The sequence below is a fragment of the Cajanus cajan genome, chromosome 1 (assembly GCF_000230855.2).
Source record: "Cajanus cajan strain Asha chromosome 1, NIPB_CcT2T_4, whole genome shotgun sequence".
NCBI lineage: Eukaryota > Viridiplantae > Streptophyta > Magnoliopsida > Fabales > Fabaceae > Cajanus > Cajanus cajan.
Window position 1 is genome coordinate 23,916,965 of NC_138517.1, and position 67,213 is coordinate 23,984,177.

General features: G+C 32.9%; 2 protein-coding genes across 2 annotated transcripts; both read left to right on the plus strand.

Moving 5' to 3' along the window:
* Positions 1-6,146: 6,146 nt before the first annotated feature.
* LOC109790500 (uncharacterized) lies at positions 6,147-6,680 on the plus strand. The gene has a single exon (XM_020349664.1). It carries the CDS (start codon positions 6,147-6,149, stop codon positions 6,678-6,680), a length of 534 nt encoding a protein of 177 aa, XP_020205253.1.
* Positions 6,681-47,834: 41,154 nt separating this feature from the next.
* LOC109790501 (mitochondrial import inner membrane translocase subunit PAM16 like 2) lies at positions 47,835-57,008 on the plus strand. The gene is made up of 4 exons (XM_020349665.3): positions 47,835-48,103; positions 48,723-48,810; positions 54,204-54,337; positions 56,620-57,008. The coding sequence occupies exons 1-4, from the start codon at positions 48,101-48,103 to the stop codon at positions 56,746-56,748; spliced, it is 354 nt and encodes a 117-aa protein (XP_020205254.1). The 5' UTR covers positions 47,835-48,100; the 3' UTR covers positions 56,749-57,008.
* Positions 57,009-67,213: the final 10,205 nt, after the last annotated feature.

The following is a 67,213-nucleotide window of genomic DNA, read 5'->3' on the forward strand; positions in this document are numbered from 1 at the left end:
CGATCTTAGATCACACCAAGACCATTCATCTTCTGCTCATCCAGGTACGGGGGAGATGGGTTTCTTCATATGTGAATATAGGGGTGTTCGGGTAGTGAGGGCAATCCCTAAGTCCCTCTAGGAACTCTATTTAAAATTCTGAACGATTATCTGTGCAATCGATGTTCTAAATTCTTAATTCATTTGGAAGAACTTATTTCTTGAATTGTCTTTGAATTCCATTGGGGCTTTCTTGTTAATTCTTTATCCTTAAATTTGATGACTTGAATTTTATGTGTTAAGAAGAGTTTAGATTTTTTTTTTGTAAAACCAATGGAAACCAATTTTTGAGGCTTGAGATGTGTATGGATTGATTTGGAACGTATGAAGAATATAAATGGAGTTAAACTGAACCATCGGGGTGTAGAAGTAGTGAAAATTGGTAAAAACCTGGTTGGAACTCGTAAAATGCAGGTTTAATTTCACAGAGGGGAGTCTGGGCAGAGATTTGGGCGCTCAGCGCCAGTTTTGGGCGTCGGGCGTCGGGACCCCAACATACGTTTGTAATTTTGTGATATCTTTCTGTGTAGTTATCCAAATCGAGTGCCGTTTGTTTTGTTAGAAACTAGACATCTGGGGCTACCATTTAGACACAAGAATCGTGTAAAAATATTAATATTTGATCAAGTTATGTGAGTTGCAATTTGAGCCTTCCAATCTGTGTGCGAACCACAACATCAATTTTTGTGAGCCCTGAATGGTAACCTAAACGACTTATTAGGATTTGTGTTCTTCCTGAAAGTTGTAGATATTGATGTTAGGATTCTAATGGAGTTGGGATCACTTAGAAAGGGTATGTATATCTCGAGTTATGGTTAAATTATTAACTGAATGTCATAGATAATGTGATGTGTGTGAAGAATTATGTGAAATTTGTGATCTATGATGTTGATAACTTAATGATAGGTACCTAGCATGTGAGGATGATATTGCATGGATTGTTATTGACATGTGATGATGTTATATAATGGAGATGCATTAATTATGAGTTACGTGGGATGCATGAGTTGCATGAGACTTATGAGTTGCATGTGGTGCTTGAGAAGCCAGACGTGGCTATATTGCATTGGACCCTGGGCCCAGAGAGGGGTTGAGACAGGGGGGACCATGACGGGAGGCATTCCATGCGTGGGCCGTTGGGTGTTTAACTGCGCAGCTCACTGGCCACAGAGGGTTTAACGGTGGGTGGATTGCCTTTGCACGGGCCGCTGGGTGTTTAACCGTGCAACATACCGGCCCTGGGAGGGTGTGAGAACGGTATGCCCGCATTGGCAACAACTAAGGGAATTGACGAGGTACGCCCATTGTGCGGAGTGCCAAGTTGAGACTCTTAGGAGAGGAGATGTGTATGAGCATATAGTGAGCATGTGTATGAAAGCTTGTATGATTGAAAAAAAATGATGTTTGGTAATTATATGAGATGTATTTGTTGTTTATAGTTAATGATGATATTTTGGTGCACGGTGTGGGGTGGGAATTGGGTAGCTCTATGTTCATATATGATGTTATCTATCTCTCACCGTCCTGTTTTTATGTGGTTTTCTTTTAGGTGAAGATGAATGCACTCATAGTGTTGAGTTCTAAAGGGAAAGGGTTCTGCTCTGATAAGATGTGACATTGAGGCATGAATTTAGGATGCTTTAGTTATGAATTGTTATTTGTCGTTTGAGGAGACTTATTTGTAGGAGTTTTATATTCACCTTATATTTGTAAATTCTGGATCCCTTTCATTTTTCTTTAGAGACCTTGATAATTTTCTTTTAAGAGTAAAACTTTATTATTATTATTATTATTATTTCTATTTATTTCAAGACTTGTGAACCTATGAGTTTTTATTAAAATATGTGGACCCTTCTTGATGTTATATTTATTGAATTATTCTTATTGTTGTTACTTATCTATTATGGGGTAGAAGGGTGTCACAAAACATTTATATATAAAGCACACAAGGAAATCCACAACATCATTTCATCATAACTTGGAATGTTATTTACAAGCATTTCTATAGATATATAATCATTCTATCAATCATTCATCTTCACATCTCAATTCACAATTACACCAATCCATCCCAATCCACACAAATCTTACAATTAACCCTATGTTAAGGTCACGCCTATAGCATCTCTTGCTCGAGGTCGTGTCACCCCCGACATAAGCATTAATTGCCTCACACATCCCACCCTATGCCAAGGTCACGCCTGTAGCATCTCTTCCCCAAGGTCATGCCACCCCCGACATAAGCATGAGAAATCACACATCCTACACTGTGCCAAGGTCACGCTTGCAACATCTCTTGCTCGAGGTCGTGCCACCCCCGACATAAGCATGAGGAATCACCCATCCCATACTATGCCAAGGTCACGCCTATAGCATTTCTTGCCTAAGGTCGTGCCGCCCCTGATTACAAGTGTGAGGAATCACAATCACATTCTCATTCACATCCACATCCACATCCACATCTCAATTCCACAATACATACACAATCCACACAAAATAGTGGTTCACATACCCCTCAAGTAATTCACCATGAATCCTCATCTAGATCATCAATTTTATCAAATAATATAACAATAACATTCATAAATTAGAATAATAATCAATGGAATTAGAAATTTAATATAATCTTAACCCAAACAATAAAACCCACAATTTTTTCAAAACCTAACTCACAGGCACTTTTCTACAATTTCGTTCTCTCTCCCAGATCATCATTTGTACAAATTATTAGCATATTTCTAATCCTCAATACATATATAGTCTAATGGAATCATTAATTCCTTAAACAGAAATAATCCAATTTTTCCAAAACCTAACTTACAGGCACTTTTCTATAATTTCGTTCTCTCTCCCAGAGCATCATTTTTACAAATAAATCATATATTCGTAGTCCTAAATATATACAGAATCACATAAGACCAATAATTCTCCAAACATAAATAATTATAAAATTACTTATAATCCTAAGGGACTCTTCCTCTACCCAATTCCCTCATGTAACTCTACATATAAATAATCCCCTTTTTCCCTGTACCTGGATAAACAGTAGCTGAAATTAAAATAGAAATCTCCTTGGTCTCCTCCTCTGAGTGCCTCTCGATCTTCAGAGTGTAGAAGGAAAGAAGAAAGCAAGGAAGAAAAAAAGAGAGAAGTGAAAAGTGTGCTTTTAGAAGTGGCAGAGTGCTCTATTTATAGGATCAAATGTCTCCAGAACGGCCTATTCCAAATCCAGAACGGCCCGTTCTGGACCCTTAAAACATGAGTAAAAATCACATCTAGAACGGCCCGTTCTCAAACCAGAACGGCCCGTTCTGGGTTTGCATTAAAAACTCTCAACGATCATAATTTGGAACGACCCGTTCTGAAACCAGAACGGCCCGTTCTCAATAAGGTTTAAAGGCCATTTCTGAAATCCGGAATGGCCCGTTCCAGTTAGGAACGGCCCATTCCCAACTAAGAATCATAGTCAAATTAAATAGTTTGGAACGGCCCGTTCCAATTTCGGAATGGCCCGTTCCGGGCTACCAAACCACCTTAATTGGGCTCTTGGCCTAGTGAAAATTGGGCTGTTACAAATTCATTATGAGCATTTGAAAGTTGAAGAATTATTAATAAAATTTATAGTAATTTCTTTAATTTTTTTGTAAAAAATATTCTTGCAAAATTTCTTGCGAAAAAATTCGTAGGAAACTTTCCTGCGAATTTTTTTGCAAGAAAATTTGTAAGAAAATTTCTTGCGGATTTTTGTAAGAAAATTTCTTGCGAATTTTAAAATTCGCAAAAGTATATTATCCACGAAGGTATTACCTGTAGATAAAATTTCATAGAAAAATTTGTAGGAATGTTTCCTGCGAATTTTTATGAAAAATTCGAAGGAAAAGTCGCATGTAATAAGAGAAATTCTAATAGTGTCACTTAATAGCAGAGAATACTTTCCATTTCAGATGTACTTTAATCGCAAATTTTTTACGTCGCATGCCTAGCCTTTTAGGCAACTAATCTTCAGGTTTAAAAAGAACCAAAGTTTTTTTTTCTCTTCTAAATTTGCTTTATCTGTACATATATTACCCTTCCATTTACACACATGATGATCCACATTTCACCATTATTATATATATATATGAGGTGAGGGAAGTTATAATTACACCGGTGTAATTTTTACTAAGTATTACACCGCTTAATAACTTTATATTAATTGTGAATTTTGTAATTCATATCACTTGATACATGTATATCAAATTTTGTTAAAATTGAACAACAACTTGAAGGTAATCAAAGTGTTCATATTTTAGTGTATTTTGAAATGAATATATTACGTCAATTTTGTTTTATAAAAATGAAGTATCAAATCATCTTGAATTAATATAAAATTTTGTATATATGATCTAAGAGATATGAACTTTCAATCTAACGGTTGGATTTACAAAATTCACAATTAATATAAAGTTATTGAGCGGTGTAGTACTTAGTAAAAGTTACACCGATGTAATTATAACCTCTCTCTCTATATATATATATAATATCTGTTTACTTCAAAAACTTTCTTTGTTTAATAACTCATATTTTATATTAAATTTAAATGATCCAATAATTGAATTTAAAGTTATCAGTGCATAAATTAAATTTATAAATTTTTTAAAAATTTGAAAACCATTTAATATTCCATTTCATTAATTCAAATGAATTTGATAATCATAAAATTATTTTATACGTTGATTTGAATTAATAAAGTAAAATATCAAATGATTTTCAAATTTTTTAAAAATTTGTAGACTCGATCTACACATTAAAAACTTTAAATTCAGCGGTTGGATAATTGAAATTTGATGTAGAACATGAGTTATTAAATAAAATAAGTATAGTTAGACTTACTTTTGAAATAAACGGATCTCTCCTCATATTCATTCAATAACTCATTTTTACATTAAATTTCAATTATCCGATTGTTGAAATAAATTTTTTTAATATATATATCAAGTCTATAAATTTTTAAAACATTTAAAAATCATTTGATACTTTGTTATATACATTCAAATCAACGTATAAAATATTTTTGTGATTATCTGTAATTTGAATTAATATAATGAAGTATTAAATAGTTTTTAATTTTCTTAAAAAAATTTGTAGATTTGATCTACAAATTAAAAAAATTTAATTTAACGATTAGATTATTAAAAATTAATGTAGTTATTGAATGTAATAAAGATAATAAAATTTATTCTTGAAGTAAATAGATCATTCCTCATAATAATAATAATAATATTATTATTATTATTATATATATATATATATATATATATATATATATATATATATATAATAGTCATATATTAATATATTTAACTATTTAAAATAGAATAACTCTATCAATAATGTTCTACTTAACCATTAAATTATGAAATTCTATAATTAAATTAAAATTTTGATTAAAAATCCATATTACTATTTTCAATATTTATATTTAAGAGATTTAGAAATTAAAAACTAGATTGTCATTTATTTTATTTATTTATTATTATTTATCTTGATAATATTTTTTAATAAATTAAAACATATAAATTTAGCACATTAATAAATTCTAACATGAAAAAATATTGCTTATTATTTATGGGTAGATATAACCGTCAACAAAAATAACTAGTATATTTATTTCTTTATTTTCCTTTTAAAAAATAATTAACATAATATTTTAAAACGTAAAAATTTAAAAAGAACAATATTATTTATTTCATAAATGTAGCAAAAAAAAAATTAGATGTTTTACACGGCTAATATATCACACCTTAATAAAGGAGTTAGTACCTTCATAATCAAATTTAAAAAAAAAAAAAAAAAAAAAAAAAAAAAAAAAAGACTAAAACTTGTTTTTTTCTTACCTTCAACAATTTGATATTAGAAATTGAAATAAATTCACAAACAAAAATAGCAAAGAGGTGCTACATTGCACCTACACCAACCATTATATATACATTACTAAAAATATACTGACTATCCTAAATTACAATATTTTAGTGACTATAAAGAGTTCCATAACAATAAACGAACTCATCCTCTCCACAAGACCTAAAGAACGTAGAAATCACAATCTTTTTCTCCAAAACAACATAATGAATTCGTCAAAACTTCCTCTTTTGATGTTCACTTTTTCCTTGATCCTCATTTTTCATGCTCCTTTACCAACATTAGCCACAACGTTGTGTGAGGCTCTATGCGAAGAGGCTAAAGAGGACAAGGGTAGGTGCCTTCATCTTCTCAAACTCGATCCTAGAATTTTAGAGGCTACAGACAATATTGAGATTTCTAAATTGATCCTTGGATTTGGACTAAGAAAAGCTAAACGTACCCAAAAATTGTTAAAAGAAATGATGGAAACAAACCATTCACCACTCCTTGCCGAATGTGCAACTACAATATATGGTGGTATGCTTTCATCATTCAGAAGTTCAATAGCTGAATTGACAGTGGATAGTCTATCTGCAAACTATGATGCTCAAGTGGCTGGTGATGGAACTAAAACTTGTGAGAAAGTTTTGGCTGAAGCAAAGATCGATAATCCTACATTTAATGCTCTAAACAAAGACGTCTTGTTGCTTAGCAAACTTGGATATTTAGCCACAAACAAGATTCCCCAAACTTCATAAAGTGATTGTTGTGTTATTATATGATGATAGTTAGAGGATACTTTTGGTGTCTTCCTCCATTAATGTGGAGGAAAACTAATTGATAAAATTATGTTTATGTTGATTCTAATATTTAGGTCGACTTCGTATTTTTACTTAAGTTTTTCAATTTCTTGTATATATAATGAAAATATAAAATACTATTTGTAAAAATTCATCAACATTATGTCTTTAACATTCAACATCATGTTTTTAAGTCATTGCAAGTTGTAATAATTATTAATAGTAAAAAATTAACACATTTGTAAGTACTTGAACTTTTTAATTGTTTTTAAATAGGTCTCAAAACTATAAAGATTTGTAATTGTGTCTTTCACTTTTTTTCTTCTTGTTTTTGTAATTGGTTCCTTGTGGTTAATGATCCATATTCAAATAGTTATTTTTGACAAAATATTCTTTATTATCTCCTTAAATTAGGGACCTAATTACAAAATTTGAAAAAAAAAATCAATTCCAAATTTTATAGTTTAGGAACTTATTTAAAAAACTCAAAAAGTTTAAAGACATATACGAATGTATTATATTATCTTTAAATAAAACTTGGTAATGAATGACATGTCCCATAATTTGCGTCCACTAATCTCTAAATTAAAACCTAAAAGAATCATTGGATCACCCTATATAAGAACACACATATGTGGAGTGTGTTTCTAGCAGATTTTTCAGAATAGGTTCCTTGATATGACAAATCAAAGTTTTATAAATGAGATGGGAAAGGCTGATTTTGATATATGTCATAATTTTTTTGGCTTGTTTGACTTGACAGATCAAGACAAATTAATCCATTTTTATTTTTGCACAAGTTTATATATTTTTAAGAGAGAAAAAATATTGGACCAAATAGGTCTTGTAACTTTTTGAGTAACATTTGGCATTTTGTTAAATATATCTTCATTAATTAATATATATTTTTAATTTTTTTTATCAAATATTTTTCAATTTTAATCTTCTGGAAACTACTTTTTAAAAATGTGTTTTCTAAAGAAAAAAAAATACTTTACATTGTAACAAAAAAATTAATTATTAATACTTTATTTTTAAATTATTAAATATAATTTAGAAATACAAATGATAAATACAAATTTAAATAGATAAAAAATTAAAAAATTTCTAAAACTTCCCCATCAAGGAAAAATGCCTAACACCATTCTCATTAGAGAGAAGTTCCTAAAACCACTCTCACACAAATAATAATAGTTTGTATTTATTGGATAATAGTAAATATATTATTTATTTTAATATTATTTTAAAAAATTATCATTAATAACTTTCTATGTCGTAACTTTTATCAAAATTTATGTCGTTTAATAATTTTTAATTAAATGATTATATATGTATATATACTTACCGTGGTCGATGGTGAAGTTGTGTATTCGTGATAATAATTTAAAAATATTCTCTTGATTATGTAATAGTATTTATAATAATTTTGAAATATATAACTAGTATTATTCATAGGTTAAATGTTCAAAGGGAGGAAGGGGAAGAGAGAGGGGAGATTTTAATGGATTGGGTGGAGGGGAGAGAAGGGATGGGATGATAGAAGTTAGAAATTTTATTTGGCCAAGAAGAAGAGAGAAGAAAAAGGAGGTAACTCTTTTCTAGTTTGATTCATAAAGAGATGAGAGAATTTTAAAAAAAAAATAATTTTATATCCATATAATATTAAATTTAAAAACATAAGTAACAATATTTTGGACATTAATGTATTAAAATTTCTTTGTAACACCTTGTATTTCATATGCATAAAATCAATAATATTATAATACTAATATTTTGTAATAATTTATTAAATGAAAAACAAAGATAAAGGTATCACATTCAAATCTCCAAAATAACAAGACTAAAACAAAAGCAAATTACAAAAAATATCAACTAATGCAGAAACATCTTCTAAGAAAAGAAACTAAGTCCTTAATGTAATAAAAATGGAAAACAGTCTCTAACTAATGTCCCGATGTCACATCTTATCGAGCATTCCTTGCTTAAAACTTTGACTCCTCCATAATTAAATTCACCTACACAAATACAACAAAGCAAAATAATAAAAGAAAAAGAGAAGTAAAAAATATCTCACTTCAGATACCGATGTAGGAAATGGCCTAGTAGCTACACACATACATAACGATAACTATGAATATAAAACAAAAAATATTATTAATCACATTTATAATTCTCAATAATTAAGGCATACTAGACAATATATTATATTCAAATGATGTACCAAGGCTTGTTCCACACATCTCAATATCCATGAAAGCTTTTACACAACGTAGACCTTCCTTGGAAGCAGTGACGGATCCAGGAATTTTAGATAGTGGGAGCAATAATTATTTATATATTTATAGTATTGAATTTTTTACATATAACTTTTAAAAGTATAAATATATATCATAATTATTTTTTACAAGCTTTTATATTTATAATTACGATTAATGATAAAAATAAGTTAGGTCAGACTATACTATATTATAATTTAATAGGTTTAAACTTAACTTTTTTTTAAATAAATGTTTTAAATATAATTTATTTATCTATCATAGACATTTTTTTAAATGTTTGATTAGAACTACAATTTTAAAAATATACTTTATAATAATTTAATACTAATAAAAACATAAAAAATAAATATGTTAAATTATATAAAAATCGAGTTTAATTTATTTATAATATAAACATATTTTTAATATCTAATATAATATTTTAGATGATAATTTATTTTAAAATATATTTTATAATAAAATTTTTAAATAGAATATAAATCTTCTAATCTTTCCCATTTTGATTTTTTTAATCAACATACATAATCTTACAATCTTTACTATTTTACTTTTTTTAATAAATGTATACATAAATAGAAAGTACAAAAGATAAATATATATGCTGCAAATTTTATTTTTATCAAAAAATAAACTTTTTAAAAAAATTAATTTGTTATTAATGAATATTTTTTTTATCACATATGATAATTAATCTCCTTAAAATTTTTGATAAATATCAAATAAATGAATAATTCTTTTAAATTTATATTTTATACATATGATAATTTAAATATATATGTTTATTTTATTAGAATATAACTTTTATTTTTAAAAATATATTATTTAATATATATATATATATATATACATATATAAAACGGTAGTGGGGGCATATGCCCTCACTCTCTTCTCATGAATCCGTCCTTGCTTGGAAGTGTATTTCACATTGTATCATCACAAAAACACAATGCAAATGATGCATGTTATATCGACTTTATGCAAGGTGACATAATTTACATTCATAACTCATTACATGAGTCACATCACTACTAGGCCATCCACCCAGAGTTTCACACTCCTAAGATATACATAGGCTTAGTCACATAATCACTTACATTTTTGTCACATATTACATATATCTCACAATTTTAGTGACTCATATTAACATCTCATACTTTTTCAATTTTCCACACATAATTTCACTTATCTCAATCAGTTAATTCTCATGGTCTATTACTTAAAGCTAAACTCATTAATTAATCAAATATACATTTTTTAGTTGTAGACACATGACAACACCTAGTTTGGGGTTCCCCATGCCCATAACTAATAGGCACTCATAGATTCATATTCAAAGTTAGTTTCACAAATCAGAAACATAATTGCAACAAACAACATAATTAGAAAGCAAAGGAACCACATATACACATGATAATCACAAAGAAGTGTTTGGGGTTTAATCCCTCATACATTCAAATACAAACAATGGGATTGAGGTCAGTCCTACTACCCCGCAGATAACACACACCCAAAATGAGGTTTTCACTCTTCCTTACCTTGATAGAAGTCAAAGTCATCTCTGACAATCTTCGATTCTCCACCTTTCCAAATCACAAGACACGCATTAAAAGTGTTTTTGAAGCAATCATAGCCTTACTAATATATTTATATAAAAAACATTAACCTTAACTCCCATGTAACTCGTCAGCACAACCCATTAATTATTCCTTTTTTAAAAATTAAAAGATAATGCTTAATAATTATTTCCAAATTATTTGTTAACTCAAAAGATGATCTTGGATCCCTCAAGTTTTAGAGTTTAATGTTAACAAATGAAACATTTTTACTAGAGAAAATGTCTTCCAAAATATTTATCAGACGATGTGTAAGACGTAGATCATCTGTAAGATGATGTGAATCAAACGAAACATACAATCTGTCTCATATTAATTAAATGTTCATTATTTAACGATAAAATTTATTTGAATATTTTATTCCTTAACATATCAAACTAGAAAATCATTTTAGAATTCATAAATCTATTAAAAGAGAACAAGATCATGCTTTTTATTAGAACCAAGGATGAAGATCCCTAAAATCACAAAGAAAAGTAGAAAAAGACGTTATTGTTGTTGCTCTATACTAACATTGGTTCTACAAACTCCATTTGGTATGGAAATATGATAAGTATTTTTCTTGATCAGATAAATAATATCATTTAGTGAAATGCATTTAATGCTTATATTAAATGAGTCAGTGTTTACCTTCCATCACAAGGAAAAACATTGAAGATAGATGAAACAAACTTATGAGTTGGACTCAAAGTGTTGCAATAGTCATCTTCTACAAAACTACTGTATAAGAAGATTTGAAGCTTAAGAAAGAAAACATAATATATAAATACACTTGTACAGAAACATATACACTATGTAAATTATACTTGTATATAATCTTCATTCTTTCTTGCAAACGCTTACTACACTATACGTGTTGTATAATGTCTAAGTGATACGAAAATAACATCCTTGTAATATTCATAACCATTGTTATAAGGTTGAGTTTAGAGTGATTTGTTTGTAAAACAATACTTGGTTGAGCATGGAGAGACTTGTTTGAAAAAGAACACTATATGTTATCAAGCTTGGAGAGACTTAGGTAGTTGCTTGACTAGACAAGTCAAAGAATACTTAGGATTGAGCCAGAAGTGACTTGTTGAAAGAATACTTATGTCTTTGTAGAAAGATAATGAAACTCAATCTGGTTGGATTGAGAACTAGATGTAGTCTCTATGGTTGACATGAATCACTATAAAAATATACAATGTTTTTATTTCACTTATCTTTGCACTTCATCTGACTAGTGTTACTATTTCACTATGTAAAAAGTGAAAGTTTTTGATACACATTATTCAACCTCCTTCTAGTTTTTATCTTTTCTTCATAGTTTGGTATATGAGCTCATCCTTTGATGGGGTTGAGCATCTAGCTGTGCTAAAGTAAAAATATCCACTTTGGGAAGTAGTGAATGATAATAGTTACTAAAAGAAGCCTCTCTCACAAGACCTCCTACCTTTAATGGAGAGGACTAATCGTATTAGAAGGATCAAATGGAGATGTTCACTAAATCCATCCAATACCACCTATGGATAATCATCAATCCAGTTGTTATTACCAAGTCTAAGAGTGAATACATTCAGGATGACTACAACACACATTGTAGCTCAACACCAAAGCAAGATACATTCTTTCTTGTTCCTTATCCAAAATGGAGTACAACAAGTTCTACAATTTCTCAACAACTAAGGAAATCTAGGATGCCATCAAGGTAACTTAAGGCTTAGACAAGTTGTTATGCTTTAGAGACACTATGAGTTATTCTCCATGAAGGGGAATAAGTCCAATGACAAAATTTTTGAAAGATTCCAAACAGTTTTAAATGGGTTAAAATCCTTGGGATTTGAGTTGTCCAAATTTTAGGAAAAATCTCAAGATCTTGGATAGTCTTGCAAAGGTTAAGGAGCTGATGGAAGAGCATGGGCTAAAGGCCCAACCACTAGAGCAATGGTCAGGAGGTTACTTGAAGATTTGACTGCTTCAGAGCTTAGTGGGCCCAATGGGCTTGGTGGGCCTAGGGTGCTTCTCACTTGGGCTTTAATTGATTGAACACCATGTCTAATTGTATTTTCTTAGTATAGGAATTTACTTTGATGTTGGTCTTGTATTTTTACCATAGATTAGGGTTTAGGTGTCTTGGGCTTAATTTTGGGTTTCTTGAGCTTTGGGCTTTTGATATCCAATATTGGGCTCATTCTTCTTCTTATATTTTTTCCTATTCATTGTATTCATTAGACCAATGTATTTCGGTCATTAGATTAGGATTATATGAAGAATACATTAATAGGAGAATTAGGTTTCATTTATGCATCATTTAGAGGTAATTTGAGATGAATTTGAGTCACATGGATGGCATGTAGTAGTTCCGGCCATGTGAGCTCAAATCCACTTCAAATCACTCCTAAATGACACCTAAATGAAGGTAGCAATCCGGTTTAAGCATGTGAGTGGCCAAAGTTTGAATTTCAAATTCAAAATTTGAAATTCAAACTTGGCGCCAACTATGCCTACTTGGTTTCCGCCAAGCTTGACCTAATTTTCCTCCTATAATTGTATCTCTTCCCTCCTTGTAAAAACACTTTTGAATATATGAGAATTTCTGAACAATTACTTCAGCTAATTCCCTCAAGAGTCACCGAAAATTCCAAGAGAGAAAACCTAAGAGAATGCCTTCAAAAACCTTAGGAAAACCTAGTTCTCCTTCCCTTTGAAGTGTGCAATCCTTTGAGTTCATGAGCTTGGATGCTTCCTTCTTTCATTTCCGCAGATTGTTCTTCATCTTCACGAGTCTTCAAGTGTGTTTCTATCTCCATTGAAGAAGATCCGAGCCTAGGAGGAGTTTAGGAAGAGTTTGAGCTTCACTCCTACTACTCACCTCCATCAATTTTGGTATCAAGAGCAAGGTCTTCATGGAGATAAGTTCTTCATCTTGTTTTTGTGTACGTGCTTGTGTTCTTGTATTTCTCCTTGTCTTGTTTGAGTTTCTCTTCGGATCTATATGTTTTAAGTCATATTTTGTGTTCATAGATCCATGGTTGATTGTTCTTGATTTTTCTTCCACAATCAATGTTTTAGGAACTATTTGCTTGTGCTTATTTTGAGTTTATTTTGAGTCTCTCCATTTCCTTGTATGTGTCCGTGATTGGACCTCATGCATTGCATTTAGATTTTGGTTTTGAATCTATGTTTTGTCTTAGAAGTTTGTGTTTAGTCCTTATATGTTGCAAATTCCTTGAATAGCATGTTTAACCTAGTGTTATTTTGAATTTTGTGTCTACATTGTTGTTTCGGTCATACTTCATTTGTGCCTACCTATATGTGCTTTTTTCTTTTACCTTATTGTGTTCATGATTTGCTATTAGTTCTAGCAAGTTTCCTTAGAGTTAGGTTTCCATTGTGTTCTTAAGTTTTCAAATCACTTTCCATTGAAAATCTTATAAAAAAATTTTGACTCAAAATTTCAAGTGCTTAATTCTACTTCTAGTGCACTCTTTCTTGTGGATTCAATTTTAAAAAAAATTAGAGGCTGAAAACAGAGATAAAACAGAGCCTAAATCAAAAGAAAAGACCTAAAAGTTCAAAAGAAAAATAATTCAAAAGGAATCCAAACCAAAACCTAAAGACTAGTGCACTAGTTTCTCAAGTTACTTGAATTTTGACCTAATTTTTGGCTAACTTGTAGTCTCGGTTTCTATAGCTTGGAATCTTAGAAAAATTTGAAACAAAAGGCAAATATACTCTCTGGACTCTTAACTTGAATATAGAAAAAGAAAGAATTAAAAAAAAAATAGAGAAAGCATTTTAAATAGAAAAAGCCGAGAGGTATACATTGGTGAAAAATCACTTGATTCCTTGTTATTTGTTTTGACTACTATTTGTTCTATACTTATCCAATTGCTTTCAAATTTTTTTTGTTTTGTTCATCTACTCTAGTACCTATCTAGGAACATTCCTAACTGAGTGCTAGCTTTATTTGGAGTCTTATTTTCCAGTTTTACTTGTTGAACCTCTTTGAGTCTTGTCATATATACATATTACTCTTAACTTTTGGTATAAGCTTTCCAAATTGTGCTTTTATTGCTTGTCTAGTTTTCTTTCAATAATTTCCTGTGCTGGAAGTGGCCTCAAATCCTTGCTCAAGGATCAAGCATTGCTCAACAAAGAGTAGGAAAAGTTTGGACACTAAGACCTAAAAATTTGACCTAATTTAGTGACCAAAACTTCTCCTAAACTTCCTTCACTTGAGTGACCATTCCTTTCACCTTGTGAGGCAGCCACCATTAACCTATTTGTTGTGTTTCTTTTGCAGGTCCAGTAGCATCATATTGAAGGATTAGTGGCGGATTAAACACTTGATTAAGTGTTGAAAAAATTTGCACAACAATCCGTCACTAGTTGGTCACCAAAACCGCCATTTATTGCTTTCTAGGCTAGTTTAAATTTTGCAATCTCTTTTGTATTTTAAAATCAATTTGTAAAGCTTGGAGGGAGTATTAAGAAGCTGGTCAGGTATATCTAAATCCTTGTTAGCATCCTCACGTGTAGTGCTAGTGGAAGTGGCTTGGAAATTTCATATGTTTCAAGCTTCCACTTAGGGAACCCGACTAGTTACTTATCTTGATTCCTTTAAGTTTTTTTTGTCTTTTAATTGCTTTATTTGCTGCCTTGAAACGTCTAGACTTGTGTAGTTTTACTTGCTCACGTTTAGTTTAGTCTCAAAAACAAACAAATTGTGAAAAAAAAAGCATTCAAAATTTTTTGTGAAAAGTTTTGGGGAATTGGAAGTACCACAAAGGAGTTTAGTGATTTCTACTTGAAAAGACTTGGTTATTAAGTGGCTCTTTGTAGCTCACCTCCCTTGATAGTGCAACTTTTACACTTAGACTCCCAAGTGCTATTTTCATTCCTAGAAAATACCAAAAACATTTTATAACTTTTTGCATAGCATATAAAATCTTATTGCTTAATCATGAGTCAACATTCTCAAAGTAGTAGTGACTTTGAATCTCCTAAAAGCTTTAAAAGAATTGTCAACGAGGTTGAGGCACTAAAACTTTGGAAGCATGATGAAATACTTCAAAAACAAAAAGAAAAACTTGAAAAAGAAGTACAAATCATGGCTTTAGAACAAGAGATTCAAAAGATTAAGCAACGAGAAGAAAAACTTTTAAAAAGATTAAATAAAAATAAAAGTCCAAAAAGTTCTTCTAGGAGCTCAACCAAAAGCTCCAATGATTCTCAAAGTCAAAATAATGATGGTAGTATACAAATGGATGCTTACTATCAACCACCACCTAGGAGAGTCATTAAAGAACACAAAGTGAGAGAATCAAGGGTTGATCTCCCTTACTTTCATGGAAAAGATAATGTGGACACCTACTTAGATTGTGAGATGAAAGTGGAGCAAATCTTCACTTGTCATCAAGTAGGTGAGGAAAGAAAAGTTCCTTTAGCCACCCTAGCTTTTCAAGGACAAGCCATGTATTGGTGGACATCCTTGGAAAGAGAGAGAAGACTTCACAATGATCCTCCCATCACTTATTGGAATGAGTTGAGGAGTGCTATGAGAAGAAGGCACATACCTTCTTATTATAGTAAGGAGCTTATGGATAAGCTCCAAAGACTCCAACAAAAGGGTATGAGTGTTGAGGAGTATAGGCAAAAAATGGAGTTGTATCTCATGAGGGCTGGGATAAGGGAAGAAGAAAGATTGACCATTGCTAGATTTCTAAGTGGTCTTAATTTTGACATAAGAGATAGAGTTGAGTTACTCCCTTATAGGGACCTTGATGATTTGGTCCAACTTTGTATAAGGGTGGAACAACAAAATTTGAGAAAATCTTCTTTTAAAGGAAAAACTCAATCTAGCTCTTATGTTAAGAAAGACTACAAGAGGGAGGGTCAATTTGATACCTCTAAGAAATTTGGCAAAGAAAAAGAAAAAGAAAATGAGAAAAATAAAAATATTGTCACTTCTAGTAGCAAAACTAGTGATATCAAATGCTTTAAGTGTCTTGGGAGAGGACATATAGCCTCTCAATGCCCAACTAAAAAGGTGATGATTTTGAAGGGGCAAGACATTTATAGTAGTGTTGATGAATCTAGTTCCACTACTTCAAGTGACAGTGAATCAAGTGAGGGAGACCATCCCATTGAAAGTGCATATCCTTGTGATGGTCAACTTCTAATGATTAGAAGGCTTCTAGGAAACCAACCTCATGAGTCTCACCTTTCACAAAGAGAGAATATTTTTCACACAAGGTGTAAAATTCTTAATAATGCTTGTTCTCTCATTGTGGATAGTGGGTCTTGTTGTAATTGTTGTAGTACAAGGTTAGTGGAGAAGCTTGGTCTTACTATTATTCCCCATCCGAAACCATATCAACTTCATTGGATTAATGAAGATGGGGATATTAATGTTAATAATCAAGTGAAAGTCAAGTTCTCTATTGGTAACTATGAAGATCAAGTGGTTTGTGACATAGTTCCAATGGAAGCTTGCCATATTTTGTTGGGAAGGCCATGGCAATTTGACAAGAAAACCATGCATAATGGCCTTACCAATGAAATCACTTTCACCCACAAAGAAAAGAAATTTGTACTTCATCCTTTGTCTCCTTCACAAGTGATAGAGGATCAAGTACAAATGAAATTGAAAAGAGAAGAAGAAAAAAAAAACTTGATTAAAAAAAAAAAAGGAAAAGAAGCATAAGTCTTCAAAGAAGAAGGAAGAGAAATCTTTAGAAGAAATTCAACAAGAAACTTTAAAACAAACCCTAATTGTTGAAAAGCCTTCTTACCTTCTTCTTTGTAAAAGTGTGCTTCAGTGTCATAATTTAAACATTGAACTTAGTTCTTTACCTCCTCAAGTTTCTCATTTATTAAAAGAATTTGATGATATATTCCCTAGTGAAGGTCCAAAAGGCCTTCCTCCTTTTAGGGGTATAGAACATCAAATTGATTTTGTGCCTGGGGCTAGTCTACCCAATAGACCAGCCTATAGGACAAATCCTCAAGAAACTAAGGAGATAGAGAACCAAGTCCATGAATTATTGAATAAAGGGTGGGTACAAAAGAGTTTGAGTCCCTGTGTTGTGCCTGTATTGTTAGTGCCCAAGAAAGATGGAAAATGGAGAATGTGTTGTGATTGTAGGGCCATTAACAATATCACAATCAAGTACAGGCACCCAATCCCTAGACTTGATGATATGCTTGATGAATTACATGGTGCTACTATATTTTCTAAAATTGATCTTAAAAGTGGTTATCACCAAATAAGAATTAAAAAGGGTGATGAGTGGAAAACTGCTTTTAAGACCAAATTTGGATTGTATGAGTGGCTAGTTATGCCTTTTGGTTTAACCAATGCACCAAGTACATTCATGAGGCTTATGAATCATGTCTTAAGAGAGTGTATAGGAAAATTTGTTGTTGATTATTTTGATGATATATTAATCTATAGTAGTTCTCAAGATGATCACTTAGGACATCTTAGAGAAGTTATGATGATCCTTAGGGAAAACCAATTATTTGCAAATCTTGAAAAATGTACTTTTTGTGTGGATCATGTGGTTTTCCTAGGGTTCATTGTAAGCAAAAATGGGGTTCAAGTGGACCCCGAGAAAATCAAAGCCATTCAAGAGTGGCCCAAGCCTAAAAATGTTAGTGAAGTTAGGAGTTTTCATGGACTAGCAAGTTTTTATAGAAGATTTGTGCCTAACTTCTCTAGCATTGCTTCACCCTTGAATGAGCTAGTAAAAAAAGATATTTTGTTTGATTGGACTTCAAAGCATGACCAAGCATTTCAATTACTTAAAGATCAACTTACTAATGCACCCATTTTAGCTCTACCAAATTTTGAAAAGACTTTTGAGCTAGAATGTGATGCATCAGGAGTTGGCATAGGAGCTGTGTTATTGCAAGGAGGACACCCCATTGCCTATTTTAGTGAAAAACTAAAAGGTGTCTTCCTCAATTACCCAACCTATGACAAGGAGTTGTATGCATTGGTTAGAGCTTTACAAACCTGGGAACACTATCTTGTGTCCAAAGAGTTTGTCATCCATAGTGACCATGAGTCACTTAAATATTTAAGAGGTCAAGGTAAGTTAAATAAGAGGCATGCCAAATGGTTAGAGTTCCTTGAACAATTTCCATATATCATTAAATTCAAGAAAGGAAAATCAAATGTTGTAGCTGATGCTTTATCTAGGAGACATACTTTGCTTGTGTCTCTAGGTACTCAAATTCTTGGATTTGATAATATTAGGGAATTGTATGAGGAAGATCTTGAGTTTGGTGATAATTATAAAAAATGTCAACAGAAAGCTTTTGATGGTTTCTATATGGTTGAGGGGTACTTGTATAAAGAAGGAAGGTTATGCATACCCCAAGGATCCATTAGGAAATTATTAATTAAAGAGAGTCATGAAGGTGGGCTTATGGGGCACTTTGGTGTTGAGAAAACCCTTAGTTTGTTAAAAGAAAAATTTTATTGGCCCCATATGCGAAAAGATGTCCAAAGGCATTGTTTTAGATGTTTAGCTTGTTTACAAGCTAAGTCTAAAGTAATGCCTCATGGTACATACACACCTTTGCCTGTTGCTTCTTCTCCTTGGGTAGATATTAGCATGGATTTTGTGCTAGGCTTGCCTAGAACCCAAAGGGGAATGGATTCTATCTTTGTGGTAGTGGACCGTTTCAGTAAAATGGCTCATTTTATTCCTTGCCACAAAGTAGATGATGCAAGCAACATTGCAAAACTCTTCTTTAGAGATGTGGTTAAACTACATGGACTTCCTAGGACTATAGTTTCAGATAGAGATACCAAGTTCGTAAGCCACTTTTGGCATGTCTTATGGTCAAGACTAGGAACCAAACTCCTCTTTTTAACTACTTGTCATCCTCAAACAGATGGCCAAACTGAGGTAGTGAATAGATCTCTGTCTACTATGCTTAGGGCAGTCCTAAAGGGTAATCACAAATCTTGGGATGAGTTTTTGCCCCACATTGAATTTGCCTACAATAGGGTAGTTCACAAAACTACCAATATTTCTCCTTTTGAGGTTGCGTATGGGTTTAATCCTTTAACTCCTTTAGACTTGATACCTCTTCCTAATGTTGAACATTTCATTCATAAGGAAGGGGCTTCAAAGGCTGATTTTATCAAGAAACTGCATGAAAGGATTAAAACTCATATTCAAAATCAAAATGAGAAATATGCCAAACAAGGGAATAAAGGCAAAAAGTCTATCATCTTCGAGGAAGGTGATTGGGTTTGGCTTCACTTAAGAAAAGAACGTTTTCCAAATCAAAGGAAGTCCAAACTCAGTCCTAGAGGAGATGGTCCCTTTCAGGTCTTACAGCGTATCAATGATAACGCTTATAGACTTGATTTACCCTCTGATTATGGAGTCAGCACCACTTTTAATGTTTGTGATCTTAAACCTTTTATAGGTGCTAGTGATGATGAGGACGACTCTTAAGATTCGAGGACGAATCCTTCTCAAGAGGGAGGGAATGATGGAAGAGCATGGGCTAAAGGCCCAACCACTAGAGCAATGGCCAGGAGGTTACTTGAAGATTTGACTGCTTCAGAGCTTAGTGGGCCCAATGGGCTTGGTGGGCCTAGGGTGCTTCTCACTTGGGATTTAATTGATTGAACACCATGTCTAATTGTATTTTCTTAGTATAGGAATTTACTTTGATGTTGGTCTTGTATTTTGACCATAGATTAGGGTTTAGGTGTCTTGGGCTTAATTTTGGGTTTCTTGAGCTTTGGGCTTTTGATACCCAATATTGGGCTCATTCTTCTTCTTATATTTTTTCCTATTCATTGTATTCATTAGACCAATGTATTTCGGTCATTAGATTAGGATTATATGAAGAATACATTAATAGGAGAATTAGGTTTCATTTATGCATCATTTAGAGGTAATTTGAGATGAATTTGAGTCACATGGATGGCATGTAGTAGTTTCGGCCATGTGAGCTCAAATCCACTTCAAATCACTCCTAAATGACACCTAAATGAAGGTAGCAATCCGGTTTAAGCATGTGAGTGGCCAAAGTTTGAATTTCAAATTCAAAATTTGAAATTCAAACTTGGCGCCAACTATGCCTACTTGGTTGCCGCCAAGCTTGACCTAATTTTCGTCCTATAATTGTATCTCTTCCCTCCTTGTAAAAACACTTTTGAATATATGAGAATTTCTGAACAATTACTTCAGCTAATTCCCTCAAGAGTCACCGAAAATTCCAAGAGAGAAAACTTAAGAGAATGCCTTCAAAAACCTTAGGAAAACCTAGTTCTCCTTCCCTTTGAAGTGTGCAATCCTTTGAGTTCATGAGCTTGGATGCTTCCTTCTTTCATTTTCGCAGAGTGTTCTTCATCTTCACAAGTCTTCAAGTGTGTTTCTATCTCCATTGAAGAAGATCCGAGCCTAGGAGGAGTTTAGGAAGAGTTTGAGCTTCACTCCTACTACTCACCTCCATCAGGAGCCTAAAGCCATAGCTATCTCAAAAGCATGTGATTTGAAGGTTTTCACTCTTGATGAACTTCTTATAGCTCTTCAGGTCCATGAGGTTCATTTAAACAACAAAGACCATCCCAAAGCAAATGACACCATTGGTTTAGAGGGTGGCGAGACCAATGAGAGGAGTGAGAAAAGGAAAACTCGGAAGGTAAAACTCCACAGAAGATGAAATATCTCTCATGTCTAAAAAGTTCAAGGACATGCTGAGGAAGAAAGGAAGATTGAGAAACTTCCACAAAAGTAAGGAAATTTTCATAAACCCCAGTTAGACTAACAACAAGGAGGTTATCTCCTATGAGTGCAAGAAGTTTGATCATATGAAGGCTAATTGCCTATCTTAGAGGAAAAAATGGTCCTCTAAAAGGAAGTCTAAGAAGACTTTGATGGACACTTAGGAAAATCTAGATATTAGTAGTAGTAATAGTTCAGATGACGATAAAGCTAACATATGACTCAAGGTGGACATTGAGTCAAACGCTACTAACATCGAGGTAAGATCATACAAGAGTTGTTACTCTTCTGAATTTGATGATGAGATGTCCTATGAGACTCTCTTAGCTAACTCTCGCATTATTTTCCTTAAGTACTAGAAACTTATATAAAAACAAAAGATTATAGACAAAGAAAATATTTAACTCAAGAAGAACATGTCAAACATAGCAGAAGAGATAAAATCTCTCAAGGATAAAATCACCATCTTTGTCCCACCTGAGGTTACAACATTGGAGGCTGAAAACCTACAACTTAGGAAGGACCAACCCAAATTTGTTGACAAATCTTCTAAGTTGAACACGCTCCTAAAGCATTGAAGACTTTCGTCTAACAAAAGTGGTATTGGCTTTGACCTTGAATTAGGGATATCTCAAGCCAAATCCAAGGCTTCCTTTTGTAAAGCTTGTGGAAATGGAGATAAAACTCTAGGCAAATGAAGGAGTAAGACTAAGGGTAAGGGGACTACGGGAAAGGATCCAAGAAAATCTAGGTACCAAAATCTTAAATAATTTTTTGTTATAAATATCGTTAATGGGAAGAAAGAAAGATTCACACTAGTACCTGGACAATGACTGCTCAGGACACATGACAGGAGAAAGGTCTATGTTCGTTGACTTCCAACCACATGAAAGATCAATCTCCTTGAACTTTCAATTTTCTTCACGAGTTGCTTTGTGTGTCTTCTTTGTTGATCCTAGAGATTATCATTGATGTATTTAATGCAAGCATCAAATTCCTTTCAACAAAGTGTGTATCTCTTATATGATCTAGCAAGCTACTTATCATCATTTCCTTCTAAATTAAGCATGACAAAAGTAATGTCAGTGTAGAGTAATTGAAGTCAGTGCAGAACAGTCTTTTGCAAAGCCTTTTTCCATGATATCCAAGATTTTTCTTTTTGCTTCTAACGGATATTTTGTCTTTTTCTTCCTTAATGACTTTTGATGATTTAAAGACATCTCTCTCATTCTATCTGTTAAGGAATAACATATTTAATAAAATTTAAAGTTAGTCTTATTTGGAAGTGTTCATTTAATGCATAGAGATAGACTGTATGCTTCGTTTGATTTCTTTTATCTTACAAATGATACATATTTTACATATTTCGTCTGATATAATGTATCTTGAAGATATTTGACTTTGTTTCCAAATAAAATCTTTTGTTTGTTATTATTAAAACTTAAAGAATTCAAGATTGTATTTTGACTTAACATAAGATTGTCTTTTGACTTAATAGAGTGAATTTTTAAAATGAACAGGAATACATAAGTTTTCTTCTTACACTCTTATTTTTCTTTTTTTGCTCTAAAGAACCAAGAAGAGAAGAGCTAAGATAAGACTATCTCGGAGACTCTTGTTCTTCACTTTTTGTTGATCGAGGTAAGGGAAAGTGAGAATTCTCGCTCTAGGGTATGAAGTAATTGATGGGTAGCGAGATTGGCCCCCAACCTGTATATAATATATGCATTGTATGAAGGGAGAAACCCTATTGCTTTTTTTTAGTGATTTGTTGTCTGTCCTATGACTCTTCAACCTTCCTATTGATGTTAATTGCATTTGTTTATGGTTAAATTCATGTGATGAGCCTTCTTGTTATGTTTTGAGTTGCCATGGGTTCATGTGAAAACTGTAAGGGTATGTGTTTGAGTATAATATATGGGTAATTGTAATTATTTATAATTCATGCCTTACTCGTGCTTATTGCGAGTGTTTTGTAGTGTTTTACTGATTTGAAATGATGATTTCATGTTTTGGGTACACCATTCACAAATTGCAATTTTGTAGGTTTTGGGTTTTTGATATGGTGCCAAGCACCATGTGCATTGTAACACCCCGATTTTCACAAATTATATGAAAGCTCAAAGTCCAACATTTTGAATTTTAGTAGCCCAGAACGGGTCGTTCCCAAACTAAAACGGGCCGTTCCAAACTACTAAAAAGACTTATTTTTGATAGCCTAAAACTGGCCGTTCTGAAACTGGAATGGGTCATCCAAACTACTAAAAAGGCTTATAACCCTAGTTGGGAACGGGTCGTTCTGGTTTAAGAACGGGTCGTTCTAAACATGGTTGTTATGTGTTAAAACGCAACCCCAGAACGGTTCATTCTGGTTTAAGAACGGATCGTTCTAGATGTGAATTTTACACATGACGAATGAGTTTAGAACGGGCCGTTTCGGATCCAAAACGGTCCGTTCTGGTCACTCCTAACATCTATAAATAGTAGATTCTGGCACTGCTTCTAGACACACTCTCTAAAGACCAAGTAGAACTAAGAGAAGGAGATTAACCAAATTCCGCTCTAGCTTCGTCTTCTGCTTATCCAAGTAAAGGGAAGTGAGAAACCTCGCTCAGGGATGTGAGAATAATTGTTAGGTAGAAGGATTGACCCCAAATCCCTTGCCTGATGCATGCTTCTAGGAACAGGCAAAATATCAATGTTTTCTGTTTTATTTTTTGAATGTTCTGTTGTATTCCTTGATATTTTCTAAGTGTGAATATGTGATTAATTTTGAAAATAAACAAGTTTTGATATGAATTAGAGTACTCTGTGGGTTCCTAAGAGAACCATATGAGAAACAGACAAAATATGAATATTTTTTGTTTTGTCTTCTGATTGTTCTGTTGTGTTCTTTGTTGGATGTGATGTATGAATATGTGATTAATTTTGAAAATAAATATGTTTTGATAGCAATTAGAGTGCTCTGTGGGTTATTATGGGAAACCATATGAAGTAAAATTAGGAATATGATCTTGGATAATTTCTTGATATGATTTATGTACTATTTTGATGTAAATGACTACGAGAAGTTTCTTGTATGAGACTAAGTGAATATGACGTGAGAATGTGAAAGGTGAACATATGATCTGTGATATGATATTGTGAAATAATGTGACATGAGATATGATGTGAATATGACGTGATAAGTGAAATGTTGAGTCGATAAAATAGTGAATGTGTGACATTCATCATGTGCATATATGATTTATTCCAGGTGTGCCGCTTAGGCCGCATACCAGTGATGTAACAAGCCATGTGATGAAATGATTTATTCAAGGTGTGTTGCTTAGGCCGCATACCAGTGATGTAACAAGCTATGTGATGAAATGATTTATTCCAGGTGTACCGCTTAGGCCGTATACCAGTGATGTAACAAGCCATGTGATGAAATGATTTATTCCAGGTGTGCCGCTTAGGCCACATACTAGTGATGTAACAAGTCATGTGATGAAATGATTTATTCTAGGTGTGCCGCTTAGGCCGCATACCAGTGATGTAACAAGTTATGTGATGAAATGATTTATTCCAGGTGTGCTGCTTAGGCCGCATACCAGTGATGTAACAAGTTATGTGATGAATTGATTTATTCTAGGTGTGCTGCTTAGGCCACATACCAGTGATGTAACAAGTTATTCTAGGTGAACCTTTGGTTACTAGTGATGTATTCATGAATGAACGTGCCCCAGGTATGTTGCTGTAGCAGCATACCAGTGATGAGAAATGTGAAACTTTCGTATGGTGCCACATGCATGCATTTATGAGTCGAGTCCATGACATTATTGCATGATAAGTGAATGTATATGTATTCTAATGTATCTATAACTTGAGAGTTATGCTTGGTTATGTGTAACTTGTGTGGTATTTGTTATGATTGTGCGTGTTATCTAACATTTACTTCTGCACCTGAACCTAAGTGAGATGTTTCTCACTCCCTTGTTGTTCTTGTATGTGTTTAAATTGTGTTGCAGGTGATCATCAACATGAGGATGTTGGTGATGAGGCTTAGGCTTCAGTTGGGCATGCTCTGATAGGATATGTGACATCGGGGCTTAGTTAGGATTAGCATTGGAGTTTTATTACTGTTATTGTGTTTTAGAAAGATTAATGTTTTATTTTGTCATCATTTCCGCATAGGACTATGATTTACAAAATATGAATGTGAACTCTCTATCTATGTGTTTTGAAACCTTATTTTTAAGAAAGTTTTATTTACTCAGGAATGTACTTTATATTTATTATATATGTATGTTGGGGTAGAGGGTGTCACATGCATCTCGTTGGGCATTGTGGTGCCTGAGAGTAGAGTTAAATCTTTATTCTGTTGCACAAGGCATGGGATACATCTCGTTGAGTGCTATCGAGTCTATATGCCACTCATAATGGGCATGGGTCGAGACTCGTTGGGCATGGAAGTTCCAAGGAACTCTTTTTTGCTATCTCATCGAGTGTGATATGGGTCACACCGAGCATGAACCATCCCGAGAGTTATGAGTGCTCTTTGGATGAGTTGTGTCAAGCACAAATTAACTTTCGCTAGGCACTACCCCATACATGCAACTTGTTCTTTTATTCGAATTGAAGTGGATTGGTTGAATGATTTAAATATGGATAAGTTTGAAATACACATAGGTGTTCTTGATATATTTATTAAATGTGTAACACCCCGATTTTTATAAAGTTATATTAATAATACGTAGTATTTATTTTAATGTATTTATTTTAGGATTTTTGGTACTGTTTAAGTATTCATATGAACATTATTTTATTATAAAGCATGATTTGTAATTATTTTAGAGTTTTGATATTATTTAATTAATTATATGAGCTCTATTGTATTTATAAAACATGATTTGTGATTATTATTTGGATTAGTATTATATAGGTAACTTTTATGAAATGTATTTTATTAATAATTATGCTTATGTTATTTGATTAAAAGAAAGAGGTATGTTTTAATTATATTAATTATTTTGTGGAAGGGAAGGAGGGACGTGGAGGTCTTTTGATATTTATTATTAATATTTATTTTATTAATTGAGAAAAAGGGAGGGTTAAGAGAGGTTATCAGAGGTTACCAAGTCATTTCACGTATTCACTTCTTCCTGACTCATTTTCTTTTTACGCTTCTGAAGACCAAGGAGAACTAAGAGAAGGAGATCAATCGGATTCTGCCCGCGCTTCATCTTCTACTCATCCAGGTAAGGGGAGAGTGACAAACCTCGCTCGGGGGTGTGAGAATAATTGTTGGGTAGCAGGATTGACTCCCAATCCCTTGCTTGGTGCATGCTTCCAGGAACAGGCAAAATATGAATGTTTTATGTTTTGATGTATGAGTTTTTTGTTGTGTTCCTAGTTAGGTGTGATGCGTGAATATGTGTTTAATTTCAAAAATAGATAAGTTTTGATATGAATTAAAGTGCTCTGTGGGTTCCTATGGGAAATCCTATGAGGAACAATTAGGGGTATGATCTTTTGACAAGATTTGACGTATTTTATGTAAAATTGAGTATGGATTTATGTTCTAGGTGTCATTTAGAGGATTTTTACCAATTGATTTATATGATTACATGTTTGTTGTGAAAAATTGTCTGATTGCGAAGTGTAGGTTCGCACTAAAGACACGAGGCGCAATTCTTCGCGCCAGCCGCAAATTAATAGTTTTCTAGGAAAATTGAGCCGAGCTCAGGAAAATTAAGCATGGCTTAGGAAAGTTGCGTCGGGCACAGGAAAGTCACGTCGAGCGCGTGTGAAGCTACGCCGGGCAAAATTCTCCGCTTTAGGCGTGACATTAAATTCGTCGAGCACCCTTAGGGCGCGCCGGGCGTGATGCTTCGCTTTTGGTGTGACATTTAATGCACTAGGCGCGAGTTGGGGCGTGTCAGGCGTATCCCTATGATGTTTTACATGCTTTATGTCTTGTTTGATGGTGAAAATTGTGTGAGAATTGTCTTATTACTATGATTACATGAGTGATGTGTTTTATGAGACATGATGTGAAATACGTGCTATTGTGAGCACTATGACTATGAGAATGTGAAACGTGATGAAATGAGATAAGACATGAAGTTCCATGACAAGTAAAGTGATGAGTCCATGAAGTGTGAATGTGCGTGACATGCATCATGTGCATCTATGTGACGGGTACGATATGGAGTACACCGTTAGGGAAGACCCTCCTTGTGTAACAGCTTGGGGGAGTCCTAGGGGATAGTACGGTTTGGATGTCTCGATTCTGCCCGTTTGTGAGGACGAGACATAACTTGTGCAGCTTCGCTATAAATTTTGCATGTTTCAAAAAACTCATGTTTCATTTTCTTATAAATTCCGCATTTGACCATGATTTTAAGTTTATGAATGTGAATTCTCTACTCTTATGTTAGTGGAATTATTCCTTTGATCCAAAAGATTTTATTACCCAGAGAATATGTTTTAATAATTATTATATATGTATGTTGGGGTAGAGAGTGTCACATAATAAGATACTTGACTTATGTATATGGCAAATCACATATATGGTAAATTGTATGTGTGACAGATTGTATGTGTGATAAATTATTGAGTATGTTAGTGATTCATGATATGATAAAAAGTATGTGTGATACACATCACATGCATGCCAATTGAATAATTGACAAATTGTTTAATATGCACTACGCATATCTTGAGATTGGTATCACATGCATGCAAATCGAGAGTTCGTGTCCATTGCATTTCATATCTGCATGTGATTGAGTTGTATCTAAAGATTTATTGATGGAAACTCTAGGAGAAAAAAGATTGGTGTAGCTTCTCATTCAAGCTTCTAGGAATGGATCTTCACTTCTTGGACTCCTCCAAGCTTCTTCAATGGCTTCCATGGATGCTAGAAGTCATTTTCACAATAGAAGATGATGTAGAGACTCTTCTTGGTGGTGCCATACTCTTGAAGAGTGATAAGTCTCTTCGATTTCTCACCACACTTAAGAGAGGATAAGAGAAAAGGAAGAATTTCAAAGAGAGGAACAAACTTTGAGAGAGAAAATTTGGAGAGTAATTTTCATCCAAATCATGTATAATACTCAAAGTTAGCACAAAATGGTTGAAAACTATAATATATAGAGTTTAGTTGGCTTACGGTACAAGCTAGATTAACCATAGTTAAATGTAACCATGGTTAGCTATCATGTACTTAAGCTAACCAACTTTAATTAAATGTCTAGAAGTCTAGTTAATTGTCTAAAAGCTTATGGAACAAGTTAGGCTAATCCTAGTTTAAGAATAATCTAGATTGGTTTAAGTTAAATCCAACTACTTGGCCTAATCACTACAACTACTAAACTATCGATAACTTTTAACAAGTTGTTGAGATATCACTATCAAAGTCATGTGACTTAATTTGTAACTTGGATGGCAAGCTTGGCTTGTTTTGGATGTCCAAGCCACTTGCATAAACAAGTGGACGTCCAAACCAAATGGGCCAAAAAACGTTTGGGTCATCCATGTAAAGCCCAATGTATATAATATTAAGCATAATATTAAATATATATTTCTTATACATTATTAACACAAGTATATCATAAATAATATTTTACATATAGTTAGATCATATTTACATCACGTACTATTATAAACTATTTACAATAACATACGTAATTATAAACTACTTATTTCTCACACTTCTATTACAATATTTATATATTAGGTTGATACAGATTTATTATGGAGTTAACGTGATTAGCTGGGGGAAGATAGAAAGTGACTACTATTTTGCCATCTATAATAATAGGATTTTGTTGGGTTGGTGAAAATACAAAAGTCGATATTTCTATGCCCTGAATGTAACAGCATTTGCAATTGCGTCCATGCCCCAATTGTACCTGAAAAAATGGCAGTGATAACAGAAGTGAAAGGGCTTGGTACGGTTGGTAAATTCATCTATTTTCTATTATAATTAATTAAATATTTTAAACAAGAAAAATAAGGAGAGAACAATTATCCAATAAATATTGTACTATCCGTACCACTATGCCGAGCTCGAGCTCGGTATCATAGCGCAGGACGACCTTGGACATGCGCTGGGAGATCTCGGTCTAGACGAGATTCTCTATCTAATCAGATCATAACTGATCTCAGGCCCAAGACCCAATGAAACCCTAATTCACACCAAGGTATGTGCATTACTTATACGAGACTCATACTCATACAAACCCTAACTTTAGCATCGGAGTCTCTTTTGCAGGTACCACCCCCATCTTGGAACATCAAGCGTACCAGTGAAGGAGGCTCACCGACCTTACCCAACGGATCCACTCTACCTCAGATCCCCGGTAAGAACATTTGGCGTCCACTGTGGGGCCGATCAAGGCAACTCTTATCGGCCACGCTTATGGTTTGCACTAGAAGCCATAGCAGACGCGCAATAGACGACCTAGATCACACGGCTACCATGGATAACGAAGCCACATTGAGGAGACTGATCGACCAGGTCGAACAGATGCGGTAACAACACGATGCCGATCTGCAAAACATGCGTGCCAAGCACGAAACCGACCTAACAGCGATGCGGGGCGCTAATGAAGCTGACCTAGCGGCACTACGTGCCGAAAACGAGCGGATTCGCGCCCAGCTCCCTCGATGCCCTTCTGATCATCCTCCTCAGGCGGGCAACCTCCACGAGGAAGAAGGGCATTCGGTCTCAACCCCAGACTGTGACTAGGGCACCGACTCCATGATCTGCCACGCATCGGTCTCATGCACCGACGAACAAGTCAGCCCATGAAGTCAGCAAGGCCCCTACTCATGTCACGGGGGGTCAAGCAACCTTCCGCCATCATCCTTTTGTGGATGGCATCATGGAGACGCCACTCCCTCATGGATGGAAGCCTCTCCACCTCGATCGTTACGATGGCACGACGGACCCGGACGAGCACATCGACCTGTATACCACACAGGTAAACCTCTACACTAATAATGATGCTATTCTGTGTAGGGTTTTTCCGACCTCACTCAAAGGGGCCGCACTCAATTGGTACACCCAATTACCGGCTGAATCCATTGACAACTTCCACACTCTGGTGAGGCAATTCATGGCTCAATATGCCACCAGTCGACCCCACCACGTCACATCGGCCACCTTGGCTAGCCTCTGCCAGGGCGAGGACGAGTCACTGAGGGCATTCATGGAGCGCTTCGCCAATATCTCGGTTAAAATTCAGAACCTAAACCCTGAAGTCGCCCTGCATGCCATGCTCATCGCATTCAAGCCCAGACCATTCATCGACAACCTATATCGTGAGGCCCCTCGCGACATGGAGGAGCTCTGCGCCCGTGCTACTAGGTACATTCAAATGGAGGAATACTCCGCCTTCCGCGACCAGGTTCGCGGGAAATCACAAGCAAAGCCTGACAGTGGCCACAAAGACAAGATGAAGGTCACCAATGACAACCAGTTCAAGAAAACTGCTAGGACAGGCAATGGGGGAGATACGACTTCTACACTCCCCTAAACACGCCCAGAGTTCACATCCTGGAGGAGGCCAGTAACAGCAACCGGCTCACCCTGCCACCACCAGGTCATACTCCTAATAGTGTGAACAAGTCCAAGCAGTACCGGTATCACAAGAACCACGGTCACACCACTAAAGAGTGTCGCACACTCCGAGACCGCATTGAGGAACTCATCCAAGCGAGCCACCTAGGCCAATATGTCCAACGACAGCAGGGTCACCGAGGAGGCTATGGTGGACGAGGACGAGGCAGAGGACGTGGTTCGAGAGCTCGCACGGACCAACCCTCCGGTGCAAGTCGAGGTAAGCTAGGAAACAGGGTCAGCTCCCCTACGGGGACTAATCAATACAATTGCAGGTGGTTTCACAGGGGGAGGCACCAGCAGCTCGGCCCAGAAGAGACACCTACGCAATATCAACAGCGTCCACTCCACTACCTCGGCTTCGCACCAAAGCTCACTGCCGATCACCTTCACTGACGGCGACTACGCTGGCGTCAGCCCCAACCAGGATGACCCCATGGTCATCGCCGTGGAGGTAGCTAATTGGGAGGTCCACTAGACACTGATTGACCAAGGGAGCTCGGCTGACGTCCTGTATTGGCCGACGTTCCTCAGGTTAGACATCCCTCACTCTCTCATCCAACCTCACACAAAGCCCCTAGTCGGTTTTGCAGGAGAGCGAGTACACACTCGGGGATATGTGGACCTGCTGACAACTTTCGGGACCTCTCCAGACATAAGGCGGATTATGATCCGATACCTCCTCGTGGAAGCCAACACTTCCTACAACATAATCATTGAGAGAGTGACCTTGAATCAACTCGGAGCAGTGGTGTCCACCCCACACCTCACCATGAAATTCCCAGGGAGTGGTGGGAACATTATTTCTGTCAAGGCAAACCAGAAGACAGCTCGGCAGTGCTACACCGAGAGTCTGAAAATCTCCTCGTATAGCGAGCGATGCAAGAGTGATCCTCCTACAATGGCTCACATCACCCTCGGGGAGATCACTGACCTCGACCCGAGGTCCGATTCCCACGATGAACGACCGAGTCCCATCGACGAGCTCGATGATCTCCAGATCGGAAAACTCCCAGGGCAATGCACGAAGATCAGCAGGTAGTTGAGCCTGGAGTTATGGCAATAGCTCGAAGTTGAGATCCTTAAGAACGCCAACCTCTTTTCATGGTCCAGTGCCGACATGCCAGGCATAGACACTGACTTCATCAGTCACAAGCTAGCAATTCACAAGGAGGCAAAGCCAGTGGCCTAGAGAAAGAGGAAAGTCGGTGGCGAGAGGCGGGAAGCCATCATCACCGAAACATAAAAGTTGTTGAACGCTGGCTTCATCCGTGAGGTCAGGTACACCACATGGCTGGTAAACGTGGTGCTGGTAAAAAAGAACTCAGGAAAGTGGCGGATGTGCGTCGACTATACTGACTTGAACAAAGCATGCCCCAAGGACTTATACCCCTTGCCGAGCATTGACAGGCTAGTCGACGGAGCGTCCGGGCACGCCCTCCTCAGTTTCCTCGATGCCTACTCTGGTACAACCAGATAATGATGTACCCACCTGACGAGGTGCATACATCATTCATCACGGATCACGCCAATTACTGCAACCGAGTGATGCCATTCGGTCTAAAAAATGCAGGAGCCACCTACCAGCGGCTGATGGACAAGGTTTTCCACCAGCAGATAGGGCGGAACATGGAGGTCTATGTCGACGACATGGTGGTCAAAACCACCTCAGCCACAAACCATGCTGCCGACCTCGCCAAGGTGTTCGTCCAGATCAGGAGACACAACATACGTCTCAATCCAGAGAAGTGCGTATTCGGTGTCCAGGGAGGTAAGTTCCTTGGTTTTATGATCACTAGCAGGGGGATCGAAGCCAACCCGGAAAAGTGCAAAGCCATCATTCAAATGCAGGAAGGTTGGTCTCACTGTCCCGTTTCATCCCCAGACTCGCGGAGAAGGCGGGACCAATTTTCACCCTGCTACGGAAACCAAAAAACTTCGAGTGGACGGAACAGTGCGAGGCAGCTTTTCGAAGCTTCAAAACCTTTCTCACGACCCCGCCAATCCTGCAGAGGCCGGATCACAAAACCGACCTCCTCCTCTACTTGGTCGTAGCAGAAAATGCCATTAGTGCAGTTATAGTACAAGAGCACCAGAAAGCGCAGACGCCGATCTACTTCATCAGCCGGGTCCTCCAAGACACGGAGAAGCGATACCAGGTGATCGAGAAGCTGGCATTGGCACTTGTCACCACAGCTCGGCTCCTGCGACCTTACTTCCAGAGTCACTAGGTGGTCGTCAAGACCAACTACCCGATCAAGCAGATCTTGAGGAAGCCAGAGCTCGCCGGGCGGATGATAGCCTGGTCGATAGAATTGTCCGAGTTTGGCATCCAGTACAAAAGTCGCGGCACCCTGAAAGCTTAATGCCTAGCCGACTTCGTAGTCGAACTCACGCCTACCTCAGCCGAAGAGCCACAGGTATGGACTTTACATGTTGACGGTCCTCCAACTCTAAAGGTGGTGGTGCAGGTATCATCTTGGAAGGGCCGAACCAAGTCACTTTAGAGTAATCCCTCAAGTTCAACTTCAAGGTGACCAACAACCAGGCAGAGTATGAGGCACTTCTCGCAGGGCTAAGGTTGGCTCATGACCTTGGGGCTCGGAGAGTGAGCTGCAACAGCGACTCGAAACTCATGGTAGAGCAGCTTAGTGGAACATACCAGGCCAAGGACGTCCTCCTACAGCGGTATTTCCACATGGCATCACAACAGATCTCGTCCTTTGACGAGTTCACCATACAGCATGTACTACGAGAACAGAACACCAGAGTCAACCTCCTATCAAAGCTCGCCAGCACCAAACGCCTTGGACAACATCAGACCATCATCCAGGAGACCTTGCACTCACCCAGCCTAGACGACAAGGTTGTCAACACTAGCGACAGTGAAGACCAGGGATGGATGACAAGCATCTGGAGCTACTTGAAGGCAGGATTTTTGCCCACAGACAAGGACGAAGCTCGGAAGATGAGGCTGAGGTCGGCCAAATTCGTGATCGTTGCGACGAACTGTTCAAGCGTGGCATCTCCACCCCACTACTCAAGTGCTTAACTGCACCTCAAGCAGCCTATGTCGTCGAGGAGATCCATCGAGGCATATGTGGCATGCATTCCGGGGCACGCTCAATGGCAATCAGAGTACTCCGAGCAGGTTACTACTAGCCCACTTTAAAATCAAATTGCCAAGACTATGTGCAAAGGTGAAAAGAATTCCAGCAGTTTGGCAACTCACATCGGCAGCCACCTGAAACTCTTCACCAGATGATGTCGTCGTGGCCTTTTTCCTAGTGGGGAATGCACATCCTCGGGCCATTCCCCCCGCAAAGGGTCAGCTCAAGTTCCTCCTGGTGGCAATCGACTACTTCACCAAGTGGATCGAGGCATGCCCACTCGCTAAGATCACCACTGAGAACATACGGAAATTCACCTGGAAGAGTATCGTATGCAGGTTCCGGATACCCCATTCCCTTGTTACTGATAACAGCCAACAGTTCATCGCGCAGGACTTCGAAGACTTTCTCCGGGAACTTGGAGTCAAGCATCTTCTAACCTCAGTGGAACATCCGCAAACTAATGGTCAAGCTAAAGCAGCTAACAAGGTGTTACTCCGAGAACTCAAAAAGCGCCTCGGGAACGCCAAGGGGCAATGGGCTGAGGAACTTTCTAGCATCCTCTGGGCATACCATTGCACCGCCCAGTCAACAACGCAAGAAATGCCTTACAGGCTGACTTATGGAGCTGACGCAATGATTCCAGTGGAAATCGAAGAGACATCTCACCGACGCCAAGTCTTCAACAGCGAGCAGAACGCTCGAGAGTTAGCAGCCGACCTCGACCTAGTTGACGAGCTTAGAGACGAAGCTCAAATCCACGAAGAAGCCTGCAAGCTTCGAGCTTCCAGAAGATACAATATGCGAGTGCGGCCTCGCTCTTTTCGAGTTGGCGACTTGGTGTGGCGTTTGCTAGGCGAAGCTCGGAAAGACACATCATATGGAAAGCTTGCACCCACCTGGGGTGGCCTATTCCGAGTTATAAAAGACTTGGAAAACGGAGCATACCGACTGGAGGAACTCAGCGGAAAGTCCATACCGCGAACTTGGAACGCCACGCATCTCAAGTTTTACTTCAGTTAAATTTGTACGAATGAGCTGTGCACTCTTTTCCCGCCTCAGCTTTTTATCCCAAAAAATAGAAAAATGGATTTTGGCTGAGAGGGTTTTTTACGAGGCACATTTACATAATTAATGAAATAAATCATTCTTTTCATTCATATTCTCCTAACTTTAATTTTATGATTAATTCGAACCTTGGCACAACTTATCTTATTTTACGACAAGGTCGAATTCGAACCTCGGTCCAACTTATCTCGCTCATATTTACGGTCGAGTCCGAACCCTAATATAATCCACTAAAGGTCGATTTCGAACCTCGGTATAATCCACTCAAGGTCGAGTTCGAACCTTGGCATAATCCACTAGAGGTCGAGTTCGAACCTTGGCGAAATCCACTCAAGGTCGAGTCCGAACCCTGACATAATCCACTCAAGGTCGAGTTCGAACCTTGGCATAATCCACTAGAGGTCGAGTTCGAACCTTGGCAAAATCCACTCAAGGTCGAGTCCGAACCCTGGCATAATCCACTCAAGATCGAGTTCGAACCTAGGCATAATCAATCCAAGGTCGAGTTTGAACCTCGGTATAATCCATTCGAGGTCAAGTTTGAACCTCACCGCGGAACATCTCAATCTCATCCAAGGTCGGATTTGAACCTTGGAACAAATCGCTTTGTCTTAAATCGGGTCTAAGCGCCACAAAGAACAAAAATACACAGCAATTGCTGAACGTGTTTTCAAATCGCGCAAACAGGAAAAGATCAAGCCTAAACGCGAAGACAAAGAAAAATGCAACAGCAAATAAGCAAAAAAATATATATACACAATAATGTTTGCAGAGTCAAACACGTGAATCCAAAGGAAAATATCAAACAGAGAAAAATAAACTAGGATATTACAAAAGTGGCCTAGGCGGAGGCGTTTTCACTGGAGCTCTCCTCCAGATCATCCTCCTTCACCATCTTTCCGAAGCGGACTTCTTTCTCCACGTGCATAGCAGAGAAGTCGAACCCCGGAGCAAGCAGCCTAGCCTGGCAAGCTGCCTTGAGGAACCCCCTCTTATGCTCGAAGACGACAGCTTGCTCAGTCTCCTCGAGCTTCCTCCCCAGCTTCGCCTTCTTCGCGGCCATCTTGGCGAGGTCCACCCGTAGCACAGCCACCTCCTCCTCTTTCCCACCGAGTAGCACCTCGTCGCAAAGACGCTTCTCGGCGGCGGCAACCAACTCGGCCTTGAGAGAGCTTACCTCGTCTTCCAGAGAACGCACCCGCGTCCGAGACGAATTGGCCTGCTCCCGCAGCTCGCTCACCTGGTCGGCATAAGTCTCATTGGCCCTCAGAGCAATCTCCAAGGACTTCTGGACTCTTTCCACCTCCCTCCGGGTGGCCTAGAGCTCGGCCTCGTTCTGAATCTTGGCGTCCCCGAGAGCGCTCGCCAAGGCCCAGTTCTCCTCCTTCAAGGCCTTATTCTCGTCCCTCAGGGGTTGAACTCGGCCCCTCAGCCTCGCCAAGTTTTTCTGCTGCTTGGACCACTTGTGTTTCCAGTGGTCCACAATGGCCATGCTTTTCTCTGTAGGAAGACCTCGACAGAGTCAAGGCTTTCCACTGGCCCGGCCGACTCGATCATGGCCTGATCAGCCATGCTTAGTGAGCCCTTCGGGAAGAACTTCTCGGAAGACACCCCTGCGCTCCACAGCGAGTCAATCTCCTCTGAAGCACTCAGGTGCTCCAGTCGCACCCGCGAGCTATCCTTCCCATAGCGATGCGCGAGATACGGACGCTTCGGGGGGCCCTTCGACACCGGAGCAAACGTCGGAACCTCGGAGCTTGGCCCCTTCCCGCGAGCCCCCACGGAAGCAGAAGCAGGTGCCCCCTACTCCGCATCGGGGACTCCCGCCCTTGGGGCCTCCGGGACCTCGGCGGCCCTGCTCGCCTGCAAGAAACCAAAAAATTAAGCCACAAGACAAGGGCCAAGAAGAATACAATAGAAAAAGGAAAGCCACAAAGCAAGACACTTACCTCGGTGGCCTGGGCAACCTGTTCAACAGCCAGGGTCACCACCTCGGCAGAGGGAGCAACTTGCTCAGCAGTCTGCGCGGCGGCCATTTGGGGAGCCCCTTCAAACGGTGGACTCCCAGTGAAGTCCACCGTGTCAGCATCAGCAGCCTTGGAGGTCACCTCCTCGGCATCTGGAGAGGTCCCCCCGACCTCCTTCTCGCCCCTCTTTCTTTTTCTGTTTGTTCTTAGAGGGGCGACCTCCTCCTCCCGAGGCTCGGGGACCTCAATTTTTGCAACATTGTAGCGATGCTTCAGCTCACACCACTTGTTCCTGCCCATGATGCCTGCAAACAGAAAGAACAGACACATCAGCAAAATGAGCTTCTACAAACCCTAACAATCTAGGAAAAACGGGATACTCACTCTCTAAGCCCCTCTCCTTGTAATCCGAGTTTGCAAGCGACAGGACGAGCTTGCAATCCAGCGGGCGAGGAAGCGCTTCAAGATTTTTTATGGCGGCCGACTCTGCCGCCGTCATTTGCAATTTCCCTTCCCCGTGAAATCTAGCCGGGGCTTGCCGCCAGTAGAAGGGAAACTTTGGCAACCCGCCGAAGTAGAATGCCCCATCCTCCAACGGGTCGACGTCCACAAGCGCCACCCGGAAAAATTCTTGCTTGAAATTTTTATAGGATTGAGAGTAAAGGGTAAACAGACCCCCATCTTTACTCCCACTCAGAGACAGTAGGCCATAAGGAGGAACCCCTATCTTCAACTGATAAAAATGGAGAAAAATGGGAAGAGACACCCCTATCCCGAGAATTGAACACAGGACTTGGAAAGCTCGCAAGAAACCCCAACTATTTGGATGCAACTGGCAAGGAGCCGAGTTGATAAAGTTCAGAAAATCGCACTCAAATTGAGTGAAAGGGAGGCAGGCACCTAAATCCCTAAAGAAACACTGATAAACATAGAAATGGGGAGGGTCTGTAGAACTCCCCATGTACACACGCTCATCGGCTTGACATGGTTCAAGCCGAATCATTTGGGAGATGGAAGGGTCGCAGATCCTGTGCGACCTCCAGACCGCATTGACCTCAAGAAAGGACCTGAACACACTCTGGAACTCCCCCACATCACGCCTGACCCAGTCGTAGCCAGGGATGCCCGGAACAAGGTCCTTAGGCGGGTTCATCTTTTCAGCAGCCACCACCTTGTCGCTCGCCTTGCCCTTACCTTTGGCAGGCGCAGAAGATGTAGCACCCCTCTCTCTAGCCATCAAGAAATGGAAGAGATACTAGAAGAAGGAGAAGTTAAAGAAATAGAAGTACCTGATACTCTTTTGGCAAACAAAGAACAAGAACGAAAATCAGACAACGAAACTTAGTTGCCGGAGAAGGCGACGGAGAAGGACAGAGACAGAGAACGCCTGGACGGAGATGGCGAAAGCTAAGACGAAGAAATCGGCGTACACAAGAAGCCAAGGAAGAAAGAGAACGAAAATGAGTAAAGTGAAAGGGGAAAGGGCGCGAGAGAGAGAAAAGGGTTTTCGAAAAATTCAAAACGGTCATGACACGTGTCGGTCAGGGTGCACACCTGACGACACATTAATTGAAGACCATTATGACGAATGCAAACCATCATTGCTTAACCGTCACCCCCTTTAACGCGCTGCCTGCACGTTTTTGAGAAATGACAATTACGACACATGGCATCTCGACAGGCAGGCGCACGCGAAAGGTCACGACCCCTTGACGAGCTCGGTTTCAACTCCTCGACCTGCGGTCTTCGGAGCTCGGGGGCATAGTGTACTATCCATACCGCTATGCCGAGCTCGAGCTCGGTATCACAGCGCAGGACGACCTCGGACATGCGTTGTGAGATCTCGGTCTAGACGAGATCCGCTATCTAATCAGATCATAACTGATCTCAAGCCCAAGGCCCAACGAAATCCTAATTCACACCAAGGTACGTGCATTACTTATACGAGACTCATACTCATACAAACCCTAACTTTAGCATCGGAGTCTCTTTTGCAGGTACCACCCCCATCTTGGAACATCAAGCGTACCAGTGAAGGAGACTCACCGACCTTACCCAGCAGATCCACTCTACCTCAGATCCCCGGTAAGAACAAATATCAATAACTAAACAATATGCATAGAAATATTTTTAACCAATACTAAATGAATATATTAAATCTTCTTGATATAATAAAAATTTGAATTATGTTTATAGTGACTAGTTAAGATAAATGAACATTATAATAATAAATAACTAAAGGTTATTTCACCTTAAGTTTTTACTCATTTAAATCTCCAAGGTAAACCTCCAACTACAAAATAATTCAAACTTTCATTCTTATAACCATAGAATAATATTTATCTTTATAAATACATAAAAAAAAATAACAACAAGATGAACTTAGGATATTTTAACAAACTATATTATAATTAATATTAATATAAAAATAATTAAACAAAATAAGTTTGATTATTTTTAATTATTTTAAATTTAATATAATATAGTTTACAAAAATAAAATGTATTAAAGAATGTTAATGTAGTGAATGACAGTGATAAACATCATAAAAAAATTAAATAACATAAATTAGAAACACCTCATTAATTATTTATACTAAAAAATCATAGATTAAGCAAGTAAATGAGGTTAGAGACACCTCACTAATTAAATATAGACAAACATAAAATAAATATAATCATATATAAAATAAAAATTTAAAAGAGATAAAAGTCTCCCCCCTTACCTTAATAGAAAAATGATATGACTTGGAGGTACTCTAAAGTTGTATATTTCTTTTCCTCTTTCTCTCTTTTCTTTTTCTCTCTTCCCTCTTAATATTCTTTCTTTCCGTAAACTCTCTCTTTCTTTTTTCTCAAATTTTTCAGCTCCATGTTTTCCCCTATCCATGGCCTATTTATAGTAAAAATTGGTAATAATGACTTGGTTAGCATTTTATGAAAATTTTTACCATTTCGTTTGATTTTAACCCTTCCATTACTTATAGATAACCTCGAGTAGATTTCCTTTCAAAAATTTTATCCGGGCATTGAATGCCTGGATTTTTCTACAGATTTTTTTTTCTCTTTCTCGTACTCTTTTATAATATTTTTTTAAAAACAATTAATACAATTACTTATATTGAGCACTTGAAATTTTTAACAATTTTAAATATATATATATATATATATATATATATCATAATAATTAAAATATTATTCTGAAAGGAAAAAAAATTATAATAAAATTAAATAGTAAATATTTCTATTTTAATCATAAGATATTAAAATAAAACATTTGTATTTATCTATTTATTTTAAATATGATAACTAAAAGTTTATAAATATTATTTTAAGAATAAGATAATGATAAGGAAATTTATAATATTGTATCCAAAGTTTCAAAATACTACAATCGAAGTTCAAATAAGTCAAGCAAGACTTAGCTAGTTATATATTTCCTAATTTACTAATTACACTCTCAAGTAATATAAGGACAAAATAACCTACACTACTTGATCCAAAATACAATGTGAAAAATATCCTAATACAATTACTACTAAAATGAATTACAAGAAAAATTTATAACAATTATAGGAGCCCTCTAAGGTGGGGTAAGGCTCCAAAGGTAGGGTATGTACCTTGCAAAATAAGGGTAAGTGCCCTTCACTTCTTCAAAACCAACTTTATCAACCTTCACTTTTCTTGGACTTATCTCTTCTAAAGGGATTTTCAAGAAGTAGGTTTCCATCATTTATGATTGATGCATTGTCAATGAGTTAATGTGTTTGATAGTGTTAATTATATGTTTATATTATGCTATTGTTATAAATAATATATTGTGTGTTTGGCTATTCATTTATTATTTCATGCCATGAGCTAGAGTGAGAAGTTTTCTCACTCCCTTTATTTTCATGTCTTGTTATGTATGTTGTTGCAAGTGATGTTCATCAAGATATTAATGATGCTAATGACGGGACTTAGTCGTTATGTTGGGAATGCTCTAATAGGGTATGTGATATCGGGGCTTTGACTAGGATTGTTTTTCACATTATGATATAATAGGACTTATGTTTAGAGTTGAATTTTCCCAAATTATGATTTATTTTGAGAGATTGTTATGTGAATATTTTTTATGTTATATTGGAGTTTATGTTTTGTTAATTCACTAGTGGAAAATCAGCATATTACGTCACCCCTTTTACGTCGGAAATACGAAAATTCGACGTAAAAAAAATGCGGTGGCATTTTTGTAATTTTTGCGAACTTTTTTACGTCGGACCTGGTAGGGTCTGACGTAAAAAGTCAAATCTACGTCGGACGTATGTTGTGTCCGACGTAGATTTGACATTTTACGTCGGACCCTACTAGGTCCGACGTAAAAAATGACGCAAATTTGAATAAGAGAGCGCGAGGCACACTGCGCGCATTCACTCTTCATCACTTTTCATTTTTTTCTCTGTAAAACCTCTCCCTCTCCTTTGTTACTGAATCGTTTTTTTGTCTTTTGCAGAGGGATGAACTCTTTGTTACTCATTCGCACATTGTTACTGCTCCTCAGGTATGAATCAAGGTTTCGTTAGCACTTTTCTACTTCGCATTGCTACTGTGACTATCTGTTTTAATTATTCAATTTTTTGGTTTTTTTATTTGTATAGGTAGTTGGCATTTTCTTTTGGGTTGTTCTATGAAGCAGAAAGGTCTGTTCTGCTTGCAGAATGGGCCGTTCTGCTTGCATTCTTATGTTTTTTTTTGTTTTTTTACTACTTTTTTACGTCGGATTTCGTAATGTTTGACGTAAATTTACGTCAGTTTTACAGGTCCGACATAAAATTTACGTCTTCCGCTTTTACGTCGGTATGTTTTCTGATGTAAAAAGCTCAAAATATCCGACGTAATATACCTCTTTTGTACTAGTGATTATGCATGGATTTTAGTATTCTTATATTTATTGTTTCCTAAATATAAATTATACATGTATAGGAGTAGAGGGTGTCATAATGTATGGGTTTAGTTGTGATGTCTACACAAAAAAGACATACAACCTTTATTAATATTTTTATTAATAGTATAAATAATGCGTTATAACTTTTTCGTTGTAACTTGACTATACATTATCTAAAACAAGCTATTTAAGTTTTGATTTTTATAATTTTTATTTTTGTATTTTGTGGTTGATTTCTATTAAGCTTGTGTCCTTAAATATTCATTTTATACTTGACTTGATAAGATGTAGTTTGAATAACTTCTTATATAGTGATCATTTAAGTGGCTAAACTTTGATATATGATATGGTTAGATCACATAATGCACGAATAGTAAGATAAAACAAAAGGATAAAAGGAAACAATTCATTAGTAAATCTTATCTTTTTTGTTGAAACTCTTCCACAATCTCCTAAAAGTAATGTCAGTTGAGTATTAACTAAATTGGGCCTAAGTGTGGATCAGATTTAGGTATTAATATATTGTGTTAATTTATAGTATTATATAATAATATTGTTGGCCGAGTAAAAAAATGCATGATAAAGCTAAACTTTTAAACTTTGATAATGCATGTTACTTTGATAGTTTGTTACATGAATGAATAACATTCAAATAACAAACTAAACAACTTTCCTACAAAACGAGTAAATATATGTTAACTACAAACCGAACACTTAAAATTGTAATAGAAATAGTAATTTAGTTGTTAGCACCAACTATACATACCATAAGTGAAAACAAAATATTATCATTGTTGACTCCCAATAAGCATATTTTAAATCAATGTTAAAAATGTGTCAAACAATACATATTTAAAAGTTTAAATGACTTATACTAAAAAAAAGTTAGGTCAAACTTTAATTTTATGGTTATAAAATTAATTATCAATCCTCTTTAAAAATTTAGTATAATAATATACAATTCTTTTTTATTGATACCATTGTCAGTCAAATGAGTATATAAGTTTTATAATATTGTACATAAGAAATTTTATAAATATTAAAGGTTTTAACGACAACTTATATTAAAGATAAGTCAATTCAAATTTTAACTTTATAACTATAAAATCAATTATCAATAATGCGATAAATTTAAAAGTTATGGGAATTATATGTAAAAGAAATAAATTTATGGAACTTAAATACTTTTTATTTTATTTTTATTTACAATATAATTGTAAAATAAATGATTTTTTTTTATCATTTGATATTTAAATTTTCAAAATCATTTAAATTTAACATTTTTAAATATAAACATAATGTCTCTTTAACTATTAACTATGATTGTACAATAAAATATATGTTTTATACATGTCACATATTAAACTTTGAATATAATAAAGTTAATAAAAAAATTATTTTACAGTTATAAAATGGATGAATTATTTTATCATTTCGCAATATGTATTTACAAAAATATTAAATTTTTTAAAAATTATTTTCTTATAAATATTTCTAATAAAAATAAAAATAAAATATGTGAGATTATAAATAAATATATTTTATATACTTTAATGTCACATTTTAGTTACCTTTAACAATTAATTATATTGATTAAAGCATAAAATTTTAATTTTAATTTTATAAATAAGTATATTTTGAATATGCGTGAAAAAGAGAATCAGGCGCATTTGTATATGGGTGCTTTACTTTCTAAAATAATGCATGTGCTTATTTACTAAATTCAATAATCAATTTAACCTATATCTATACAACATTAGTTTTTCTACAAAATAATATTTTGATTTTTTTCATATTTAACTTTCATATGTACGTCATATCTCAAATCTTTATATTTATCTTAAGTCATCGGAGTTTTGGTTGTATAGTATTTAATCTTTATACTTAGTCACCCCTTTTGAATTTATTAATACGTTTGGTAATTGGTTGACTAGATTTTGCAAATGAATTATCTTTTGAACTTCTAGTTCACATTGTTTTGTACAAGGATCAAGATGAGATGTTGATAATTCATTCCAACTTATATATTTTTTTAGCTATTTTTGTTCTCCCCCTAATATTAGGAAAATCAACTCATTAAAATGACAATTGACAAATTGAGCCGTAAACAAATCTCCTGTTAATGGTTCAAGATATTTTATTATAGATGAAGATTCATAACCAACATATATTCTCAACCTTCTTTGAGGACCCATTTTGGTTCTTTACAGGGGGCATGAAAAATATTGGGTTGCTCACAAAAAACTAACTATAAATGAGAGAATTTGTGATAACTTGTTGGCCTTAAGCGAATTAATATTGCGGCATATAAGATTGCATGCCCCCAAGTTGACATTGGAAGTTTTAATCTCATGAGTAATGGTCTTGCCATCAGTTTTAAACGTTTGATAAATGATTCTACAAGTCCATTTTGTGTATGAACATGTGCTACTAGATGTTCAATATCAATTCCAATAGACATACAATACTCATTAAAAGCATGAGATGTGAATTCACCAACATTATTCAAACGAATTTTCTTAATTGGATAGTCAAGAAAATGAGCTTTTAATCTAATTAGTTGAGCTAATAATCTCGCAAACGTCTGGTTGCGAGTTGATAATAAACAAATATGTGGCTATCTTGTTAATGCATCAATTAAAACCATAAAATATTTAAATGGTCCACATAGGGGGTGTATTGGTCCACAAATATCACCTTGTATCCATTCTAAAAATAAGATAGATTGATTCCCAATTTTTATTGGTGATGGTTTAATTATTAACTTCCCTTGGGAACAAACAGTACACGAAAAAATATTTGATTGAAGAATCTCGTGACTCTTCAATAAATGTCCACATGAATTTTTAATTATTTTTTGCATCATGATAGTTGCAGGGTGACTTAGCTGATCATGTCAAACCTCAAATTTATTTTGATTTGTAAACTTCTGGTTTACAATAGTATGTGTTTCAACTGTATTAACATACATGCAATACAGTTCATAGGAGAAAGCAAATAATTTTTCCAATACTTCCTTTTTATTCAAGTATAGTTTCGTGATATAAAGATTTCTACATTCCCTTCATTGTTTGTTTCAATATGAAACTCATTTAAACGAATATCCTTGAAACTTAATAAGTTTTTGTAAGACTTAGAAAAATATAATTTATTTTTAATATGCAACTTCGTTTCTTTCAGTAATAATATATTAGTTCTTCCGAAGCCTTCAATTATATTTGTAGTATCATATAACATTAATTTCTCGCATTATTGAATATGAGAAGAAAAAAATTAATACATTAGAACGTTCACTTCAGGGAATGAAATAATGCTAGTTAAAATTGTTTCTTGCATAAAAAAATCTCAATATTTTGTTTTATTCTTCAAGAGACAATAAACTAACAAAGGATATTTCTTAATCTTTTTTTTTTTAAAAAACTTGCTACTTCTAAAGCAAAATAGATGTATGAAAAATATAATATATTTTTTAAATTGAGAAATCATTATAAAAATGACATTCTTGTTATGTATCTTTAGACATCAATTTAATATCAAAATCTACACTATTTTTTTTATATCATCTCATGTATATTATCTACAAATAAATGTTTCATACAAAAAAATTAAAAACATATCTCACTAACACTTTATTTTATTATTTTAGGAAATGAATGATACAACACAATCATATATTCATTTGAAAAAAAAATCATAACTTGTTTATGTCTTTCTTTATAAAAAAAAAAAAAAAAAAAAAACAAGTGAGTCTTTCTCATTATACTTATTAAAAAAATCATCTAATAAAAACATATTTATGTCATTGCTAGGTTGACTTTAAGGAGAAAAAAAATAATGCTAAAAATTAGGGAAATTATTCTCCTTATAAATGTTATATCGAAAAAATAAGGAAATAAACATTGATCATATTTCATTAAATTCTAGTATTTTTGTACAAATCACAATCAAATTATAACGTAATGATATCTCCATCAATTAAAATAATAGACGCATAACATTATGAAAACAAATAATATCAATTCTATCAATAAGATTTAAAATTAAACTCTTTTTAAGATTCAATGACGTAACATATGAGTTCAATTACATGACAAGTTGATTATTTCAATCAATTTAATCATAAACATTATCAAATTACAAATGTAGGAAAATTCATAATCCTTTCAAGAAATCACACAAAACCTAAATAGGCTTAAGGACACGCTTCATTAGTTATAATATTTATAAGTGTCTCAAATATCATTCATTATAATTATGACATTGACAAAATTATTCCACTTCCGGTGATGATCTCATTTATATCAAAGGATCAAACACAATGTAATATATCTATATCAAAAAAATTTCCACTTCTGGTGAAATTTATTTTATTTTTCACTTTTCATATTATTTTCTCACTTCTAGTGAGAAAGTTTATCATTTCATTTTCATTTTTTTCATCATTTTCTCACTTCTGGTGAGAAAAAAAATTAAAATATTTTTATTTGACAATGTCTTTTAGACCATTATAAAAATATTTTTATAATTTTTTTTGATTTTGTCTTTAAAATCAATTGTATTTAAATGAATTTCAAAATCATAAAAATACAAATATTCTATCATAATATGAAAAACATGATTGCATAATAATGACAAAATATATTACGTCAATGAAATATTGATATTTCTCATTTCTGGTGAGAAAAAATAATAAATTAAAAGAGATTGAATATTCTCTTTTGATAGCATCTTTTAGACACATTTCAATGATGTATAACTTTTTTTTATTTAATAGTGTCTTTAAGACTACTATAATGTCTTGAAGACTACTATAGTGTCTTCAAGACTACTTTAATACATAACAATGTAAATAATACAAATATTTGATAAAATTCTTATTGTGGAAGATGAATAACTAACCTTGAAATATTTGTTTTGAAAAATATGATTTTCTTCATGAAAGTTCTTCATAGCTTTGTCTCACTAATAGCGGAAAGACTATCGTGCTGATAACATATTATAAAAGAGAAAAAAAGTAATGAGAACAAATAAGACAATATGAGATGGAGAAAAGAATCTGACTGATATTATCTTTGGGAGATGACTAACCTATATATAAGTACATGTGATAACTGAACAATTACATAATAAAAAAATAATACATAACAAAAATATAAATGATAATGATTGATAATGAATATTGACATCCACTAATTAAGCCACTAATTATTATTCATAACAAATAAATTCAAATAAATTTTAGTCAATCTAAAAACTTATCATTCATAAATTTATAATTTTCGTCAATCATAATTTTGGTATAAAAAGTGACCTATTCCTTTTTTTTAAGAAGTCCTTAATTTAGGTTCAAGAATCCAACTTAAATTTTTTCTCATTAGTTATATCTCTTTTTTATTTTATTTTATTTTATTTAATAAAAAATATATTTATATTATCAATTCAATTAATTAAATAAGAGAATATAATTATTTTATTAAACACTTATTTTATTTATTTACAAAAAATAAATGTTACAATAAATTTTAATTATAAATATGTTATATTTATAAATAATAAAGGGGGCAGCTTCCCTTATTTTTTTAAGTGTATCTTTAAAATATAATTTACATTTAAAATTTATCATAGATAATTAGTTACAAAAATAAAATAATAAAAATTGTTTACATATAAAAAAAAAACAAAATTCCTGTGAGGAATAATAGAAATATAATAGAATAGAAAATATATATATAGATATAAAGGTTATGTCTAATTTAGTAATTTAATAATTATACCATTTCCAGAATTTTCTGAACATTTTTTTTCTCTGTGGCAGACAGAATAGTTTACAATTCCCAAATTGGAACCCTAGCTTTGGCCATTGTCACCATCTTTTCCTCCTCTTCTCTGCGCAGCTTTTGTTATTGCAAAATATTGATCTTCTTTGCGTCTGTAAACCCACAATTCACGTCACTTCTTCTTAACTCAATTTTGGGTCCCGCATCTCTATATTTTCTCATTTGCAGAGAAGAAAAATCCAAACTTGTGGATTATAAAGGGGTTCATTTTGCTGATTCTCTAGCTATGGTACCTTCATTTATCTCTTTTTTGTTTCTTCTCATAATTGTTGTTGGCTGGCTTTCTTGGGAAACGGAAAGAATGAGAAAATTTGTGTTTCTTTTGTTGTTTAGCTTCTGTGCAAAAAGAGGGCTAAAAATTCTTCCATTTTGATTTTTTATCTACGGTTTTAACGAGATTTAGTTGTTGAATTTTGAGATGGGTTTTTTGCAGGTATGGGATTTCTAAGAGGGTGTTCTATCTGTTTTTTGCCAAACCTAAATTGATTTGTTTTCAATAACTGTTATGTGGATGTATGATACACAGAAATTCAGCTTGTGATTCTTTCTTCGTGTAGCCCTAGACATGCCATCTGTGGATGACTTCGTTGTGGTTTTTTTATTTGTGTTGGTGTAGCTTAGTTTGTTGGTTTTTTTTTTTTTTTTTCAAGAAATAGATTGGGGGCAACTTTTTTGATGCAGGTATCAAAAGAGAAACAAAAAATGTAAGAGAGAAATATTTGTTGAGGTTATCTTTGAAAGTGGGTTTATTCACTTCATTATTGTGCTATCTGTAAATGGGACTCTGTACAATAAATTTTCTGGAACAGTCTTCCTCTAGCTAAATTTTAACTGATTTATGTATGCAGGCCGCTAAGATTCTTGCAAACTTGATTGTGATGGGCGGAGGAATCTTGGCAAGAGCAGTTGTTCAAGCATATCGTCAAGCACTTGCTAGTAAGCTTTTAAAATTCGTGATAGTTGAATGATTTGTGATTTGTGTGACAAACATAATTTTGTGCTATTTACTACTAAGTTCTCCGATTAGTGATTTATAGGTGTTTGGGTTAATTATTGTGTTTCCTTAGATATATACTCTTCGGACATACCATTTGAAAATACTGCTTAAATTATTCTGACTCTAAAATAATTTTATCACTTAATTGGTAGATATTAAGTATTTTAAGAATTTAGTAGCAAAGTTTGTTGTCTAAAGATTTTTAGGAGCTATTTTTTTATTTTTAAAGGGAGGGCGGTCATGGGCTTACGAGGTAATAATGTTGACAAGTTTGTAACATTACAAAGGAAGAGTTCAAAATGAAAATTTGGGGTGCAATTGGTTTATATGGCAAGGGAAGTCCTCTTGTTCAGCTAGTGTTGAATGAAATCCTAGTTTCTCTTAGGAGAGGGTTTTATGCTTCATGGTCAATTTCTAGATCATTAAAGTTTATTTGCTAAAGGGTTGTTTGACAACTTGACAAGCCTTTAGACTGATGATATCCCATTCTTTTTGAGTCCACTAAAGTATTCTTACCCTTTTCACTTGGTGAGTATTTCGCTTCAGCAACTCTCCCTTTTAAAGATTAATAAATGGGAAGTTCTCTAGGAATTAGGTATGTTGATTTTTGTGAGAATTGTATATCTGAATTCCAATAGGCTGACAAGATTTATAAAAACAAATTTTATTGTTTTTTAAATAAATATTTTTTGTTATTCCGTAATGCCTGGAATATGTGAAAGTGTAACTTGAATATTATTTCTCATTTACTTTTCAATTCTCTGATTCCATGGTGTTTGGTTTAATTTTTGTTTGTTTCCTTGCAAATATAGTTATATACACATGCAAATGCTGGTTAACAAAATTATTATCCAACACCCAAATAATTTTATCACTTAGGATATGTTTAGGAGTGGGGTTTTGAATGGAAAGAGAAAGGAGTACCAAGCTTTTTTTTTTTTTTGTAAGTCAAGAGAGTTACAAAATGTTCATAGAGATAAACAAAATATTAGGATGTTAAGTTAATGCTAATCTATCATTTTATTTAAAAAATTATCAAATTAGATAATATTAGAAATAAAAATGTTACCTTCACTAGAGATATGACAAGTAAAGAGTTTATAAGTGGGAGGCAACTCTTACCTTACCAGCCGATTTTGTAGGGTTGAGTTAGGTTCCAATTCATTTTCTAAAATGGTATCAAAGCATAGTAGTCAATCCCGGATAGCAGAGCGGAGCGGTCGACCCTTAAAAATGGGATAGTGGGATGACGCGGAGCGGAATAACTGCTATTTTAATATTAATTTATATATATTAAATAATTAATAATATATATATAAAAGCTAAAAAAACAAAAAATAACTATAAATTCATGCATTAAACATTTTTAATAATATGCTAAATTAAATTTAATCAGAAATTAAAAATAAAATTTGCTGAATTAAATTTAATCAGAAATTAAAAATAAAATCTACTGAATTAAATTTATTCAGAAATTAAAAATAAAATCTACTGAATTAAATTTAATCAGACATTAAAAATAAAATTAGCTGAATTAAATTTAATCAGAAATTAAAAATAAAATTTGCTAAGTTAAATTTAATCAGAAATTAAAAATAAAATTTTCTAAGTTAAATTTAATCAGAAATTAAAAATAAAATTTTCTGAATTAAATTTAGTCAGAAATTAAAAATAAAATCAGCTGAATTAAATTTAATCAGAAATTAAAAATAAAATTTGCTAAATTAAATATAATCAGAAATTAAAAATAAAATTTGCTGAATTAAATTTAATAAAAAATTAAAAATAAAATTCTGTTGCATAAACTAAAAAGAGAGAAGACAGATGATGAGCGGAGGGAAGCGCGTCGGAGCTGGAGGCACGTTAGAGCTGGAGTTCGTCGCAGAACTGGAGGACTGCGTGTCCACGATCGTCCTCAAGAGAGAAGAAACAATCGTCCGAGAGAGAGAGAGGAGAGGGAGTGCAAGAACTGAGAAACCAAGTGGTTCTGCGAGAGGGAGAGGGGAGCATTAGGGCAAGAAACGCCCAATTGAAAAGACAGACTTACCCTTAATGAAGGGTATGTTGAAATCGCGCCGCGATTCCGCGATTCCGCGATTTTTCGTCGCTCCGCTCTGCCACTGACGCGGTCGCTCCGGCCGCGACACACATCCACCACGCGACAGCATGAAGATTGTGGGGTCAGGCCGCTGCGCTCTAGAGCGCCGTTATAGCGGCCGCTCCGCCCGCTATTAACTACTATGTATCAAAGCTATCTAGATCTACTCTAAAAGGGTTACTTACCATTGATATATGCCCCAAGCCCAATGGTGTTGAGCATGAGGGGGTATATTTGGAAAAATCCAAGTCCTACATATCCTAGATAATTAAAAGGGTCCACTCACAATTTATCCATGTACTAAGCTTAATAGTGTTGGACGTAAGGGTGTATATTAGAACCCAAGTCCCACATCAATTAGAGAAAAGACGAATAAAGAGTTTATAAGTGGGAGACAACTTTCATCTTACAAGCCGTTAGGCCCATAACCCACATTCTAAGACCTTCCCATTCCATTTCTTTCAAAACCCGATTCTGAAACATAACCTTAGTCGTTAGATGTTCAGTCAGTTTCTACGCATCTTTAAGAATTTAGTTGCTGTGTATATAATCTAGAGATTCATGTGAGTTACGATGTTCCTTTTCCACCAGGTTGGGGCATAAGATTTCATGGCCTTCCTTGGGCAACAAAGTTAACAAATTTGAATCATTTCATTGGAAGATTTCAGAATAAAATTTAAGGTGAAATTGGTCTGCATATCTATTGAAGCCCTTATATTCAAACAGTGTTGAATGAATAACTAGTTTCTTGTGGTTCAGTAGTAGTAATATAGTATATTTGAGAAGAACTTGGGAGAGGTTACATGCTTCATGATCAACTTGTAAGTTGTAATCATTATAGGTAGCTTCTAAAGGAGGTTCTCCAGGAATTAGGTTTTTTTTTTTTTATAGATTAGCTAGTGAGAATTGACTATCAGACCTCCAACAAGCTGACAGGATTTTTTAAAGGAATAAAACCATGAGTTTGTTGGGATTCTTTAAAAGAAGATTAGATGTGAATGCAGTGAAGGCCAGGATTGCAGGAAATGTAAACTAAGGGGAGGTAATCTCAATCACTTCCACGAAATTGCTTGCAATAAACTGCTAAATGAAGGAAAGTGTACTTATATTGAATGCTGATAGTGGCTTGGCTAGAGACCCAAGTTTCATTTTAGAGAAAGTTTCTGGGTTCCAGAAGGCACTGTGTGTAGGCATTTTCTAGTGTAAAATTTACAATGCAGTCTGGATGATAAGTGGAATCACTTGATTATTTAGGAAGTTTGTTGCTAGTCCAAATGGGATGAGTGATTGGTCACGGTTTCTTCTTATTGAGGAGGATTTATTTACTGGGATAAATGATTAGGATGATTTCCTTTTTAAAACACTTTGGCTTTGGCACAGTGTAATTTATGGTGCTTGCTAGAGTGTTTGGATGCCAAAACCACCATTATTATACTCATGCAGTCATTTGAGTCTCTGGAAATTATTTTCTTAACTTTTTTTTCCCTTGCTTACTCTATATTTATAGGCATGGTCTTGTTCATTTTGGGAGAATCATTACATTGGTTAGGCCTCTTCTTTATGTATAACAGAGGCACTGCCGACCTAGATATGGTGCTGAACAATATATATATTTTTTTCTTCCTGTTTTGACAAATAGAGATGTATTGTGAGCTTTCAGATTTTAGAACCTTTTATAAAACTTCACCTGAATTCTTAAGCTTTTTACAGTGCTGTTCCTTTTCATGATCCTTAGCAATGGAGAGTTGAGCCTTTGGAATATTTATTTTCTTTTATCTGTATATCCTATTTTCATATCTGACTAAGGCTTCTTCTGTTAGTAAATTGATCACTGATTCCCTTTTCATTTGGGACTATTCAATGCACCCATTATTCAGATATGTGTTACTCACACCATGACAAGTCAGATTCTGAGCATCCCAATTTTATTGAATGAAAGGACAGTTTCTTGCACAGAATCTATACAATAAAGATTTCGATCAAATCATTAATTAGTATTACAACTGTTGATTGTTTAAGAGGTTTATGTAAGAGCAAACGTTTTGTTTGAATTGATGTACATGATAGAATAAATACAAATGGTTTGTCAGACTCATCCTCCATTGACTATTTGTCTTCATGTTTGCGTTACATGTTTTCAAAGTTCAGAGAGTTATAATTATCTCTTTCTGTATTGTTACGTTGCTTGGGAGCTTTGGAACAAGTTTTGCATTTTGGTTGGAAAGAGTGTAAAGCTCTTTGGCATTGCTGTTTGTTGGTTGGGATTTGGGCTTAATGATGGAATAAAATGGCTCAATATTCATGAGTCAAACCATGTTCCCTCTTGATGGAATTGGTTAGTGGTTACATGTAGGCCGCTGCAACTGTGCTTGATTCTGGATCATAGATTCAAGAAACTACATTTACTCTATCCTTCTTAATTAATAGTAGCCTCCCACCATTTCATTTTGCATTTCCCTCTACCTATCCATAGAGGGTGACAACTTGATACTATATGTTCTTGCCTTAACATGTCTGCTGATTTTCCATTGCCTTAAACATATCCATGTTCATTTTTGAATATATGCTACACTTAAATTACTGGTAGATATACCATGAGGGGCTTTATTATAGGCTTCCTCAAAATCTATACTGTGAAAAGATCTTGGTTTCTACCATGATATACTCTGACTCTGAGTATTCCCTGCTGAAGGATAACGACTTAAGTTGTCAATCTTCTAGGCAGAATCCAAACTGAGTTTTGACTCACTAGTCTTCTTTCTTATCTGCTCCATCACTTGCTTCTGTAGCTTCATGGTGTGACATCAACTTGAATTCTCATTGGTTAACATTTTTTTTATATTTCTTTTGTTCATAAAGACCTAGAAGTTTCCTTTCCTTCATTCCTCAAGTAGTATTTATTTATTTTCTTTAGATTTGATAAGTGAGGATAACAAGCTAAGCTATTCCCTCTTATTTACAAAGTCTTTGATGTTTTTTGAGCAACTTAGGTCTCCATATATATGACATCTGATACTAAGCTGAAAACTTTACCAGTATAGTTCCTTTATATTCTCTTTAATTCCGTCATCTTTGTCAAAAACCGTATTTGTTTACTCTGATACACTTGATTTGTGTTAGCTCCTTTGTTCTTTCTCATTTGTGTCTTAGCCAATTCTTTCTCTTACTGTATACACACGGACACCACGGCTTTAGATCTGCTCATTTTCTTAACATTATGCTATCTTATTCCAGATGCCTCAAAAAATGGTGTTGCACAAGAGGCAATGCAAAATACTATCCGCAGAGCCAGTAAGGTGATGACAGAGCAAGAGGCTCGACAGATTCTTGGTGTTACAGAAGAAACTCCATGGGAGGAGATTATCAAGGTTAGTGTATCATCTGTGTATGGGTATATTATTACCTTTTTTTTTTTTTTTAATATAGCACTTGCTAGGAATGCATTTTAGAGAATAGAGTTATATATCTAGGGCTTCAATATGTTTTTAATTATTGTAAAATAAGCAAGTTTTTTTTTTTATTTCAGTTCATATATATAGATAGATAGATACGTTTACTCCATGAGTAAGTATACTTAGACTTAGTTCATTCAATAATTTATGTTCTATATCAAATTTCAACGGTTTTCAAATTTTTTAAAAATTTCCAAATTTGATCTATGCATTAAGACTTTATTTCATTCAATAATTTATGTTCTATATCAAATTTCAACGGTTTTCAAATTTTTTAAAAATTTTCAGATTTGATCTATGCATTAAGACTTTACTCCATTCAATAATTTATGTTCTATATCAAATTTCAACGGTTTTCAAATTTTTTAAAAATTTTCAAATTTGATCTATGCATTAAGACTTTAAATTTGATGTGTAACATGAGTTATTGAACGGAGTAAGTCTTGGTAAACTTACTCTTTGAGTAAACAGATCCCTTCTCAAACGAAATATCAAATGGTTTTTTTAAATTTTTAAAAATTTGCATATTTGATCTATGCATTAATAGTGTGTTTGGATGAAGAATTTTACAAATTCAAGGAATTTTAAACTCTTAGTATTTGAATTACTTTGATTTCAATTTCTATCATTCTTAAAATGTTTTGTTTGGATGAGTCAATTCAAATTTCTTAAATTTTAAATTATTAGTTTAAATATGATAATTTGATTCCATCATAGTAAAATTGATTTTAAAAATATATTTATATGTTGAAATTTTTAAATTAAATTTTATAAAAATAAATATTAATCCATTTTTAAATATTTAATAATTTTAAAAGTTAATATTAGATAATATTTAATAATTTTAAAAATTAATATAAAATAATATTTAATAATTTTAAAAATATTTTTGAATATCCAATAATTAAAAGAATGAAGAGATAAGATAAAATATATAGGTGAAATAAGAAAAATAAATATGAGAAATTTCAAATTCTCCTACTTTTGGGAGAATTTGAAATTATACTATTTTAAGGAATTTCACAAATGCTTGGATTTTAAATTCTTTGTAAATTCCTCATCCAAACAAAGCATTTCACCTCAAGGAAATTGAAATTCTTCAAATAAATGAATTATCCTATATAAATTCCTCATCCAAACATACTTTAAGAGTTTTAAATTCAACCGTTGGAGCGTTGATATTTGATGTAAAACATGAGTTATTGAGTAGAGTAAGTCTACCTAGACTTACTCCTGGAATAAACAAATCCTTTCTCTCTCTAGATATATATATAGACTTGTCAAAACTAATTATACGAGTATAACTTTTATTAAGTATTACACCGTTTAATAACTTTATATAAAATGTGAATTTTGTAAATTCAACCGTTGAATTATAATTTCATATCATTTTATATGTTTATATCAAATTTTGTTAAAATTGAACAATTTGAAGGCAATCAAAGTGTTCATATTTTATTATATTTTGAAATATATATATTACGTCAATTTTGTTTTATAAGAATGAAGTATAAAATCATCTTGGATTAATATTAAATTTTGTATGTATGATCTAAGAGTAAAATTCTTTTTATCTAATGGTTGAATTTATAAAATTTACATTTAATATATAATTATTGAGCAGTGTAATACTTCGTAAAAATTAAACCGGTGTCGTTTGAACCCTCCTTTTATATATATATATATATATATATATATATATTCTGTTTTTATGCCTCAAATTTGAAGTTGCTTATTCTTGTCCTTATAAAAATAAAATGAACAAATTTTGATTTTGATTCTTATAAAATATTAATCCTTTATTTTCATCTCCGTAAAATCTGAAATTACTATTTTTTATTCCTAACTTTTATTTTGAGGTAGATAAATAGTATTTATTTTTGTATTTAAAAAAGTTATTAGAAGCATCACACACTAACATGATAATATACACAAAACGTTATCCAGTGTCATGTAATTATAGAGGCTAAAAATAATAATTTCAGATTTTAGAGAGATGAAAATCAAATTAAAATTAAAATTTGTTCATTTTACAAGATTAAATTCCTATTTAATTCTATATTTAACCATTGATTAGAAAATCAGATGCTAATGTTTGATAAAATTCAAGCTTGTGCGTATTATATATTATGATGTTAATATATAATATATCTCTTGTTCTAATAATTGCTTAAAAATATCTCTTGCCATGCATGCAGAAATATGACACTTTGTTTGAGAATAACGCCAAGAATGGGAGTTTCTATCTCCAGTCCAAAGTTCAACGTGCCAAGGAATGTCTAGAGGCTGTTAATCAAGGCAAGAGTGAGGGTACGCCACCCAGTTGAGAAAACCTTATATTTTCACCATTTTATAACCCTTTGTAATCATTTTGGCCTCCCAATGTACACGATCTGTGTTATCAAAAGTTTGTCAACTAAAAATTTCATTACTATAAAAAAGTTGTACATGATTAGTTTGAGATTGACTAAAAATAAAGTCTACCTATAGTACTGAGTTACGGTATTATTTTTGACGTGATCAAAATTAGAATGGTAGGCAATATTGATAGTAATGTGGTAAAAAAACACAGTTGCACGTTTCTTTACGTGATTGGCCTCAGAATTTTGGTATCTTTCATTTTCATGTTCATTATTGCCAACATGCTTACTCTAGAAGTTGTTTTCACCTTCGTCGTCTTCTGGAAATGCAATTACACTAACCCATTTGTATTGTTTTCATCATGTTTGTCGTATTTTGGTGATGATATCCTTGTAAGTATGGTGGTGTGTAAAAAGGCTTCATTTTGTGTGGTACAAATGCTCTCTTTGAATTGAATTATCAGAGTTCTATTATAGGAAAAAATTGTCTTTATATATATAATAATGAAATTGTTCAAATTTATCTCATTAATGTCTAATTGATGATTATAAATTCATATTTTTACTTTAAAATATATTATTTTCTTACTATAGGTGAGTCTTCTAGTATTTAAAGGTACAAATGCAACACCAAGCACAGGACATTTATAATATAAAATTTTGGAGTAATCGGGTAATTTATTATAAGAAAAAAGGAACTATCGGGTGATCGTCATTTTAAACTTCAAAAGATTAATTTTTTTAATGTTGAATTAATATAATTATCGATTTGTAGTTTTAAAAATTATTGTTAATTTCATTTAATTTTTAATTTTCTTTAAATCAGGGACTAATAGTCTTCCTATTTTAGAAGCTAAAATCACTTTTTTTTACATAAGAAAATAACTGTTTATTCTCATGAAAATTGATTGAATCCTAAATTTTGTATTTACAGTTGATACATACATCGTCCAGAAAATCACTGTCGTGTGACAGAAACCATAAAACAAACAAATCCTATATCATTTTCAAATTATGATACCATTGAACGCTAATGTTATCGTCTCACATCCACGGATAGAAAATCACATGATGCACGTCCATGCTTATCTCGTCAGTTTCTGACATTTTTTTCATTGGAAGTAATTGTCAAAGAGTTATCAACATATTTACCAACAAGTTGTTGTTGGTCTGAATAGTAGTGGAGTCAATCCCCTTCAATAGGATTTTAAATTTAAGTCTTGTAATTAAAAAAATATATTCTATTAAAGATAATTAATAAGTTCTTGATGGAGAATAGTAGTAAATACTTAATATTAATAATATAGTTATAAAAAATTAAGGAAAAAAATCAGCCAAGATTTATGAATTATGATGATATCACATTAATGTCTCATTCAAGAGAACCTATGTGGCATATACCAACATAGCAAATGGTCAATTGTTCCATACCAAAAATGGTAGGTAAGCTACCAATCACCCTTTCAACCCTCATCCCCAAACTCAAAAAGCAAAGTGACTCTTCCACTTCACAGTTGAAACTTTTCCTACACATTACTTTTCATGTATTATTGGTAACATGTAAACAAAGTAGTGGATTCTAGGATTTGTATATAATTTATCCACATAAAAAACAATTGAAACAAGTGAGAGGAGTGTTTATATGCGAGGGAGTAATCTAGATCATACAAACATATGATTAAGAATAAATAATGATGTGACTTTTTTTTCATTAGTAAAAAATTACATTCACGATGTAAATAATGATCATTGAACTCAATCTTTTTTATATATATTTCAACTCTCCACAATTAACCTAATTTTAGTGATTTAATCATGTGACTTTTTAAGTAGCCATGTGATCATTAAGTAACTCTTAATCAAAATCATAATGTATGGTTATATGTTAAGGATATACTCTTTTTAAATATTCTTTTTACCTTTTTATTATATTTTATTGATTTATTTAAAAAATATTTTTCTAAAAAAAAATAAAAACAAAATTGTGGAGTGAGTAGTTGATTAAGTAAATTGTGTAGTTTTTATTTTTTATTTAATGAAACATATATGGTGAGAAAAATATATATATATATATAGAGAGAGAGCGAGGGATTATAATTACATCGATGTAACTTTTACTAAGTATTACACCGCTCAATAATTTTATATTAAATATGAATTTTAAAAATTCAACCTTTAAGAATTCACTTTCTACATTAAGAAATAATATTAGAAGTAATTAGTCTAAAAATATTTGGAAAAATTGACTGTCATTAGACAATTGCTCAAATGGATGGACTAAATACAAAAGGAAAAATTCCATGACATTATTTTTGGAGTTTTTTTTTTCTTTATTCTTAACGAAACTAATTATGATTATATTCTCCATTCACAATTTTGGATATGTCTTTTCTAAGTTATCTCACTTAGAGGTAATAAGTAACAAATTATGTGCATATTTATAACAAATTATGAATGTAATGAAATTTTAATTATTGATTTGGGGTGAACTTGCTCGTATGCTCAAACAAAATAAAAACTAAAATTATTAAAAAAAAAAACATTTTCGGATGTGTTTGGACAAGGTTTTAAAAAAAATGTTCTTATAATTTTTTAGAAATTACTCTTTCTAATTTTGGAGAAAAATATTACAATAATGCTCTCTTTGAAATTTTCTATTTAAAATGAAATAAAAAACTTGTCTGGTTATCATAATTTATTTTAAAATCTACTGTAATTTTTTTTAAAAAAATACTTATTTAAAAAGGTAAATTTAAATATTTGAAAACATCTAAACTTTATAGAAACAATTATATTTATACATTATAATTGTTATTATACGGTCCTATAGATTTTATTTTATAAATTTGTCAAGTTAATTTAAGTTTATAAAATTTAGTATCATGTAAATATAAAAAGAAAAATATTTATTTTAAAACCTCATAACCCTTGGTAGATTATAATATTTTAGTTTTCTCATACTTTTGACATTTTGAATGAAAATAGTTCAACAAGTTTGTGTATTAAATTAAAATCAAATTGATGTCATGTCACACCAATGAGTCTTGGTTATCAAACATTCCATAACTAATTATAAAAGGTTTTGAGTTCAATTTATAATGTGGACTTTCATTCTTAGGTCTTTTAATTAATTATAAAGATGTTAAAAACAGATGAAATTGTTTAGCTCCTAAGTTGATATTTCAACTCACCTTACTCATTATATTCAACTGTATTATTAAATACCAATGTAAATTCTTGGTAAAGCATTTCAAATATATTATAGTAACACACAGTTTTAGATTAAAATTTTTGTCATTATAATTTTGATGAATTCAAAGAAATAAAGTTATCATAATAATACAATGCGATATAATTGATGAATAATTTTATTTATTAAATATGTAATTTTTCTAGAACAGTTAAGTATGTAATTAAAAATTTAATATTTGAATTCATGTGTATTAAAAATATTTATCAAAAGATATCATTATCTTAAATAAATTTCAATATCTTAAATTTTTTTATACATAAAAAAAAAAAAAAAAACAGAGAAACAAACTAGTTCCTAACATGGACAACAACCATTATATAAGCAGATATAAGGAGAGTTAGAACAAACTAGTTCCTATCACCATGGTTGGCCTGTATTTAGCAAGTAAATATCTTAAATGAATGATGTTAACTTTTGGCTAAAAAAATGTCCTATATTTATATAAAATTATAAGATTATTGTAAGATATTAATTAAAGAATTATAAATAAAATACTTTTATGAAAAGAGAGATATCAACGATAGTCTATTTAAAATTATTTTTTAACAATTTTTTTATTATTTACTAAAATTTATTAAAAACTGTAAATTTTATAAATTTTGCATTTTACTTAGTGTTTTTTTCTTCTTCATAATTTAGTAATAAAACTTATCAAAATTTATGATCATTAATCAATAATAGAGAGTATTAATTAAGAAATATTAAAGAGAATGTTGTTAATATTTTAATGTGATAAATGTAAAATTTACTAATATTATTATATTAATATACCGATCGTTAATAGTTGGACTGAATAGGATTAAATTTAATTATTTTATATAAGGTATTAGATTCGAATAATGTGACTAAAAAAATACAGTTAAGAGAAATAATTATTATAGGTGATTCACGAATAAAATGGTTAAAAATAATTACTTTTATACTTTTAATAAAAAAATATTTATTAATTCTTTAATTAATGTCTTTTGAACAATTGTTAATGAAATCTTAGTTTTATATTCGTGACGTTAGGTATAGGCGTATAACATATACCCCACGTGTCGAATTGATGTCTTGGACTCTAAGATGCACACGTGCCACGTCTTTATTTCTATTCGTGCGAATCTCGATATTGATGACGCATTTTTTTTTAATATATTTTCCCATCTTTAATATATATATATATATATATATATATATATATATATATATATATATATGTATATATATATATTTTGTTACACTTCAAAAGGTAGGATAGTTAGTCTCAAGATTTAACGCGACTGCATATTCAAGGCAAAATTCAAATCCTACCCTTATTTAAATATGGATTAACTCCTACCGCTGAACCACATCTTGAGATTATATATATATATATTCTATGGAGTAGTGTTAATTAATTCAACTTTATTCGTTACGTTATTCTTTGGATTTATTGCCAAGTTTAAGTGGGATCATGTTATCGATCACGCCACGTGTTTCTAAGGTGGACATCAACTTCAAGGAATTAAGTAAAATATTAAAAGCAAATGTGATGTTTTTTTATATTAAAAGTTGCTATTAATATACTAGATGATAATTTTTAATATATGTCAAGTATAAATTTTAATAAAAAAAACATTATTAATATTCTAATCAGTATATTAAGTATTACTACATGAAAATTATCATATAGTGACACATATTTTATAATGACATTACATATATTATTAAAAATTATTTCACACAATAAATATAATATATAGTAGTATATTGTTAAAAAATGTAAATATAAATTATAATAATATATAAAATATGTTGTTAAATTTCATTCAAAATTAACACAAAAATTATGTATAATTATATGTATATATATCTATATATATTATATCTATAGTAATATTTTTTATATGTATAAAGAATCCATTGCCTAACATGATATGTATCCAAAACTAAAACGAGTCACGAAGGAAAAATATTAAAAGGAATTAGTGACTAAAAAAATGGAATACGGACAAAAAGAAAAGAACTTTTATTTGAATAATACTTTATGTGATTTTCCAAGAAAGTGAAGTTGGAGATGAGAAAAAGAATTAGAGAAAGTGACGTTGGGTAGTTTTGGGTGAGACGTGAACCTTAATCTCACGTAATCCCACTCTTATTTGTGTTATGTTTCAATCCATGGCCATGATAGATAAATACGAAGAGAAGCACAAAGCAAAAGTTGAATTTACATTTAATAATTTACTGAAACAGTTACTTTGCTCGTCGTTTTGTCCAACATGCATTGGATTCTAAGAAGAAAAATTGTTTTTATTGTCTTTTCTACGTGCTAAATCAATCAATTTTGTACAAATGAAAATGGTTTTTTTTTATCGTGATTAGCTTAAGAAAGTTGAGAATAGTATAAATTCATTAAATTTGGTTAACCGATTCAAATAAACGGTGATAAGAGCAAAAGTCTAGATTTCTATTTATATTCATGTGAAAGAAAATGATAAAATAAGAAGACATTTAAAGGATTGTTGGCTAAAGTAAAAATGACATGTTAAACATGTTTAAAAATAAGTTAAAAGTTTTTTTTCTTCTGAAAATAAAGAATATTTTTTATTTAAAAATTCTCAAAAATACTTCTAAACTTATATCCAAATGAATTTTAAAATTAATTGGATATATACTATAAAATTAAAATTCACTCCAATATATTAAATAAATTTATCTTGCACGAAGTTATTTTTAAAAATCTTTAATTGAAAGAGTTTTCAGCATATCTAATTTATTTATTTTATTTATTTATGGATTAATTTTAATATTCTAAAATAAATTATTAATAATTAAAAATATCTATTATCATAGTATAAATTATTTATCATAAATTTTAAAATATGATTTTTTAAATTAAAATCTATTTATTTAAATTTTAAATATTATATATTCAAATATAGTATTTTTATATAGATTTATTATAAATTTAATTATATATTATATATTATGAACATTTATATGTGAAATATATATAGTAAAAATATTTGTAAATTTAAAATTGTAAGTCACTTTTATCTTTTTACAACTAAGAGTTAAGAGTTAGTATCATTAGAGGGAATTGAACCCACATACATAAATATAATGTTTTATATTTAAATATTAAATATTATTTTTTACTTATACTTATATATAAAGAAAATATATGACATTATAATCATTTTTTTATCTCCACATTTTAAAATCATTTTACTCTAATAAAAATAAAATTAAAAATTAACTACTTTGATAATCACTTAAATAAATTAATTATTGTTAACCTCTTAAATTCTTAAACACACCAATTTTTATTTTATTTAAAAGTTTTTAATAAAATATGAAAACATGAAATATGTCAACCAACTAATTATCATAATATTAGTATAAAATATCTATTTTTAAAACAGAATCTAATTTATGTGAATAGTAATGAATACTATAGTCATTGTTACTAGCACACAAGCCAAGAGCTTTATACATGTCAACAATTTCTTTCTTTGTTTTTTTCTTTACAAGAACAATTTATTTATTTTGTGCACTATAATTCAGATATTTCCATGCCTGTGAATATTAAAAAAAAAAAAAAAAAAACATACAAACAGCACATCTCTTCAAGTAAATACTTGAGGATAAACTGTGGAAAAGGCAAGGTCAATACATAAAGAATAAAAATGATAATTAACACATTTTTCCATCATCATGTCACATCAGAATTTTTGTACTACACGCAATTAAGTCAATTATTCAATACATATTTGTTGCTTCTTTTAAATTGGTGACATTCTAGATAGATAATTAATTCTGGCGGTTTTTTCTTTCATCGCTTTCTTCTTTTACCGGTTTTCAGTATCAGTGACCTGCATGGAGAATACGAATATCAAGATTAATCTAAATATCAAGATTCAAGAGTTGATGTTTTTGTACCTAATCCTAGTTCTTTTCCACAGTCAATGTTTTTTATTTTAAGAAATCACAATTTTTTTTTATGTGGATTCTCGTTCCATGCATGACCTTTGCTTTATTAATTTAAAGTATTATATATATTGTTTTTTGCTGGTCTAAGATGTAAGCAATGTTTCACTTAGAATATAATCCAAAGACATGTGGGGTCCAACTATGCACACGACCCACCATGGGCTTGGCATGCATGATAATAATATGAACACAGATAGTGAACGAATTGTCCTAATTCACCAAAAATGAAAATAATGGTTGAACAAATTAAATAAACATCATTTTGCACGTTTTTCATTGCTAAAAAAAATGTTTAATATTTGCACAAAAACGAAAATAATTGTACCCATTCTCTGATCTATGAATAAACCGTACAACGTGGCTGCGATGAAACATTTCAGGTTTCGATTGCAGCAATGATTTTGTTTTGCTTTTTTTTTTTGTTTGTTTGTTTAGTATCAATTATCGGTGTTTTCCTTATGTGAATTTACCTTTTGCGCAAGTTTTGGCTTTAGAAAACTTGTATCAATCACTATTAGACATTGTAAAAGAGTATAATCTTTTAACATCGTTAATGTAACAATTTTTTACATAATTAATTAATAAAAAATTATAGAAGGAACAATTTAGGATAATTATTATAGAATTGGGTTAATTATGTTTTTAATCTTTTTAAATTTGAGATATTTATTTTATCTTTAACATTTAAACTTATGTTTTTAGTCTTTAAAAAATATTTTTTTTCATTCAATTTCAAAATTTATCTTTTTAATTCTAGTTCAAGGAAAAATAGTTTTAATCTATGTATATATATTTTTATCTCTCGAATTTAAAACACATATTTTTAACTCCTAAAATATAAAAAAAATATCATTTTAATCTCTCTGCTCAAATTTTATTAATTAATTTATTATACAATTTTTTTATTAGTATCATTATATATGAGTGAAAATATCATATCAGACTAACTATTATTATATGAGTGAAAATATCATATCAGACTAACTATTACTTTGCTGGGAGGAGGGATTTAGGCATATCGTGTGTGAGTCAGACTGTTTAGGGGCAGTTCAAGCTGTGCGAGGTAGCTGGCGGGTTCAAGACAACTTACACAAGCACCGTGATATCATCTGGCGGGTGAAGGACATGAGGACTTGGAATTGGGTTGTGGAGATTTCTTGGGTTCCTCGAGAATGCAACTCAGTGGCACACAATCTTGCTTGTTGGGGTGCTCGAAACTTGGTTGATATGGTGAAATGGAGGAGTCCTCCTAGTTTCGTGTTTATGACCTTAGGAGTTGATTCCTTGTCAAGTTTGTAATCTCGTTTTCCTTTGTTTTTTACTTTTCATTAATTTACCAAAAAAAATCTATCATTATTAATTATGTTATCAATGATCATGAAGAATTGAAATAATATTTTCTATAATTATAAGGACTAAAATGAAAATTTTTAAATTTGAGAGAACAAATAATAATTTTTATAGTTTGAAGACTAAAAATACATTTTTAAGTTTGAGGGGAAAAAATATATCAAAGACTAATTTTTTTTTTTTTTTAAATTATAGGAACTAAAATCATAAATTTTGAATTTGGAAAAAATAATTATCATGAATTTAAAAGATTATAAATATAGTTAAACCTGTAAAATTCAATATACAGCATTTATTCGCTGAAAATGGCTTAATATGTATATTATGTTGGTGACATAATATATAATGTGTTCTTATCTAACACTTGTAGTATTTTAGAATGTATGTTTATAATATGGTGTGAGGTCATTGATAATTGAGAGTGGTCCAAAATTGGATCTCTTTCTCTTCCATTTTCCTAATGCAAGAAACATACATAGTAAGAAAGCTACTATATTCAACAAAACAATTCAGGAGGAAGTTAGTGTGGTGGTCTAATAGCAACAACTATACTTTTTATTAGAATTTTAAAGACTCGATCAGCTATGTCTTTTCAAATTGTTGAAAACAGTTAGGTCTTCTATGTTTTTTTTTTCCCTCTTACCTTATTGCAAACTTTTAGAATATGTATGGGAGTTTTGGTCTAAAGAAGAAGAAAATGGATAGAGGATAAGGAGGTCTTAGTTTATTTGGTTGAACAAGGCACATGAGTGTTGTAAATTCTCACTATATGCGTTTAATTCCTATAGATTAAAAAAAGAAAGAAGTGAAAAATAGTTTCACACTATCTTCTAATTAAAAATTATCATATATGATAAATTTGTTACTTCTACATTAATTAATTACCATAAAAATTATACCAAGTTGACAATGTAAATTTTTTTATATTTGATAATATATGACCATTAATCTTTTAATATAGATTTAATATATTAATATTTGTTTAGTTTCATAAATATTATATAATTATCTGAATTTAAAGACAAAATCATAAAACATTTATTTTAAGCATAATTTTATTAATGTTACAATTTTAATGGTCAATAATTAAATATTTAAATGATTGAACTCAAATTATGGATTTTAAATATTATTATAAAACTAAAATTGTAAAATTATAATATGAAGGACTAAAATCACATATTAAATATTAAATAAAAAAAATTAATTTATCCTTAATATTACTATGTGCTTAAAATTATATAAAAGGAACTCCACTACCTATAGACTTAACCTGTGCAATTAAATTCTGCTTAAAACAATTACATCGAGCACTTGTAAATTAATATTAACTCATATGCTAATTAATTTTTTTTACTAGTTATAAGTAACAATTTTAAAATTATTCAAGAAAAAATTTCTTTTATACCTTTATTGTTAACTATATTTCATATGTATTTACTATTCATTAATTATACCTTATTTCTTATTCTAGCAATTCATTGAATTACGAATATTGACATTAAATATAGCAATCACATAAAGTAAATTGTATCTTCAGAATAAATATTATATTTATGATAAAATTAATTAAAAATAATCTATTTCATTTTTTAAATTTTAATAATTTATCATATATCACTTATAATTAGAAACAAGGTAATAAGACACACTTCCAACAATAACCGAGTCTGTGCCATTCCTAAGCCACCTAACTAATTCAATTCAAGTGGGTAATATATTATTGCATTTGATTTCAAATGCATATTGTAGTTTTTAATCTTAAAAGTCATAACTTTATCACTTCAAGTCTATGTTTTCAGTCTAGTTATATAACAACATTTGTCAAACAATTCTCTGCACTGAAAAGTAGGTTTAAATTTGATCAGTTCAAAA

Bases quoted from the DNA above. Each gene is read 5' to 3' on its own strand.
- LOC109790500 (XM_020349664.1), top strand. From the start codon at position 6,147: ATGAATTCGTCAAAACTTCCTCTTTTGATGTTCACTTTTTCCTTGATC.
- LOC109790501 (XM_020349665.3), top strand. The intron at 48,811-54,203 runs GTAAGCTTTTAA...ATCTTATTCCAG, and splicing joins ATATCGTCAAGCACTTGCTA to ATGCCTCAAAAAATGGTGTT. The intron at 54,338-56,619 runs GTTAGTGTATCA...CCATGCATGCAG, and splicing joins CATGGGAGGAGATTATCAAG to AAATATGACACTTTGTTTGA.